The sequence below is a fragment of the Cupressus sempervirens genome, chromosome 2, assembly GCF_028749045.1.
Source record: "Cupressus sempervirens isolate cs-2001-9-10 chromosome 2, ASM2874904v1, whole genome shotgun sequence".
NCBI lineage: Eukaryota > Viridiplantae > Streptophyta > Pinopsida > Cupressales > Cupressaceae > Cupressus > Cupressus sempervirens.
In genome coordinates, this window is record NC_143119.1 from 498,497,264 (window position 1) to 498,569,352 (window position 72,089).

At 36.6% G+C, this 72,089-nt stretch overlaps 1 protein-coding gene across 6 annotated transcripts; it reads left to right on the forward strand.

The window, feature by feature from the left end:
* Positions 1 to 1,175: 1,175 nt before the first annotated feature.
* Positions 1,176 to 53,843, forward strand: LOC149573179 (transcription factor TGA2.3-like). Of its 6 annotated transcripts, XR_016360046.1 has the most exons (11): positions 1,595 to 2,239; positions 2,385 to 3,468; positions 4,064 to 4,114; positions 4,252 to 4,311; positions 35,765 to 35,842; positions 36,138 to 36,195; positions 50,804 to 51,075; positions 51,393 to 51,641; positions 51,826 to 51,977; positions 52,158 to 52,203; positions 53,218 to 53,843. XR_016360046.1 is itself a non-coding variant. In XM_089814356.1 (10 exons), exons 1-8 carry the CDS (start codon positions 3,400 to 3,402, stop codon positions 51,970 to 51,972), a joined length of 984 nt encoding a protein of 327 aa, XP_089670482.1. In that variant the 5' UTR covers positions 1,331 to 3,399; the 3' UTR covers position 51,973; positions 52,158 to 52,203; positions 53,218 to 53,843. The 6 variants fall into 6 exon arrangements, 4 of the variants coding, with proteins under 4 accessions (XP_089670479.1, XP_089670482.1, XP_089670481.1 ...); XR_016360045.1 differs by having other exon boundaries at positions 1,331 to 3,468; XM_089814356.1 differs by having other exon boundaries at positions 1,331 to 3,468; positions 51,826 to 51,973.
* The last annotated feature ends 18,246 nt before the right edge of the window (positions 53,844 to 72,089 follow it).

Sequence of the window (72,089 nt, forward strand, 5' to 3'; positions counted from 1 at the left end):
AAGCACAATTGGAGGGATCATAAACATAAAGTTAGTGTTCATCGCACTCGTACACACCACATGCTCTTGATCTCTTCATGAGAAGGAGGGTATGCATTCGTTAATAAAGTAATGTAACTTGAATGAATCATTCAAATATCAAAAGGAAATCAACAAGAATTTATTATGCAATCTTCCTCTCAAAAGATGTAAAATCTAAGTTTCAGGTCATACTGGGTTAATTTTAGTGAGCTTAATTAACCTCACCCAAATCACGTATTGGGGAGGTGGTTATTAACCACGAATAGGTAGTTATTCACCTCTATGTCTATAGAAGGGCTCTTTTGGGCTTTGTAAAAGGACTTTTTGGCTTTGGAAAAAGGGAGCACTATGCTAAAATTTTGATTAGGAGATGATATTTGGAAAGTATATATAAATTTTGTCTTTGTAATCAGAAATTCCTCTTAGGTTCTTGGTGCAAGAAAATAAAAGAACGTGCAACTTGAGTTCTCTTCTTTTAAATTTAAATTGTTAGAAATGTTGATTCTCTTTGTAGTGAACATTCTCACAGTATGGTGTAGATGTTTATGAATATGTGGATCAACATTGTGCTAGTAATAGTTTTCAAGCGTAGATCTTGATTGTTGTTATTAGTGGTTCTAGTTTAGTGGTTTGGGAAAGCTTTGAAATCGTGTGGTGCATTCGTCATCATGAGCTTTTTCACCTTTTAATTTTGATTTTATATTTATTCGAAAAGCTTTAAAATTATATCATATGAGGGAGCTGCCCCTCTAAACGCAGAAGAAGGCCGCATACCAAGGGCCTATCCAACTGTTGTGAACGGTTTGCCACACACTCCGTTGGACAAATTTTACTGTGACAAATCTGTTTACCAACAACTATGCATGTACTTTCTTTTAGCAACTCCCAATTGAACTATGTATGTACTTTCTTTGTAGCACTTTTATTTTGTAAGTACTGACTATCAACATGAATTTTTTTTGAAAGATCAAGATAACAAAAAAGATAAACGACTATCAGACCATTAACGATTACGAATCCTTTCCCCTTACTTTCCCACAAAATAATCTATCGAAATGTAAATGAAAATATAATGAGTAATAAAAGACTAAAATAAAACTCAGGTAAGCGAAGGAAAATTGAATAAGGGCACGCATACATTATACATTTTGCTTCTCTACAATTGCCAATAAATTTGGTACAAACCAACGAGAGTTGACGATCAAAGTTATGAAAATGCGAGCTGATACGTTGATGCAAATGCTAGCCTGAACAATTCCCAATACGCGTGAATTTGTTTTAAAAAGTATGAGCAGAAAAGAGAGTAGATATCTTTGCTTGTTTTAGCTTTCCCAAGAAGATCTGCTTCGTATGCACCATGCCAGTTTAGTTGCAGCACAGATACAGTCCTTTCCTTACTTTCCTTTTCTCTTTAACCTGCAAGCAGCTTTCAATCTAATCAGCCGGGGCCCAGAGCTCCATCTTCTTACGACTGCAGCCTTGTTCACACGTGTAGAACGAATTGTTGTTCACACGTGTATGGAGAATGAAGTTTTAAACAATATAATTAGTCTTGTCTGGCACATTCAGATCCAATCAACAGTAGAGAGTCGGCAGACCCCTGTCGCGAACAATAAGATGCCGAAACTCACGGCGTAAGAATCGAACCTTTGACCGTAACGAGACAATTCTTATCTACACTGCTTCTGGAGCCGACGGGTACGCAGTGAATTGTTTTGCAGAGGCATGTTAGGGTTTTGAGTTGAAAAGGGTTTTCTTTTTCATTCACCACATATGTAAAAGTCAGATTTTGCTTGAGCCGATGTCTTTGCCTGCCACGCTGTTGCAAGTGAAAAGGAAAATTAAGTGTGATCGGAATCAGTAGTGGAAGATATAGATTTGGCTTTAGTGGTTTTGAAGGACGCAATAATGTGTTGATCTCTCGGACCTTTGTTTTTGGTCATTGTTCAAAGCAGTTATTTTCTTGACTTGGAGAGAAGCAATTTGTTGGTGTCGGTTGCACAGAACGTTGATCTGATTTTGTAATATAGTGTTGAAGATAGAAGGTTATTTATGCTGCCAAATTCACTTGGTGCTGAAGACAGGGACGTGTCTATCCTACTGAGTTTACCTGGGCCTTGCAGGGACACTTTCCGTTATTGGATAGTTCTTAGAAATTGAACGTCGGCGCGCTCTTTGTGAGCCAGACTTACCTAATAGGAAAGCTGGGCTAGTTCAGGTGCAAGTTGATCTTACGGCCTCTGGATTGCTTTTTGTGAACTTGCATTAGTTTGCAATTTTGGCTTGGCAGTCCCATCGGTTCCCATTGGCTGCCATCATCTCGTTTGATTTCATGATGATTGGTGCATCTGTAACCTTTGCAGGTTCATTGGGGCTTCCGTGTGGGATTAAATGAAGTGATTACTTTTCACTTCACGAGACACAGCTTGAACCTGAAACTGTTGGGTTGCCTGAAGGTGATTGGCAATTATTTTGTTTACGGACATAGTTCGAACTCCAAGCAGTTTTGGTTTATTTTCTGATCGGACAGAATGATGCTGTTTTTCGCTACTATGATATGATTCAAGCTGGGAAGGAAAAATACTACATACAAAGAAGGGAAGAGCCATTCTTATAGGTCAGAGCTAAACCAGACGCCAGTTTATTGAAGTTTTATATGTCCTCTGGTTTCTGGTTATCATTTTGCATACAGGTTTGCCGTAAAATATCCTAATATCGTGCAATTCAGTTGTTGAAAAGCTCCAACTGCTCTAGCCACCTGAGGGGTAAAACGTTATGATCAGAAGTGGGTTTCTTGCCTAGGTTTTGGGACAAGATCTAAATGGTATAGCTTTGTTTAACAATGAGTCATCCTTTACAACGAAGGCCTCTAGTTATCCCCTGTTTTCCTTCATTTATTGTCAATGAACACATTAATTCAGTTATTACGTTGTAAGGAATTGAGATTTTGATTGCTGTGAGAGTTTAATGTTCCGGACAGGTGAAGCATTTTCCGTTCTGAGTTGAAGAGGCTCAGGGCTTATGGGATTAACCCATGTATATTGGGGCACTTGACTATAGATCTCAGCTGCTGAGAAATTCTACGGTGACATAGCTGGAGCAGGGGATCTTGGTGACCTGGAGATATACTTTCCTTCAAGAGGATTCACTCTAGTCCTCTGAATGAAAGTAGCACAATAGTCGCACCTCTACAATCCTGGCAAAGGAGGTTTCCCTACTTGATATGGTGGGGACTGGAACAGGGGAGAGATTTTAGGTGTGGGGCAGAAAGGAAAAAGGTGGGGGTATCTTCATAACATCAAGACAGTGTTTTTGTACAACTTTGTATTCTATCCGTTGTTTAACAGAGCACTTTGGGTTAAAGTTGCTCCTTTTCTAATGGCAAAGGGAAGCCCTCAAACTGATACTTCTACAGATGCTGATACCGATGGAAAGGACACTGCAAATGTAAAGCCATTTCTGCTGTCATTTAAACTTATTTTATTCTTTGTTATTCTCTTGTTCTGAAAGATATGTATCTTATTTTACAACAAAGGTAGGAAAGTCAATTTAGCTGATTAACAGAGCTACATGGAAAATCTGTGGATAAAGGCTATGAAACCTAACATTTCTACCATTGCCATTGTCCAAGAGACACAGAATCCAATATTCTTACGAAGAGAAGCAATTTTTTCATGTGCTCAGAACTTTATTTTCAGTCGAAATGTTTAACTGCTTGCTTAATGCTCCTCTTCAAATTTTTTCTTTTAAATGGAATACAAAACTTTAAATTGAGTTACCTTTTTGTCTAATTAATTAGAGACCATAGCTATGTAGAAGGCAGAGATCCTGAACTTTTCAAGGAATCTGTTGGCCTTACATGCAGAATCCACTGCATAGATCAGTTGGTTTTTAATATATTATACTGCAGCTTTCTTTTCACAAATTTTAAACCATTTTAGTTGCTGATAAATTAACTTAAGCTTTCCTTTTTGAACCTTATGAATTCTGGTAAACTATAATTTGTTTTTTTCATTTACAAATTGTACTGAAACGGTTGCAGGAAGCTTTGTATATTACTAAGCAGTCAAAGGATGGAATTGGAGATCACAAGGTTAAGATGTGGATTACTTTCATGTTATAATCTTGTAGATGACTAAATTGGCCAATTTTTGATCTGCATTTGCCTTAAAAATAGAATTTTTTATTTCTAAAGTTCATTATCTGAGAAAGTAAGAATGTCTTCTGTAGACTCTTCGCAGGCTAGCTCAGAATCGTGAGGCTGCTCGAAAAAGTCGTTTGAGGAAGAAGGTAAGTCTTGTTCGTATTGCATAACTCATTAAATAATTTCTGCAATATTCCTCGCGAATAATACTTTAGTTGTTTGTATATAGATATTTGAGAAATGTGTTAGAACCTTTAATAGTGGAAAAGATCTACTTAGTGTAAGATGTAGCTTGAAGATTTCAAGTTTAGGACACATTTGAGCCATTATTGGAACCCAAAAAAAAAAAAAAAAAAAAAAAACCAATCTGGAGGAGAGAGAAAGTGACGAAAATTAGAGGAGAAATAATAAAAAATAAAATAAATGGAAAAAATGAGAAAAGGAGAAATTTCTATTTTTGAGGTGCATAAAAGAAAAATAAAATAAAAATGGTTGTCATTCCATTTATCAAGGTGTGTGGGTAGAATTCTAGAAAGTTATGAATATTGTAGAAAGTTGTGGATATTGTAGAAGGTTGTGGATAAGTCATGTATTGGGTGGTAAGTCCCTATTTAAGCAAGGCATATGAGCATTTCTAATCAAGCTTGAGAAGTGGAAGCTCAAGAAGGAGAAGCTCGAGAAGGAGAAGCTTGGGAAGTAGAAGCTTTGGAAGGAAAGCTTGGAAAGGTGAAAGTTGTGGAAGGTGAAGCTTGGAAAACCTGGAAGGCTTCAAGGTGTGAAAGAGAAGGAGGAAGTGAAGAGTGAGTTTTCCCGAGTCTGTGGACAGAGCGCCGAATGTGAGGCAGTTTACAGCAGGATTGTGATGGAGTTGTGAGCATGTAGACAGAGCGCCGAATGTGAGGCAGTTTACACTTGGATCTTGGATAAAGTTGGAGAAGCGCTAGTGACTGCGGTTTAGAAACAAGGAGGTTGCTTGGTGGCTTGCGAGCACAAGTTGAGATCTCAGAGGTTTCTACCAGAGTGTGGATCTGGACTAGCTTGAGTTTGGATTGGATCTTCAGAGATCTTGCAAAATTTTTATTGTAATTGCTAAGGATTTTCAAATTTAATAAAATTTCTTGGGAAGCATTTATTCTCTCTTTATCTTCATATTGTTGCATTCTTGGTTATGAGTTGGTAAGGGTGGTGTGGCCCTTCGTTAGTGGTATCAGTGCGTACCGTCATCAAGTGGTATTAGAGCATACTTCATCAGTGGTATCAGAGCGTACCTACATCATGGTCAAATTCACTACAAATAGGGTCAAATAAAGCATACTTACATAATACACATTTAATTGCTCACTGACTGTCTGGTTTGACCAAAATGAAATTAAATAAATCAAATTCTCTGGAATTTTCTGTTCTGATGTTGTATCTAATCAACAAAGGCATAATTAATATTAGAAATCAACAGTCGTAATATTGTAGGTTGTGATGGTCTGCTGAATCTTTCATTGTTCTGTAGACTATAAGAAGGCCTTTGACTCTATTCCCAGGCTTCTGCTTTTCTGAAGGCTGTTAACTATGGTATTTAAATTTTTTTAATTGCTTCCATTGTGAGGGTTTGTGAGATGACTGTTACCGAATTCTACAATCCCCATATAATCTTTGACTTTGTTAAAAGTACTATTTGAGTCAAACAAGGGTAACTTCCGTTGTCTCTTTTTGATATGTACATAGACCAGATTGAATACTTTCTTTGACAGTTTCTTTTGTGTTAACGGATACTGATCTGTATATTGTTTTTGGTTGATGATATGGCACTCCTCTCTCACTGTCACGATGACTTCCAGACATAGGTTAATTTTTTTTTATCATCTGTGCAAATTTTGTCATCTTGTACTTAACCTCAGTAAAACTAATTATACAGATTCAAACAAAGAAGCAGTTAAGAGGTCTATAGAACAATGTATAAAAAAAATGTTGCTGCAAAAAGAAGCTATAAACTTGATTACAATACCACAAACTAAGAAATTTCAGTTATTGATAAAAGTTAGTTACATAACTTTTGAAAGACATGGGTAGAAATAGAATCTAGTTACTCAGAGTAGAAACGACCTCACAATTGTGCCAAACATGACTTGTTTGTGTTAGTTGCAACGCTTTTGAAAGGCATGGGTATAAAATTTAAATAGAATTCAGATAGCCAAAGTTGAAAACACCTCATAAATGTACCTAACAAGTATTGCGGTGATCATATAGTTTTGTAAACTGTCCACTCAGCAAAACATGACAAGTCAAATTTGACTTTGACTTGGTGACTTGGCAAAACTGGATAGACCCAATTTTGACTTAGACTTGATGACTTGACAGACCCAGTTTTGACTTCGACTTAACTTGGCAAAAATTAAGAAATTAAAAAAGTACTTCAATTCATTTACTAGATAAAACTTGGCATTACTTTGCACAGTTAATAGGCAATATACTAGTTTGAAAAAATATTATGCTAGGTACAAGAGCACTTTGAGTTTTGAAACCACATTTCAACTACTCTAGAAGATGTCTCAAACTAGGAGATTAAAACCAAAGTTTGCCTACTTCGGACTTCTCAACAAAAGTCTCGACTTGGCAACTCAAAAAACTATGTACATTTTTTCAAGAAACACAAATTTTAGGCAACGACTTATAGCACAACAGTAAGTTGTGAGCCTCTCATCTGGGAGGTCTTGGGTTCGAGTCTACTCAAGCTTAAAGAATAATAATTAATATCAACAAGTAATAATAATAATCGATCTCAACAAATAATAATAATAATAAATAATCTCAGTTTTGGCCCATTACCCATAAAAAAAAAGAAACACAAATTTTATGCAAAATTCAGTTACAAATGTATCAAATGAGTCTATAAAACATCGGGAAAGTGTTTTCTATGAGATTTGAATATACATTTAGTACAAAATGTTGAACCCACATCAGATGGTGGTGGGGGGGAATGGTGGGGGTGAATCAGCATAAACCAAAATCTCACTTAATTAATTAACTATCTTGAATATTCACCTCATAACAAATTCAACAAATAATGAACTAAAACAACTACACAACACCACCAAGATTTTGATATGTGGAAAGCCCAAATTGGGGAAAACCACGGTGAGCCCTTGCCCACAAAGATAAATCATTGATATATAGTCTGATCACAATGATACTTGGAGCTCATTGCTTTGGACTTGCAACCAGAAGCTCACTGCCCATACAATACTGAGTATAGATAGGAGCTCACTACTCTAGACATGCAAAAAAGGGCTCAATGCAAAAGTTGCAAGATACAGAAAAGAATTTGTGCACCCGAGACTTATGGTCCTAGGGACATGATACATAGAACTCTTCTCAATAGATAAAGAGTGATTCCCTTGATGATGCGGCTGTCTTCCACAACTTTGTCAACTTCAGCAACACCATTCACTGCCTTTACTTCTCCACTGCAGTCACAAAATAACAACCTCACAAACTGAACTCTGCTCGTTTGAAACTCTTATAGATCTTCACTTGCTCACACACAACTCTCTTACATTTTGCCAAAACACACACTATACTTATATACAAGATAGGTCATTGGAATTACAACAAGGTCGCCCATGCCAAAAGAAAATTACAGGTCGGCCACGTCAACAACAAACTACAATAAGGTTCATGCCAAGAGCACCCAGACCAAAACATAGGTCACACAAAACATGAACTCGTTCGGTAAAAGATATTAAATACAATATAGATCACACATAACATGAACCCATCTGAATAAGAGATAATCATCTAATGCAATAGTCGTGTTTAATATTGAAACAGAATAGCATAGAGCAAATAGAAGTTAAGAACACAAGAACACAAGAGACACCTTGAGAAAACCCTCCTATTTGAGGGTGAAATCCAGCCGCACCGAAAAGTTCTTATTTGTTAAATAATAATGACAGTCTCTAAGTACATCGCTTGCAAACTTTTGAGCCTTCACAAGGAATCCACAAACTTCCTTTACAAAAATGAATTTGCAGTTACACACATAAAGAATGCTACATACAGAAGTAATAAAGAACAACACTCCCACTATCTTTTTCAACATGAAAAAAATGAATAGTACTAGCCAACAATGCTGTATGACACAATATAATTGTAACAAGCTAAAATTTCCACTCTTATTTAATTGATTTAAATAACAAAATAACATTTCTTTTCAGGATCACATGAAGGATAGTTATAACGACTAGCATATCATATACACATGAAATACAGTTACATCCTCAAATTATATATTGAAATGATAAAACAACAGATTTAACTGATTCTTAATCCAATGAAGGAAATAACTAATTTAATTATAATAACCACCTAAGCAATACATAAATTCGAATGCAGTAATGTAAAAGTAGAGTACCCGAAAAGTAGTTATCTTGCATGCAGATCATATCCTTGTGTTGTGCAAGTCTTGGCATCTGGAAGAGAGAAGCAGCATTGCCAAGGGCCTAACCTCCCAATCGCGGACTCTTAAGTATCCCCACGCAATCTCTACTGAGAAAGGCTTTCCCTACCTTGGGATTAGTATTGGGACACCACTCCCCAGCCTCTGAGCATCCTAGTGTTAAGAGTGTCGGCTAGACAACCAGCTAGGCAATGAATAATTTCCATCAACCTATCTGCCAACTGCCAGCCTTCCTGACCTCTAGTGATCACAACAACAAGTGTGCCACTAACCTTCCTTGGCCAACGATTTATGTGGGCACTATGTACCCGATCACCCATCGCTCGACTTGACAACAAGACCTTTACAATGGACTACCATGAGCTGACACAATTTAAAACTCTTTCATTACTTGCATATTTGGTACCGATTGTTCTTTCTCTTATCATGCAGGGATAACCCGTGGTTCAATAATTATCAGTACACACCCTTTATCTCGACCTTGCTTGTCTTCCTTGATGAATTCTTGGGGTGACTGTCTAAGCATTGTATAATCACAACTAATTACATTCTGCCCAATCTGGCTTATGACTTAACAATAGATTCGTGATGCTTGTAATTTATTCTTGACTCTACATAAGATTGTTGTCTCTTATCTCAAAGGGTATATAGCAAATACCCCTGTATAAGCTTGCATTGGTTGGATCTTATTTCGAGCTAAGCAACAATTTTGAAAGGAGATGTCATTATAGGTTGCCACAGATTGCTCGATCTTGAGCATATTTGCAAACTTAGACACTGATCTGGGCTTATGGCTTAACAATAAATTCATGATGCTTGTAATTTATTCTTGACTCTACATAAGAGTGTTGTCTCTTATCTCAAAGGGTATATAGAAAACACCTTTGTATAAGCTTGCACTGGTTGGATCTTATTCCAAGCTAAGCAACAATTTTGAAAGGAGATGTCATTATAGGTTGACACAGATTGCTCGATCTTGAGCATATTTGCAAACTTAGACACCAATCTGGGCTTATGGCTTAACAATAGATTCGTGATGCTTGTAATTCATTTTTGACTCTACATAAGAGTGTTGTCTCTTATCTCAAAGGGTATATGAAAATACCCCTGTATAAGCTTACACTGGTTGGATCTTATTCCAAGCTAAGCAACAATTTTGAAAGGAGATGTCATTATAGGTTGCCATAGATTACTCGATCTTGAGCATATTTGCAAACTTAGACAAAAGTAAAATAAATAGTTCTTTTCAGATTTAGGCTCTATCTATGATATCGTTTCCTTCTTTACTTCCTGGCTAAGATTTACGAGCCTCTTATATCAATTTGTAAAGAATAAAAATAAGCATATGTATTGCATGACTTGGCTGTAATATCTCTTCCTTAAATGCTCAAATCGAACCCTAAGCAATTGCTGGTAGATGTAAAATCAGGGCTGCAAATGTAGAGCAACGAAATATTTGATACAAGCTCCAATGTAAATCATGACACTTTTGTGCTTACGACCTCCAACAAGACTACTTGACACGGTATGACAAGATATGTGCAAGATATTTCACGGTAAGTTGATCACACAACAATGATGCTATTACAAAGTATTTGGTAAAATATTTTCTTGTTATTAATAGTGATCAATAGATCAATATATACAAATGACTAAATGATGTTTCGTTAGGAAACAATTGTAAATAATAGAAACGTTTTATTTTGGCTAGTAGTATACTAATAACTAACTAAATATTAGAAACATTCTAATATTTACAATAGATTATAAATAGTTAATCATTAAATAATTATAGACAATAATAGAAACTATCTATTATTGTAATACCCTCCCTTATGGTTAATCTATCCACGACACCAAGCTGTCCTCTGAATTTCACAAATTTATCAAGACCAAGAGGCTTGGTAAGAATGTCTATAGTCTGATCCGTTGTAGGAACATAGTGGAAGTCTATTGTCTCGTCTTGAACCAACTGTCGTATGTAGTGATAGTGAACATCCACATGCTTCGTTCGTTCATGGAAGACTAGATTCCGTGTTAATTTGATAATGCCTTCATTATCAACAAAGAAAGTGGTCGGTCTTGCTAGTGACATCTGCATATCCCCAAGCATTCAACAAAGCCAAGTAGCTTCACAACCTGCCTTAACTGTCCCTTTGTATTTTGCCTCTGTGGAGGAGAGAGAAATTGCTTCTTACTGGTCCATGTGACGACACTAGATCCCAAACTAAACACATCCAGAAGTTAACTTTTTATTGTCAAATAGAACTCGTTCAATATGAATTTGTGAACACACTAAGTTTAGGATTAGAACTCAAAGAGTAAAGAAGTCCATAGTCGGTTGTGCCCTTCACATAACGAAGCACATGCTTTGTTGCCATCCAATGATCAGCCTTAGGAGCTGTCATAAAACGTGAGATGTAGCTGATTGCGAAGCTGATATCAGGTCTAGTAGCAGAGAGGTAGAAGAGACTGCCTACTACTTGCTTGTATGTAGTATCATCAACTTGAGGAGAATTAGACTTGGCTGATAACTTCAAACCTTTATCCATGGGTGTTGGTACAGGTGTGCAATGTTGCATACGAAATTTGTCTAATAAAGCCCTGGTATATTTGTATTGAGAAATGAATATACCAGAAGATTGCTACCAAACCTCAACACCTAGGCAGTAATGCATGAGCTCACGACTAGTCATATCAAAAGATTGGCATAAACTCTGTTTGATTGCCTAGATCAAAGACGTCAAACTTTTAGTGATGATCAAATCATTTACATAATAACTAGAAGGATGATGTCACTGTTAGTAGTCTTGATGTACAAATTTGAGTCTGAAGAACTCCTTTGGAAGCCTTGATCACTAAGGTACTTATCAATTTTCATGTACCATAACCTAGGGGCCTGCTTCAAGCCATAGAGAGATTTTATTAACCTGAGAACTCAATGTTCTTTACCAACAACCTTGAAACCAAGAGGCTGCGTCACGTAGACCTTTTCTTGTAGGTCACCATTGAGGAAGGCACTCTTGATATTCATTTGATGGACCTTCCAGCCAAACTGAGTTGCCATGGCTACAATTAATTTGATAGTGCTCATCTTTTCTATAGGAGCAAAGGTCTCCTCATAATCAATGCCTTGACGATGAGAAAAGCCCTTTGCAACTAAATGAGTTTTGTACTTATCCAAAGTACCGTTACTCTTATATTTTATTTTGTAAACCCATTTGAAACCAATGGGTTTCTTCCTTGGTGGAAAATTAGAAAGCACTAGGTGTGATTCTTCAACAGGCTTTGGTGTTCTGATTGCATGACCTGTTCCCACTCTGAAGTTCCTTTAGCCTTGGGAGTATGTCTGAGGTTCAAACACACTATGAATGTTGGCCATAAGAGCAAAGTTAATTCTCTGTAGGTTTTCTCTTTTTCTGAGTAGTTCTTCCATCAATGAGCTCATCATCTCTAAGTTCAGTAAGTGTCTTAGCCCACCACTTAGGTTGAAGAGGACCGACATTAACATCAGGAGATGCTCTATGATCAAGTTCCTCATTTGAAGAATTTGTTTAAACTCAGGTAAAGCATTTACAAGTCGAAGTCATCCTCTAGGAGAAGCCAGAGGTGTCTGTACAGGAATCACTGGTAGAAGAGGAGCTACAGGAGCTGCTGGAGCCCTCCCATCAAGTGGACCCAATGGAAGACGAACTCCCAAATCATGAGTCTTGAAGGGTGGATTTGCAAGATCAAGAACAAGAGAAACATGGATGAATGGTCCTTACTGTTCATCAAAGACCACATCATGACTGTACATGAGACAAGATGTCTTAGTGTCAATCAAGCAGTACGCTTTGTGAAGACTACTGTATCCAACAAGTATGATTTTTTGACTCTTGGCATCCAACTTGGCACGTGACGCCTTAGGGATCCAAACATAGGCAACAAGGCAAAAAACTTTCAAGTGATTGATTTTGGGTTTGTGACATGACCAGGCCTCTTCCAGAGTCTTAACTTTGTCCACCACAATGGGTGACTAGTTCAAAAGATAGATTGCGGTGTTAACTTCTGCCCAAAACTTCTTCGGAACATGTTCGTGGTTGAGCATGGATCTGGCCATCAACTACATTGTTATGCTATGGTGTGTAGGGTGTGATTAACTGGGGCTTGATGCCACAAATATCACAAAAGCTAGAGAATTTAGTAGAACAAAACTCCCCTCTCCCTCATTATGTATCCTAAGAGCAATAATAGATTTCCCAAACTCTTTTTCAATTAGAGGTTTAAACTTTTGAAATATTGTAAACACATCTGATTTCTTTGTAAGAAAATATACTCACATCTTTCTATTGGAATCATCAACAAACAACAGAAAATACTTGGACCCAAGAACAAAAGGAGTAGCCATAGGGCCGCAGATATCGCGACATGAATAAGATGAAGTATTTGAGAAGCGTGCCATGAATCACCAACAGGAAAAGGTGTGCAATGTTGCTTTCCAACCTGACATGCATCACAAACTCCAAGTTGAGTTTGAATCTCTGGCAAACCGAGGACAAGCTCTTCTCTAGCAAGTTGAGAGAGATAATGCACATTTATGTGCCCATACTGTTGATGCCAAAGTGAGCTGACAGAAGACTGTTGAGGAGCCATAGCTAGGTCTTGAGAATCACTAGAATCAACAAGTCTGAAAATACCATGATCCTCAAGGCCAACTGCAACAATATACTGGGTATCCCTACCAGTGATGGTTCCAACTGTGGAGAGTGTTGCAGCATTTGATTGACTGAGAGTAGATTGAGTTCCATCCTTGGAACATAGTACACATCGAGGAAAATGAGATTCCTCCCAGTAGACTGAATTTGAATGTTGCCTTGCCGACAACAATGTACTCTTCCCTTCGACCAAAAATAACTGAATCTGTGAAAGGCTGGTACTCAGTAAACCAATCTTTGTGGTGGGTAAATTGATGAGAGGCACCTGAATCAATGTACTAGGCAGTTGACATCACATGATTTGCAGGTCTTCTAGCCATGAAGGTGTAAAAGGCAGATTTCGTTTGTTGAGTGTGCTTTCCATTGTTCGCTTTGGGCTGCAAACCAGATTGCTTAGCTTGGGCATCTAAACGTCTCCTACAATCAAGTTTCACGTGACCATACTTGTCATAGTTGCATTAAATGTTCTTTCTCTTGGAGCCTTCTGATGCTAGAGCAGAGAACTACTTAGAAGACTATTATGAGTGAGACTTGCCTTTTCCTTTTTGAAAGGATTTAGCAGCAAAGGCTTGTTCTGTAGAGGTGGACGTAGATTGCTACCGAATTGCTATTTCCACCAATCTTGTTGAAGCAAAAGTGTGCAAAAATCCGTGTACTTCAAATCAACACTAGTAGAAGTGATGTTGAGAGTCTCGATAAAATGCTCATAGGACTTGGGTAAACTTTTGAGGGTTATTACCATAACGTCCTCTTCCTCCATCTTGTGGTCAATGGCAAGCAACTAATCACGAATATCTCAATTTTTTTAAAGATGTTCTTGGAGCAATTTTTGCTCATCCATGACAATAGAAAACAAATAATTCTTGAGAAAGAAGGCCCCGCTTTTGTTTGAAGTCTCATGTCGTTTCTTGAGATGCTCCCATATCTCAACAATTGTCTTGCGGCTTGCCAGATGGAATTTGAGGGAGCTAATCATCAGCTACTGATAATTGAGAAACATCAACACCTTCCGATTATTTTAATCCCACATCTTCGGATCAGTACTAATGCTAGTTGGACGTCGTGTAACACCCAGAACAATTTGATTAGTATTTCGATATTCAAAAATTGTTAGTATTCGTTGCTTCCACATGTCATAATTCCAACTATTGAATTTTGAATTTCCCTCTAGTAGAATATTTGTCAAAGATGCTATTGCATATTTTCAGTGAAAAATCGTGAAAATTTGTCGAGGCACATCCTACAAGGCAAAAAAAATGGAAGACTTAGAAAAAATGAAGAGGTACCCAGTAGAGAGCTCAAAAAACTCAAAAGGAATGTATAGTCGGATTGTGGTTCCATTGGCTCAAAAATTGAGGAATGAATATCGAGGCATCCAGAAAAAATGGACAACCTAGTTGAGCTCTCGAAAAACCCACCAAGAATTTGTAATTTGTTTTGGATCTGGTACAAAAAATTAGGGTTTTGAACAAAAATGACCGTGGCTGAAAAAAACCTTTAAAATAATGTCGGATTTGCAAAAAAAAAGTACTTACAGGGTTGGATTGAAGTCGTAAATCAGCAGCAAAAGGTGTTAAAGCCCCAGAGGCCTCCAACAGTGGCTATTTGGGAAGGAAAAACGTGTGAATATGCAAAGATAAAAAACACAAAAATGGTAGCTGCAAAACATGGGTTATACAGGCTCAAAAAACAACGATTTGAGCAGAAAAAGTGTCGTGGGAGTTGCAAAAGATGAACTACAGGTAGGGACATGCAATTTGCAAAGGTAATAATACTAAAAAATGATGCCCAACAATCCCGACAGAAAAAACTACCAGATAATATGGGACGATTTTTCCAAAAATGAGCAACGAAAAATTGTAGGGATACAAACAACAGTTGCAGAATAATGGCCATGCGTTGTAGACAAACCCTAGCTTGAAGCAGATATCACAAAAAATATTGCTTTGATAATTTCAAACAAGCAATTATTATATTTTTCGAAAAAATTCAAAGAATTGGCTCTGATACCATATTACAAAGTAATGGTAAAATATTTTCTTGTTATTAACAGTGATCAATAGATCAATGTATAGAAATGAATAAAGGATGTTTCCTTAGGAAACGATTGTAAAGAATAGAAACATCCTATTCTAGCTAATAATTAACTAAGACGGTGTTGTTTCAAAGGAAGAAGGACAGATCTCTTAGATTGTGCGTGGACTTTAGAGCTCTTAATAAACTCACCATCAAGAACAAGTACTCGTGGCCTTTGATCGCAGATAGCTTCGACCGGCTAGTCGAGGTGAGATACTTAACCAAGTTGGATCTTTGCCAAGGTTATTACCAAATCCGCATAGCTCCTAGAGATGAGGAGAAAACAACGATTTCAACAAGGTATGGAAGCTTTGAATTCTTAGTCATGTCGTTTGGGCTGACTAATGCACCTGCCACTTTCAACACTCTTATGAATGATATATATAGGCATCTCCTAGATCGTTGCATAGTTGTCTATTTAGACGATATTCTGGTGTATAACAAGACATTGTAGGAGCACAAGGAGCATCTTGTCGAGGTGTTCACTACCCTAAGGGATAATCGACTGTATGCAAAGAAAGAAAAGTGTTTCTTTACGCAACAGGAGGTGAACTTTTAGGTGATGTTGTGGGACATGGCACCATTCGACCTGAACCAGAGAAGTTAAAGGCGATATTGGATTGGGAACCACTGAGAAACATACATGAGGTACGCCAGTTCTTGGGCTTGGCCAATTACTATCGGAGGTTTGTTCAAGGATACTCGAAGTTGGCTTCTCTGATCATAGATCTGTTGAAGAAAGACAAAGCGTGGCATTGGGGCCACAAGCAGCAGGAGGTGCTTGAGCTGCTCAAGGAGAAGCTTACTCACGACCCAGTTTTGGCACTACCATGGTATGTGTAGCCATTTGAGGTGCAGACGAATGCATCCAACTTTGCCATTGGTGGCATGTTGATGCAAAATGGCCACCCTGTGGCTTATGATTCAAGGAAGTTGAATGACTGAGAGAACTATCCAACACACGAGAAAGAGATGATTGCCATAGGTCATTGCCTTAGATTTGGCATCACTACTTGGTGTGCCATTCATAGTGAGGACTGACAATGTAAGCTCGACTTATTTCAAGACTCAAGCAAAACTTACACTAAAGCAAGCTCGATGATAGGAGTTTATGGTTGAGTTCGACTTTGAACTGGTCGATAACTCTAGACAACACAATGTGGTTGCAAACGCATTGAGCAGGAAGGCTCAACTTGGTGCCATAGGCAAGATGGAAGGTGAATCGTTGGGGATCCAAGTCGAGTTGAGTGAGGATATGGTGGAGAAGATCAAGGAAGGCCTTGTGGAAGATACCCAAGCTCACCAAATCATGCTCCAAGTCCGTGTTGGGCGGACTAGGAGGTTCAATATAGTCGGCGACATCTTATACTTTGTTGGAAACAAAGTGTATACATCAAAATGGAAGGAGTTAAGATGAGAGCTATTGCATGAATGCCACGGTTTTGGCTGGGCTGGGCACCCAAGGCAACATAAAACACTTGCATTGTTAGAACAAGGGTTTTAAGGTTAGATGTGGAGCAGTATGTGAAGACATGTCTTGTCTGTCAGCAAGACAAGCCAGTGTCTCGGCTACCTGGAGGTTTGTTGTAGCCTTTTCCAATTCGTGTTCGACCTTGGGTGAGTGTCTCGCATGATATCATTACCTAGTTACCCCTTGCTGGAAGATTCGACAATATAATGGTCATGGTGGATTGTTTGACAAAGTATGGAATGTTTGTTCCTTGTAAGTATCCCTCTACGATAGAGGTGGCTGCCCAACATTTATTTAGCAATATGGTTAAGTTATGGGGAGTTCCTTTGAGTTTGATAAGCGATCGAGATCCACGGTTCACATCCAAGTTCTGGACGGAGTTGTTTAAGTTGGTTGGAACTAGGTTGCTCATGAGCACGAGCTACCATTCACAAACGGATGGGTAGACCGAGCAAATCAATGCATTGTTGGAAGATTATTTGAGGCATTATGTAGATGACGACCAGAAGAACTGGCCAACCTTGTTGGAGATTGCGTAGTTTAGTCACAACTTGCAGAAGAGTGGTTCGAGCTTGTATTCACCATTTGAATTTGCAATTGGTTAGCAACCTTTGACGCCACACATAGCATTGAGTGGGTATCTGTTGTGAGGTTTTCACACCATCGCCCTAAAATTTTGGGGACCCCCTTTTTTTTTATCGCCTCGGCAAATTTTTGGATTGTCCAACAATTTTCGATTTTTCGAGATTTTAAGCCTTGGACACCTTTAGGCCAAATGTGGGAGAGGCTTATTTTCACCCGGTTTCGCTTGATTTTCTAGAGCAACCAATTTCATCCTTGGGCCGAACAATTTTAAAGAGCAACATTTGGCAGGATAAAGTTGTAAATTTTGTACTTAGACGTTGTCTTTTGAAAATCCGGATATAATTGTGTAAATTTGAATAATTTTCAAAAGGGAAATTTTGTTAGATTTGAGTCTTGGAAAATCTTAAATTTTTTTCCTTAGGTGAAATTTTTTTAATTTTGTGGAAATGGGGCTGAATTGCAAAATCGATTTTTGACTCTAGAGGCAAATTTATTTTTTTGCCAAAATTTTAAATGGCATAGCAAAATTGATTTGGAGGAAAATTGCAAAAATTGGCTTTAATAAATTAAAATTGCCTTGAAAACTTTTAGCCTTTAATGAAATTGGTAATTTAATATTGAAAAATGGTTTTTGGTTAGCCAAAATCCAATTTTAATGACGTATTAATTACAAAATCCTCATTAAATAGAAATATTTAACATCTCCAAGGCACCATTTAATTTCCTTTTGCAATTTAGAACTAATTGACAATTTTAAAAGGCAATTTTTCTTTTGGCAAAATTAAATTCTAGCTAAGTATTTAATTGTGGGCCATAATTTTGCATTAATTATTGTTTTTCTTGCTCCCAGGGTCCAAGTTGGCCAGCTTGGAGGGAGTAAGAAAGTTGAGTATAAGAGGAGGCCTCTCTCCAATTTCCTCCTCACTTCTCACTTCTCCTTCTCAAGGTGTTGGCGATTTTGCAAGAGCAGATCTGCACTCTTCTTGCTTGGCGAATTTTGTGGGAGCTGAAATTTGTGGAAGATAAAATTCTGATTTTTGCAAGAAGCTGCGATTTTTGGCCCTAGGTTGGGTAATTTTATTTGGAGGTGAATTACATGGTAAATTTCTGATTTGCAAGTGGATTTGAAGTTCTTGAGGTCTAGTCCTAATTCCAAAAAGTCGTTGTACGATTATTGGTTAAGGTGAATTTTAATCATTTAGAGTTGAAAGGGGTCCTTAAGCTGAAATCCTTCTTTTGTTCTGGTGTAAGGATTGCTTCCTTTGGTTCTACTTGCCTTCTGGTCCACCATTTTACCATCCTGTAATAGGGCGACGAGTACGGAGGATGTTAGTGCAAGTAAGAATCCCAAGCGGACAAACACTAAGAAAGACAAAGAGGATATGATGCCCAAAACACCCTTCTCGAAAATGAAGCGAATAATCGACACCGATATCGGTGCAGTGGACATGATACGGATGAAGGACAGACAAAAGGAAGGACAATCCCCCTTGGCAAAAAGGATATCAATGAGACAGATTTTGGATCGAGGTTGGATGAGTTAGGAAAGGTTGCTATCAAGAAAAGGCATTTGGGCACCCTTTCCTCTCTCAATGCTTTTATTGGATTTGCGAAGGAATATGAGAAGGACCATAAAGGATACTACAAGTAGCAAGCGGTGTGGTGAAGTCAGCGGAACTCAGGGCGAAGCACACACCTTGTCCTCCTATGGAAGAAGTTAATGATAGACTAGCTAAGTTCATTGCCTTTGCTAAGAAAATGAAAGAAAATGGAAGAGTTATATTAGAAGATCATTTGATGTAAGCCCAAGTGGCAATTTCTCTTTCTTTTAGAATAGGACAAGTGTCTATTTCTGAGTGGCCACTATTTTGGCGCCTTCTCATTGGTTGCCACTTTTTGCACTTTTTTCATTGGTCCATTGACGAGGTGGCAACTTCTCTTTGGTTGATGTTGGCAACCCTAATTAGGGTTTTGAGGATCCAATCTGGATCGTCGATCTTGTTTTGATCTCCACTGTCCATTGTATTTTGGCCCCTATAAAAGGCCATTTGCTCTCATTTGTAAAGTGTTGGAAAAATTGTTGCTAAGATAATACCAAAATCGCTCTCATTTTCATTGTTGTGACTTGCATGGTGATTAAAAACATTGGGTGTTATTGCATGTTTTCTACTTCCACATAGTTAGATTTCTTTTCACGTTGTTAAAGTTAGTTGCATTTCAAGTTGTTTAAGCAAGAGTAAGGCAAATGGATAGTTGTATGGTAGCATTAATAGATGTTTGATAGGGATTAATACTAGATCACTAGCATTCTAGTTGCTGGTTGGGAAACCTTGTGTGGTAAACTAGTGCATTTTCCTTAGAATCATTGCATCTATGGAGGTGGGGCCGCTGGTTAGCCTTCATTAGATTTGATCCCCGTCCATTTGCTAACCTTCCATTCATAGGAGTAGGAGTAAAATAGTAAAATAGTGAGTAGCTGGGTAGTCGAAGCTTAGAGAAAGGAAGTTAGAGGAGTAAGTCGAGTATTAGAACACATCCATTCACCTTCCACCACCATCGCTTTACCATCAACATCATCATTGGCAGACACATCCTCCATCATCACCACCATCAACATTATCTGCCCTCGCATATTTCACAAACCAAACCACCATCACCGTCATCCTACCAAAGTCCAAGTCATCCTCGAATGAATAGCGTAAGGCTGCCTACGTGATTACCAGTGAATCAAATCGATAAAACTGAGTATCCACAAGTGTAAGGAACATTGGAGCTATTCTCATATCCCATGAGCAATAACTTTTCAAGAGGAATTGTATGTTTGATACTCTATATTGGATATCCAATTACTAATATGTTATGTAAGTGATACAAAACTCGCATCAACAGTATCAAGGCAGTGATACCAAACAATCGAGGTGGTGAGGAAATCGAACAAGCAGATTGATGGAGCCCGATATCATCTCACTCAAGCAAGTGACAACACGAAGCGATTTGCTGATCGCAAGAGGAGGGATCTCGAGTTTAAGGTTGGAGACAAGTTGTTGTTGAGAATGAACCTAGACCAGTTGAAAGCACAGAGGAGTATCAAATCTTCTCTAGTATGCCGATGGGATGGCCTATTTGAAATTGTTGCCAAGGTGGGGAAGGTAGCATATAAGTTGAACTTGTCGTTGCACTTGAAGGTGCACCTCATTTTCCATGTCATGCAACTTAGGCCACATGAAGTAGATCTTGAAGACCTAGCTCGGAACATTTTTGAGCATGGCCCAGCTAACGTGCTGGATAACCCCACTCCTTGAGTGAGGGAAGTCTTTGGGACAAGGGTGTGAGGTATTGGTAAGAAGGCCTTAAGAGAATTCCTTGTAATATGGAAAGGTGCCGACTAGGATGAGTCAGTTTGGGAGAGATCGAAGATCTTATGGCGCGATGAGGAAAAGGTGATGGAGTTTCTCACTAAGGGGAACTCTACTTGGCAAGATTGAAGAGGTGACGAAGGTCTCCCATGCAGCCTGTGGAGCCACGGTGTGCCGACGTCAGGGATGTCACTTGAATTGGGTGGGGGAGAGTGTAGTGGTCTCCAAATGAAGCCGATCTATCCTATGAGATCGGGTATCCAAAATTGGTGATGTGATATGGAAAATTGAACACTCATCTCCGAAGTCGGTGTCTGTTGAACTTGACGATGAAGTGTGTTTCCTTGGAAGCGCAATCTTCCATGTGAAAACACATAGCTCAAGAAGATTGGATGATATCCTATGTATGCAAATCGGATTTGCTCGGCACGGATCATGATTGAAGGGCGCGAGGTTGTTTGAAGGAAGCACATCTAGTTAGAGCTGCTAAACACGACGCAATTGGTTGGTCAGTGAGGCGTTAATTGGCGAAGGCAATGTAGCCACAGATTGCAGACCCCCCAACCATTTGTCATCGGGTTGTATCAAGTCTTTGGAGATCTTTCCCAAGTAGCTCAACTTGCCTTTATAATCTCGGTTTGTTTGGTGATTCAAGCAGAGAGCGCGGAGAATTTGTGAGTAGCAAGGCCTTGAATGGTTTATGTGCTAGGATAGTTGGGATGGGGAGTGTCTCAAAGCATTGCTGTATAATTGGGTTTATGTATAGGCATATCAGATAGGCGACCTGTATGATTCAATCTTGAGCCTTGGCAAGGTGTCTAAGGTTTTGTGGGCTTGATTGTTTAATCTATAGCATAAGCATTTTCGGCATAGCTGACTTATGACATCGGGTGGCTGATTGTAAAGATTGTGATTTATATGAATTATGAATCTGTGTTGCCCCAATTTGTGAGTGTCTATTATGCATGTTTGTGTCTTTGGTTTATTCTCTGATCTTGAATGTTGAAGTGTTAAATCATGTTAACTGGTTTTCGCATAAAGTTTTGGTGAGGTCTAGTCTGTGTCAAGTCTAAGGCGATCTAATCATCTAGATATAGTCTTGAAGGCAGTATTGCACGGGGGCCAACTCTGACCCCGTGACAGTTGATAGAGCTTGTCCATAGTTTGGAACCCCTAGAGAATGAGAGGAGGAAGAAGATATAGAAGAGGAGAAAACCTGATCTGATCTAGTTGTGCCATTTGTCCACTTGATCCTTCATCCATGTTGTTGGAAAATATCTTCTAATCTCATCCCCAATAAATGAAAAATGAGTCTCCTTCATTGCAGTTGAAACAAACTCAAAACAGCTTGAAACAAACTCAAAACAACTTAAATGATGAAGAAAAAACCTCCGAAAGAAGCCATGAAACTGCTGGAGAAAACCACTGATAAAACTTTCCAAAATGGCTTCAACAATAGAAAATACTACATTGGGGAAGCCCACCAATTTTGGAGAAAACCCATTTGGTAGATCTGCACAAAAAGCCTTCAAAATGCCTCCAAACTTCTCTATTCATGCTATGTTTTACTTCTTCCTGTAAGTTACTGGTCTACTGTTAAAAATATTCAGTTTGTTTACAACAGTAACTTTACCTCACTTTGCCCTATATGTGCCCTTTCTCACTTTACATTATAATATAGAGGCTTTGTTTTAAATCTGTACATTTCTTTATTGTTGCATAGTTAACTTTAAGCTTTTGTGCGTGCAGATACTTTTTTCTATTTTAAATCACCTCTGTGCAGACTTTACATTTCCAACTTATATTATATGTAAATTCCCCTTTATCTATATAAATTTGCGCAGCCCCATCTGATTGGTCGTCTCAAGTCACAATATTTATTGGAGCAGACCCATTTGATACTTCATTTATTATCTCTATGGGCTATTAGAAATACCACTTTCATGCAAGAAGCCTCCTATAATCACATCAAACCATGGAGAAACTCATTTTTAATTGCCATTTGGTTTCCCTCCATTTTCTCACCTGGTCAATTCTGGTCCATTGTCTTCTGACCGCCATGTGGTGCACACTAATTGGTCTATTGGTACACCTAGACATCCTGTCAGTAACCTGCTCCATGGTTGGCTGTGCTATTGGCGACCTTCTAATGAATGCTCATATTTTGAGGTTTGATACGATTTCACCAATCCCTTTTTGATCCCTCGCGAAATGGCAAAAATTTGCTAATTCTCAATGGCTTTCGATGTCGGCAAAATAGCGGAAAATCGCTATATCGCAGACCCTTTATTTCATACCTTGTGAAACGGCGAAATTTTTCTGTTTTGCTAGCCTTGTTTTTCCTTCCTGGGCCAACATGAAATTTGTTGTTTCGGAGTTGTCTTCTCTAGAGCCTGTGAAATAGCGAAATCTCTCTTCCTAACTTATTTTGAAAAGATTTTTCATCACAACTTCTCCAGAATGATATTTTTCTTCACTAGGCACAGAAAATTGGTATTTTCCAAACTTCAATTAGGAAAATTTTCAAGTATCCCTATACCTACCTACAGAAGTAATCGCTGACAAATGCAGATTCCTGAATAAATTGTATTTGGAATGAGCTTTGAAAACTCATCAGATGGATGCATGATAATTTGAAACTTGGGGCACTGGTTCATCTTGATATGGAGATTATGAAGATGTAACTTGGGCTGATGACACCAAAATGGGCATATTTTGTAAACTTGCAAAGTGGGCAACTCAGAATTGCAGAACTTGACAATTAGGAAATCAGAGATAATTGCAAATGGAAAGTACTTTGAAAAGTGGGCAAATGGATTAGTTAAGTCCTAAAAATTGGCATGGGGCAAGTATGTCAAGAATATAATGCATAGAAACAAACCACTTGGTCTCATCAATCATAGGTTTCAAACTGTAACATCACAAACAGGGGTTCTTAGATTTCTACAATTCATTTCAGCACAATGCCAAAATAAATTGCATTTGGATTGGTCATGGGAAACTGATCAAATGGATTTATCAAAGGCTCAAACTTGACAAATGGCATGTCTTTGATGTCTACAATGCAATGGAGAAGGAGTATCATCAATATGTTCAATAGGGAAAAAGCTATGCACATGCAATGTAGGTTTGTCAGAAAAATTTGACACTTGACAATATTTGTAGATATACAACTATCTCAAAATGACATCTCACCAAATGATTCCGAATTGCAAGTTAGAGATCTGATATGCATGTATGGGCAAAATGAAAATCAGTGAACACATGAAACTCATGACAAAGCACATAATTCACCTGGGGCACAAGTGCACAAGAAGCTCACCTAGGGGTATTTTGCAAAAAAATTAACATGGCACTCTCAAGAATTTGAAAGTACCAACAGGAAATATGCTGCATGCAAATAATATGCCACTTCAAGGGGGCAAACTCCTAATCCACTTAAAGGGAGATATGTCCAATAGTCTTCAATAACAACTCAATACTCAACACAATGAAAATAACTAACTCCTATATACGCCATATCATGCATTGGATACAACCTAGGTTGACTTAGATACTTAAAGATGACTCCTAGGACAATGTATATGCATATATATGATTATAATAATAATTATGTAACTCATTTAAGAGTTAACATAGACACAAGATGATGAGCATGAGCTCATAATGTAGTGGTTGTTGCGAGTGCTTGTGGTAGGGAGGTTCAATGTTTGAATCAGAAGGACCGCACTCAAGCTAGATGGTGTATGTTGGGCATGAGAGTTGGAAGGAATTGTAATTCAACATAAGGTCATGGTCCGAATCTCACTAGAATTGCACTCAGAGTTAATTGAAGTAAGTTGTGGACGAGAGTCAGAAGGAGTCATCGTTCAGCATAACGATCATAGGAGTCGGAAGGAATCACTTACTAGGAAGTGCACTGTGCCAAATAGTTGCTGATGAAGATGAAGATAACTATGTTCATATTGATCTAGTTGTCAAACCCTTGCTGGGCTAGGAGTGCTCGCAGACCTTCTGCTAGACCCATGTTGGGTGTGTGTCTCTTGTGCCCCTCGAGCTCAATGTCCCTGTTGGGCTTCTGTGCTTGCGAGCTTGGGATGCCCCCTTTAGAAAAGTTGTTACATCCTAATTTTGGCTTTATTTGAAATATTCATATAACCGTTGAGGTTTCATGTGAAGTCTGTTGACAGGTGAAATTAGTTACAATCATGTGAAATGGTAAGATGGTTAATCGTTATAATTTCATATGAAGTTGGCATACTAGTTAACCGTTATGATGATATTTTAATGTTATTTTGAAAATTTGATTATTCATCATGAATTCATGGGAAGTAAAAAAGACAATTGGCCATTATGATAAGTTATGATTAATAACTTGTTATGGTAATTATTATTATATTGAGGAATATGATTTAATTATGGAGAATTTCCTTGTAGGGAGCATGTCAAAGGGGTGGAAGCATTGTCAGAAAAGAATTGGGCATAGGGGCACCACTATCACTGGGCAAATAGGTATGAATCTTGAATCACCATGGCAAAGGGTAAATGACTTGGCAAGCAAGAGTGTACGTTGGGCAATACCATGAGCTACTTGGACAGTTTTTTATAACAAGAAAAATATTAAACATTTAATATCACGATAATAACTATTACCTCTACTGTTTTGAGACATCAACAATCTTATCATAAGAATATATATATATATATATATAACTCGATACATGGATGATACCTATAATCATATTTATAGGTATGATTATAAGGATAATCATGTAACATGATGATTCTATATATTTTATAAATATATATTTATATACATATGTGTGTGTGTGTGTGTGTGTGTGTGTGTGTGTGTGTGTGTGTCTATATATATATACATAAAGTTATGTTTTGCATTTTATCAAATAAATTCAGTATAATTCCCCTTTGCATCAACATGGCGACCCAAGCAAGTTGACGCTCATGTATTCATAAACGCAAAGCCTTTTCAAGATACATAATTCAAGAATTCGTGCCAATTGATGTTCTTGTTTGAAACTGATCAAGAGTTCCTATTAGATATCACCGCGGATGCAGTTTGGAGAGATCTTATTTTGTTTTCCTTTGATAAGTCCACAAAGCAACAGATCTGATATTTCCAAGAGCCGACAACACATTTTCCACTTCTTCTTTCTATCTTACTTTCTCCCTCTTCTTACAATCCTGTGACCTAATCCTTGGCTCACACAAGAGGAGTTGGGAAGAACTCATATATATATATACAACTCCTGTGCTTAGGTGGCGTTACCTTTGATACAATAGTTCATGTTTGTTATATCTCTACATGAGCGGGTGTAAAGTATGTCAATGTCAGGTCAGGTTTTAGATATATCTGAAGGCTGAACGCTAGGCCAGAAATAGATCTCAATCTATGTTACGATCCATCTCTTGTTACTATATTCTGTGAGCTTTATCCTTTAAGAAAACACCACTCACCTTGAAGATATGTGATAGCACAATCACCTTGATAATGAGCAATATCTTTGAATCAAGAGTTTAGTAATTTCCTTTCTATCTTACCTCAAGGAACTATTTATGCAAGCAGATTGATATTTTCTACAGGTCATGGATCATTAACGTTCATTTCTTTTTCCACATCATGTTTCTTTTCAATGCAAATAAGTCTCTATTGCAATCGGGTAGAGGTTAATCATGTTGTAGTCTACAACACAAATAAACTGCAACCATGGTTCAGCATAGTAATGACTCCGATAAGTACCAAGCTCTGTCAAATTGATTATATCCAGTTCTCTGCTCTTTGCATACTGATTTCATAACCATAGGGATGGGACATAGTCCTCTTAAACACGTTCATTGTTGTACTATGCATGAAGTATTTTATGTATAAAAACTGATTCCATTTCTATGATATTTTTACTTATTGGTATTTGTTATATACTAGTTGTGGTAAGAATCAGTAAGGTATTCAAGGAAACCATATGTTTAAGATCTCATTATTAACAACAGTCTCCTGGGATGCGCGCCCAAGGCTAGTGAAGTTGTGTGAATGGGTGAAGAGGAGAGGATCCTGCAAGGGAAAAACAAACTATAATCAAGTTTTCAACTGCATGAACATCTTAGAAAGAAATTGTGAAAATCCAACTCAGCTCATGATTGTCCAAGTATACTTAATTGTCAAGCAAAGAGGTGGAACTAAGTACCAAGATGCTCAGTGGTTGGACAAGGTGTTCCACGTTTGTTCCGAGTAGGGAAGGCCTTTCTCGGATGAGATTATGTGGGGATATTTTAAGGGTCCGCGGTTGGGAGGTTAAGCCCTTGACAATGTTTCCCTCTCCACAAGATGCCAGGACATGCACCAGACAAATATGAGTTATGCATTCAAACATTTGTTGGTAACAGGTATTTTACTTTTATGATGTTTTTACAAGTAGAAGATATGATAGATTGATTTATATCATTGCTTCAGTAATTTCTTTCAATGAAAGCAACTTTTCTCTTCAATGTAATTGGTAACTAGTTAGATTGGTTGATCTTCCAATTGAACATGAAATATATCTATATGCAAGAGATAGGTTTATCTGATGGATTGTTATTTCAGTCTTTCATTTATGTGAATAATGAATATGAGCGTATTTTCTAATTGTATGTTATTGCCATAATTAGCAATAGAAAGAAAATGAATGATACAATGGTATTTGATGCCCTAAATGATACAGTGGTATTTGATGCCCTAGATGATATAGTGGTATTTCATGGTATTAGTCATTACGATAAAGTGGTATAGCTATTTCTTCCCTAAGCACTATATATATGGACTAAGCTGGGTTTTGCAAAAGCATCCTTAGACGGATTTTGGTTTTGAATTCTATGGCAGTAGATTTTAAATTCCTTGTTAAATTCATTGATGATGTCTTCAATAGTTAGATATGATATGCATTTAGATTGGTAATAACCGTTGAACTTTTTTCACATGAACATAACTGTTATAACTGCCTTTTCATAAATTTAAATTAGTGATTTTATTTTCTAAGATATGCTAGTTGTTAGTTAAGACCCGGAAAAAGTGGATGTTACAAAAGTATTGTCCTCAATGCCAACCTTTTCTTTTTCTCCTTAATCATCTCCTTGTCTTGCTTCTTCTTCTTCTTTTTGTTTCTTGTTCTTCTTGATCTTTCTCTCTCATTCTCTCCTGCTTGCTCTTTTTCTTACACTAGCATTTGCTTCTTCTTCTGCACTTGCTCTTGCTCGTGCTCTTTTTCTCCTACTTGTTTCTTTTTCTTGTACTTTTTATTTTTCCTTTCTCTTCTTTTTCTATAAAGCCTAGATATATCTTTCCTGTTTTTTTTCCTAAGAAATCAGCTAATTTGTAGCCATGAGAGTGAAGTTACTAGAAACACTAATTTTTCAACAAGTTGCTAATTTCTGCACCAACCTATTTGAATTCGGGTTGTAGACTCTTACCTTTTAAAAAACCCTATAAAAATTAGGAAGAATTTCACTCAGATCTGTGAGATATGTGCTTTACAAAAACTTAGGGTAGAGACCCTAATTTAAAACTAAATCAGTCAATTTGGCTCCAATTTCTCTAAAACGTCGACTGAAGACACTTCAGTTACCTCCTTAAACAAATTATGAAGGAATTCGCTCAGATATGTTCTTTACAAAAATTTAGGTTCAGAATCCTAATTCTGCTATACCTTGCTGAATTCTACTTCTGTTGCTCCAAAAATTGGACTGAAAGTGTTTCAATATGCTCTCCAAAAACTAAAAAACCAGAAATTTTGTTTTGCTCAAATTTGAAAGATACAAAACTTCCAAAATGACCTTCATATTTGAAGAAAAATGCCTTACCATCACGGTGCCAAGATCATGCACAGGTATCATTTATAATAAAATAGCTTGCGTAAATGAATATACTAGAAATTATACTGATAATGATGTATGATAGCAGAAAGTAATAAGCCATTTTGAGGGGGCAAACCTCTGAATATCTCTGATGAGAAAACACTTTACAATGAGAACCAAAACTTTATTGGTCATTATGACAGACAAATAGGAAAATAATTGGAATACATGAACATCTGAAATCTTTAGATCTTCAACCAATTCTAGCATAACAGAAACATAATAAAAGACTCCTTATAGAGAGGTAAACCAATTTTTTTCTAGATCCTCCAATTATTTTCACACCTCATCCATCAACTTCTATCACCATCACTTGCATGCTAATCCACCTAAGAGACTTGGCCATCGCCACCAATAAAAGGGTCTAAGCAACATAATTTTTACCTCATTGAAGACTTAAGCACACTCCTGGGCACAAACCAATCTAGCCCCATCCACAGAGGTAAAGTCAATGAGTTGAATACCTGCAATCAACCTTTTAAAATGGATGGCTATTAGTTTTTTAACCGCCACTCACGAATTATCTCTATAGATCTTACAACTCTCAATGAACCACCAAAATCTCTTTACTCAAATTTCCAATATTCCCCATCATTGTTGGCACTAGTAAATCTTTCATTTTGCTAGAGCTTGCCCCTATAACACCATCCTCTATCTTAGGATAGTTAGAGAAATTTGACAAAAATCATCTTAGAGTTCAATATGTGATATCCCCAATCTCAGAGGTCAAATTAATTAAATGACACAATATTAGATAATAAATATAATGATTAATAAATAGTAATAATATGATATAGTATAATATAATAATATGATATAATATAATAGAATAATATATTATTAATGTAACAATAATATTTATATCTTAATAACTAAATAAAAAAATAAAAAATATTTTTGTGACCAACTATTAATAATATATTGCTAAGACAAAATTAGCATATAACAATGATAATGTCTAAAGTAATACAATATTATATTATAAATTGATAAATTTTAAGGTATACTTTGTCAAAAATAATATAGATAGATAAATAAATATGATAATATTATAATGTAATCAATATTATTATTTAATAGCCAAACTCATGATTCAAATACAAATATAAATCATCTCATCATTAACTATATAATCAATCAAAATATCATGGTCATGAATATCAACTAATTGACTATTCAGGAGATAATTCATCAACACTTGAACAGATGAAATATTCCTTAGATAGGGTGGAATGTGTTTTGAAACAACAAACAAGCCCTTTGTTGATGACAAGTAAACATATGTTGAACGTGGAGGAAGGTTGCCAGCTATATGAGCGATGGTATCCACGGAAGCAATCTGAACAGCAAGAGATGGTTCTATCAGATGTTGTCGTCCAATAGTAAATATGTGGAAGGAGTCCATAACTAATACCATTATCAAAAATTACGTGGAGACCATTTTGCAGCAACCACTACCATCAATATAATATTCATTGTGTGAGACAAATAAGTATGGAACGAAGAAGGATATGTAACGGTTAAATTAATTAATCAGTGGAAGTAAATTGCGGAAATCAACTAATAGTTATGAAAAGGTACTACCCAGAAAATGAAGCTGGACGTAATGAAGACTCACGATTAAGGAAAAAGTAGGTTCAGTTCTAAGAAAGGAATACAGATATTTAAGAGAACAAAATTATTTCCAAGAGGAAGGGAACAACAATATATAAGATAATAGTGATCAAGTAAACCCATCAGCAGTCAACAGATATAAATGAGGGTGGAAGCAACAAACAAATTACATTAAGAGAGGACGAGATTCAGATATTGTTTCCAAGGAAGTGAAAAGAAGATACAGTCAGCAATCTCGAGCATACAGTCTCCTAGAAAGTTTCCAGTCAGCGAATTAATAGTTAAGGGGGGGAGATATTAAATCACTAATTCAGAGTGGGCATTATTCTGGAATAATACTACATTTATATACTATGCTGTGCTATTATCACCACATTCATTATATATATATATATATTGAAGGCCTGTATTAAGGAAGGATTAAAAAATATATAATATCATCGATTGACAGGAGAAGCATAGAAACTTGTCACAAACAAGTGATCCCTACAGACCATAGATATAATTTCTAGTGTCTATATAACTCTGAGATACACTATCTGCTTTGGTCAATCCCGTCAACCTATTCTGTCAACACAACATATATTGCTTAATTTATTACTTATGTGTAGATTACCTTATCAAGCATAACTGAGGTGGTCCTATTATTGAACTATTATATAGATTGAGTTGGCATATATTTGATTATTAATATATGTTCTCCTTGTATAATATTATTAATCAACTTATCAAGTTAAGTGTTTTGAAGTCATCATTTATCATTATTTAATAATCTAAAAAGGCAGTCCCTTAAAGTGTAATTTTACAAGGAAATTGTCACAGACTTAAAGTTATTCTAGTAAGGGATATTACACAATACCTCACCTCCTTGTAAGGAACTAAAACAAAAAGCTTTGCAACAAAACATTGCAAATGACAGCTTTTGACTGGGTCACAATAGATTCTATTAGCTCATCATCACAAAATCTGATTGATCAAACCCAAAGAAGTTGAGTTTTGGTTGTTAAAAGCTGCACCGAGGCAAAAATATGACACCTTTCCCTTAACAAAAAGATAGTTTTGTGAGACCCATACCGAGTTAGAAAAGAGGCGCACAACCTTCAGATCCACAAACACAACCTCAAGAGCTAGAAGAGACCGAAAAGCCAACAAGGAACTAGGGAAAAACATACAAATATCCACTAGTCTCTTGTCATAATAAGGCTGCATGGGGAATTAAGAACAATCCATTGTAATATTGTTAAGTCGAGTTTTGGTTGTTAAAAGCTGCACCGAGGCAAAAATATGACACCTTTCCCTTAACAAAAAGATAGTTTTGTGAGACTCATACTGAGTTAGAAAAGAGGCGCACAAGCTTCAGATCCACAAACACAACCTCAAGAGCTAGAAGAGACCCAAAAGCCAACAAGGAACTAGGGAAAAACATACAAATATCCACTAGTCTCTTGTCATAATAAGGCTGCATGGGGAATTAAGAACAATCCATTGTAATATTGTTAAACGGAAACCCAAGGGGAAAAGTCTGTCATTCCGTAAAAACCAATCTTGACAATAGTGAAAGAAATATATGAGGCACCATAGCAAACAACCAAAATAAATACTTTAGTCTGGTTGTGGGGAAAAGAAGAACCAACTTATGAGGCAGGAAATAAAAAATAAAAAATAAAAAATGTAATCCCAGGTCATGAATCTGGCCTATCACAATAAAAGGCAAAATAGTGCCCATCAATCCCAGTTTTACCAAGAAATCTCCCATGAAACTCAAATTTCTGAAGCAGTGCAAAAATGGAATAGCTGAAAAGGCCTTCCATAATCCAAGGCTTGTTAAACAAAATGGTGATGTTGCAACTTGGGCAAGAATCCCTCTCTCTCAACACTTGAATGACAATCATGAGAATTGTAGTCCCATTACACCACAAGCTGCTTACAATTCATTAATGACAGAAAAGCAATATCATCAACTATTGCTTCCCATTCAATCATATTGTTTGACAATTTGACTTAATTCAAAGAGAAAGGAACCCTCCTTTTCCAAAACCCTCATCAGAATCTGTCAGCACAGCACCAATCCCTGGCTAAAACAGGGTAGTATCTTGAGGTCCCATCAAAATTGAGCTTAAAATAGCCCTTTGGAGGCTTCAACCAAGAGCTGGGTTTCTGAGCATCCTTCTAGTGATTACCCATCTAATAATCAACCCTTCTAACCAGTTTGTTAGATTATATACTTAACAATTTACAATAAATGCTTTATTAAGGCATATTTTCTCGAAGATCCCAGAACTAGAGCTGTTAGATGCTACACTTTGAAAGCCTTCAAAAATATCTATAGACCAAAAGTACCTCTTACTATTCATGTGGACAGGTGCAGATATAGCATATAGAAATGGAATTGTCAACACAAACACAAAATTCAAGAAAATCCAAATGAATTTTGGGATATTTTTCCAACCTGGACCTCCTTAATAGGCCTGAAAGAACTAGACATGTTTTTCCATTATCATCTGACACAAATGAGAAGATTTATTTCAGCACCACTAAATCTATTTAGCAATTAAGTATTAACTTGTTGACAAGGGTGACAGAAATAATGGCTTAGTACTCAGCAGGACCAGGATACAAGCAATATTTTCACTAGCAGTCCCTTTTTGGAATGAGATATTGACAGAATTTCATCAACAGGTTTAAGTACAAATTAGAGTTTATCTATTTGGTCAAGCTTTGTTCACCTGGGAACTTATAGCAAGTCAGGATCATATGTAACATTTTTGAGTTATTCAGGAAGGACTTGCTGAAAATTGGAACATTCTTTTTAAAGTTGTCATACGTTAAACATATGTAATTCTCAATGGAAGACAGATTTGGCTCTTATATCTACTAACATATTGTACAAATTTAAATATGTTACATTTTTGAGTAATTCAGGAAGATCTGACTGAAAATTGTATAAATCTAAATAAAATTGTCACAAATTAACCATATGTTATTTCAACAGAAGACAGATTTAATTCTTATACAGTTATACTTACTAAAATATTGCACAAATTTATAAACGTCACATCTTTGAGCTATTTAGGAATGTCTCACTGAAAATTGGAAAAAATCTATCTAAAATTGCCATAAATTAACCATATGTAATTCTTGACAAAAGAGAGGTTTAGTTCTTATATCTACTAACATATTTTACGAATTTATATATGTTACATGTTTGAGTTTTTGAGGAAGGTCTTACTGAAAATTGGAAAAATCTATTCAAAATTGTCATAAATTAATTGTATGTAATTGTTGAGAATGTGAAGTCCAACAGTCACATGACCTTTCACCTTCTCTTGTCTCTTCATCTACCAGTTTTATGATTGTATAAATGGAATGTATCAGATATTGGTTAGTACAAGATGGTTCTTCGCTTTTCCATGGATGTAGCCCTTTATGGTGAACCACGTAATTCACCATGTTATGTATTATCTTTGTTTGTCTCTAATTTTAGATCTGCTGTTTTGTGTTATCTGTATGTTTTTGCTGCTTCTTTAAAACTCAACATTTGGTATCAGAGCATGGTTGGAGCCATGGAGAAGCTATTGAGCAGACATGGAAGAAGCTGATGTTTGTGGAAAGGATTCCGTTCTTTTCGTTCCTTGCCTCTCCATCCTTCTTTTATGTATTGGTGGGTCATGAACCATGGAGAGGCTTTTGACCAGAGATGGAAGAAGCTGATGTTTGGGAAATGGATTCCACTTTTTCTGTTCCTTGCCTCTCCATCATTCTTGTATGTATTAGTGGGTCAAACTAAAGTGGGAGTTGTTCATCCTACTTCAGATTCGTCTTTATTTGAAATATGGGCTACTTGGAAGAGGTTTTCAGAAAAAAATGATGTTAAAATTTATTCAGTCATTGAAGATTTTCTTGATGCGTTGGAATTTGATAAAAGCCTTAGTTTTTGGCTGTGCCATGGGGTATTTGGAGTAGAAGTGAGACCTGAAACCAGATCCTTCAGAGAGTTTGGATGATCCATCTTTGTGGAGGTTGAAACAAATTGCTGTGTACATTGATGGGATGAAGAAAGTGAAAACGCTAGTGTTCGATGGGGCTGGTGGAGAGGTGACAAAGAAGCTTCACCACTGCAAAATGAAGAAAATTTGGATAAGGATGTGACAGATAGGTGGGAAAATGTGGAGAATTCTCTTGAAGAGGAGGATGCTGGGTTTGCTTTTTCTCAACTCTTGATGCAGCTGTGGCATGTGTAAATGGTTTGAGCAACCACAAACTCATGACACTGAAGAGGTGTAGCAGCCATGGTTGGCAAAGAGGAAAACATTCTTGCTAGGTTGTTGCTGCAAATACTGTGTGTGACTCTTAGTGGAAAGTTCATGAAATAAATGAAGAAAAGAAGACACTAAATCAAGAGCTGGCATGTGCAAAGGTCAGTGCAAATAGAGTCACAGTTTTAGTTGCATCAGTTGCTTATCATTATAATTTATAGATATTGGAAATTGGATGAAGATATTAGTTGCAGAGAAGGGGCGCACAGGAGTGGGTGAACGTGCTGTGTATGTGTTCAAGGGTTCTTCTGTGGATGGAAGACTGTATTGTGGACCCGCAGAAAGTGGTGTTCCTGGTTTTAGATTAATGGGTCAATTTGTGCCTGGAAAAGTTGTAAGAGAAGGTGTCCAGCTATTAGATTTTATTAAGTCCGACTTAATTTGGAGAAGATTACTTTGCAGTGTCCTTGAACTGTCTTTGGCAAAGTTAAAATCTTCGATGGGCCTAGTTACAATGAGAAATTAAAAGTGGAAACGCAGGGTATGCCAGTGCTAATGGCTATATGATTTGGACTTCAACTGGGAGATTGTTGAGAATGTGAAGTCCAATGGTCACATTACCGTTCGCCTTCTCCCATCTCTTCATTTACTAGTTGTAAACTTGTATGTTTGTATAGATGGATGAGTAGAGGCTGTGCATTGGATATCAGTTTATACAAAATAGTTCCCTTCTTTCCAGTGGATGTAGCTTATTATGCCGAACCATGTAACTCACTGTGTTATGTGTTATCTTTGTTTGTCTCTAATTTTCTTTCTGCTGTTATGTTTTATATATATATATATATGTTTTCTCTGCTCGTTTGAAACTCAACTGTATTTCTTAATGGATGACAGATTGAGCTCTTATATCTACTAATATTGAACAAATTTATGCCTTGAGAAATAATAGAACTTAATGAAATTGCAATTATATTTCCTGGTATATCACTAATTGGAAAGTGCTTGTTTTGCTAATAAAAACGGTTACATGGAGAAATTGTAGAATTGTTTATCTTGGTTGTACTGAGATAAATTAACCTAACAATTGCTTTCTATATTATTCTCAAGTTTCAACCCTAGTCAATTTCTTTGTACAAATATTGCATTAAAGCAGTATTGTTTGAATTTAATTGCCAAGTTTTTTTTGTAGGCTTATGTGCAGCAATTGGAGACAAGTCGGTTGAAGCTTACTCAACTTGAACAAGAGCTTCAGCGTGCTCGACAGCAGGCATGAAATTATTTAGTATAATCTTTGCTTGGTTGAGCTCATCATGTTTTCATTGAGTCCCTTTTATATATGTAAGGGGGCATTTATTTACAATATGTAGGGCTGGTATGTGAAATTAAATGCTGAAAGAGAACATTTCTATTAAATGTAAAGAAAATGTGCAACTTAGCTTTACAAAAACTTTCCATCTGCCATTTTGAATCTGTCTTCAAAATTATTGGAGGCTTACAACATTACACCATCTTAGAACTACACTTGATACATGTCAATGACCATTTGCCATTTTATTTCTCAGGGTTTCTTCATTGCAGGAGGGTATTCTGGAGATCAAAGTCATTCCATGAGTGGAAATGGTATCTATTTTACTTTTAAACAGTTGGGGAGATTTGTTAAAATTGTTCTTATTTTCTCTTCTTTTCTACAGCCAAGGCATTTCTTGACGGTTGATTACACTCTATGTAGACATCTGGTTGCTTGCTTCCCTGTATGGTAATTTGGAAAGAACTCAAAGAAATTTTAAATTTTACGAAATCAAGATCGTTTATTTCCAAGTTTAACCATCTCAGTGCCTAGTGCTAATATTCAATTCAAGTGTGCTTGATTATTTATTTTCTGAATGGTTAAAGTAAAGCTCATGTACGTATGTTTCAAAAATAGGAATGCTGATTGGAACCAGCTATATTCAGGTTCTACAGTCTGATTATGGAGCACTTGCGTAGCAATACTTGGTAGTTTTATTGAAATTTAACTATCTATATGAACATGAAACGATTTATTCAACAAACTGAGGCTTCTGCATTGTAGCTTAGGACTGTGAGCATGTGCAAAATACTCATTTTGAGTAACCAATGCTGTTATTATTTTAATACATAAATTTTGTGGAGCTAAGTAATTCTGATGAATGGTCATCTGTAAAATGGGATTGGGCAAAGTGATAGTTTCACCAAAAACAGTTTCAAGGCCATTTCTTGCATTCCATTTGCTACGGCTAATCCGTTTTTACTTTATAATACTTCTTGTTCACGTCATGAGTCAATCAGAGTTCAATTGTGGATATATTAGTTAGCATCTGTCCTCTGAGCTGTCTGTTAGGGTCTTTTCCTGATACATCTTAGGGGAGAGAATTTATCTTCCTTATCTTCGACATCTAATATCATTCCACATCTTAAAGATTTAAATAAACTTTAAAAAAAAAAGTTTTAATAGGCACCTCTCTCCATGCTTGAAACATGTGAAGATGATAATGCTGTTGTAAGACTGGTTGTAATGTTGTTATACTTAATTAACTAGAGATATGTGATATTAAAATGTTCTGCACTTACCTCCAAGGTCTTCAAAGGCACTTTGAGGTTGCCTTCATTTCCACCATTACCCCACATTCTTGTGGATCCAATATGATGCTTTTCCTTTAGTCGAGATAAGACATTAATTTTTGTATAAACTTGCACCAAATCTTGACAGTTAAGAGAGACGAGGAAATTTTCATTTTACAAATTGTATCAATGCATTCTCACTACGGTTTCACTTATATGCAAATGAGCTAATCACCTACAAAGAGAGTTGGAAATGGAATGGAATAGATTTAATTGTAGAAATCTGGAATTTGAATTCAAAATGAAAGACTTAAGTTTGGTTTGTGATTGATGAGGTAAGCTGTGAAATCAGACAAATAACCTGTTAACTAAGTGAGGGAGTATATATACTGCTTCCGGTTGTTTATGATCATGTCTTGTCTTCTATAAGAATAGTCTTGACTTGCAGAGTGGCCATCTGATGTTTAGTGTTTCCCTTAACCTGTGTAACACATTTCAAATTTTTATCACCTGTTTAGCTTCCTTTGGTTTATTATGAAAGTGTTTGGGGTAGAGCAAAAATGCCAGAGTAAAGAGGAACAAAGCATTTTCCATATTGTGGGATGGTCTTGAACATGCCAAGGGGTCACTCTGGGAAGAAAGTTACCCCTGGGTAAGACTTAACTTATTCAGGACAAGACAGCTCAGCCAAGACTTTCTCTTATGACACTACAACTTCCAGACAAAAATTGATTGTTTCCTTTAACAGTCCAATGTGGCGACAAACAAGGCTGGAAAGAAACATAAAATAACAACTTAGTAATTATTATTAAAAGAAGAAATTTTGTACAAGGATAACAATTCCATCCAAATAATTTATATTGCTTGGGGCAACTTGTGATTACATATGTAATACCTGATTCAAATACATTAATCTAACAGTTGAGTGGTCAAGACTCAAAACTATATGATTAATTTAAATGCAAACTTTTCTAGCATACTCAATTTCTATTTATACTAAAATAAACAACCATTAACTTAGACCAGTCACTAAAATATTAGCTAGCATACATGGTGTCCAGTTCAGTTAGAATGTTACCCTTAAACCACCTAAATGTTGAAACAGAGAAGATTAGGCAGTATTGATGAAAATGCAAGAGAACAGCTTTTAATTATGGAGAAATGACAAAAAGAGCGATTGGAATAGCTAGGGCCAACATTGGGCAGCTCGGTCAACACTGAACAATTCGGCAGCAACAACAGCTCGACAACTACTGAAAGTTGGCACCAAAAGGAAAAATGAACAAAGATGGGCAGGATAACAAGACAATCCAGGATGCTCCTAGATCAAACCATCGGGGTTGAAAGAAATGATTATCCTGAATCATGCAAGTGTCACAACCTGAGCTGAATCCACCTCAGATTGAGAAATCCATGTAGCATTTTCAATTGGTCTGTTCTTCCACTTCACCAAATATTCATAGTAATCTTTTCCTCTTATGCTCTTACCAACTCTCTGATCCAATATCTATTCAATTTGCTTCTTAGGATAATCATTTGGGACAATAACTTCATCACTTGACTCATGATACTTGTGCAAATCAACAATATTGAATATAGGAGATATATCCATGTCATTAGGTAACTCAACTTCATAAGCATTTACCACTGTCAAACTTCCTCAAGATCTTACAATGTCCAAACTTCTTCATTTTCAGCTTACTATATGTTCCAACAGGAAATCTACCTCTCTTCAAATGAACCATCACCTCATCACCAACTTCAAAAACATGATGTCTCCTAGACTTATCAACATTCTCCTTATATTTCTGATTTCTTTGTTCCAATCTCAACTTCACTTCCCCATGCAAAGACTTCATAAAACCAACAAATTCTTTCCCTTCAACACTTCTCCTCTTCACCAGTAACATCCCTCAAATCTAACATTCCTCTAGGCTGCATTCCCGTAACAATCTCAAAAGGTGTTTTCTTTGTACTTCTATTCACAGAATTATTATATGCAAACTCAGCTTGTGCCAATACCATATTCCAATTACTTGGCTTAGCTCCAACTAAACATATCAACAAATTACCCAAGCTTCTATTTACAACCTGTCTGTGGATGGAATGTAGAACTAAACTCGGTATCCATCTTCTTCCACCAAGTCCTCCAAAAATAACCAACAAACTTACTGTCTCTATCAGAGATAATACTTTTTGGTAATCCATGCAATCTAACAATCTCTTTGAAGAAAATCTTAGCAATATGCACAACATCTAATGTCTTCCTACATGGTATGAAATGTGCCATCTTAGAAAATCTATCCACAACAACTAATATGGAATCATACTCTCTTGCTGTCTTATGTAATCCAAGAACAAAATCCATATTGATGTCACTCCAAGGTTTCTTAGGAATAGAAATACGTGTATACAATCCAGTATTCTGACTTACTCCTTTTGCAACTTGACAAATTCCACTACTTCGTACAAACTTCTGAACAATCTTATACATTTGTGGCCAATAATACTTATCCTTCAGCAAACTCAATGTTTTATTAATTCCAAAATGTCCAGCCAATCCACCACATTGCTTTTCCTCAAATTAACTCTCATAGAATTTCTTGGTATACACAATTGAATTCCTTTGAACAACATACCTTCTTGAATGAAATACTCATTTAACTTACTTTCTATATGCCTCAGAAATATGGGGTCAGTATCATACAATTCCTTCATTTCATCAAAACCAAGAACTTCAATCTTCATCTTGATCAACAAAGAACGTTTTCTACTCAATGCATCAGCAAGGCAGTAACTCCACTTTTTTACTTGATCACAAATTTGAAACTCTGCAAATACTCAACACACTTCATATGTCTTTGATTCAACTTATGTTGACTTTCCAAATACTATAAAGCTTTATGATCAGTATACAACACAAACTCTTTAAGAATCAAATAATGTCTCCACTTTCTCAAGGCTTGAACAATAGCTTGAAGCTCTTGATCATAGACATGATACTTCCTTTTAGCATTATTCAACTTCTCACTAAAGAAAGCAACAGGTTTAACTTCTTGACTCAACACAACTCCTATGGCACTACCACTTGCATCACATTCAACTTGAAATACCTTATTGAAATCAAGCAAAACCAATATAGGTAACTCAACAACCTTTTGTTTCAATGTCTCAAAACTCTTATCAGCTCCATGTGTCCACTTGAAAGCCTTTTTATCTCCTCTTATTGTCTTGGTCATAGCATTACAAACAGAATTGAAATTTTTTATATTTTTTTTGTAGAAACTAGCCAAACCATGAAATGATCTTACCTCACCCACATTCTCAGGTGTAGGCCATTCCAAAATTGCTTTAACCTTTTCTTGATCCATTTTCAAACCATCAACTGAAATCACAAATCCCAAATACACAATTTCCTTTTGCATAAAGGAACACTTCTTCAAATTAATCAACAACTTTTCCTCTTTCAATCTCTACAATATTTGTCTAATATGCTCAAGATGTTCTTCCTTAGTCTTACCAAATATCATAATATCATCCAAATAAACAATCACAAACTTACCCAAAAATCTCTTGAGAACTTCATTCATCAACCTTATGAAAGTACTAGGTGTATTAGTCAAACCAAAAGGCATAACCAACCATTGATATAAACCATTTTTTATCTTGAAAGCAGTCTTCCATTCATCACCTTCTCTGATTCTAATTTGATGATAACCACTCTCCATATCAATCTTGGTAAAATACTTTGCTTTACTCAAACAAGCCATAATGTCATCCATCCTTGGCATAGGAAACCTACATTTCACTGTGATCTTGTTAATAGCTCTAGAATCAATACACATCCTCCATCCTCCATTCTCCATTCTTCTTAGGTGATAATACAATAGGTACAACACACGGGCTCGAACTTTCTCCAATCAAACCTTTCTCTAACAATTCTTGCACTTGTCTGTTAAGTTCTTCATTTTCGGTAGGTGTCAATCTATATGGTGCTTTGTTCGGAAAACTAGCTCTAGGAATCAGTTCCATACAATGACTTATACTTTTATTGGCGGTAAACCATCAAGTATATCTTCAGGAACAATCTCCTTGTACTCATTCAACAATCTTTCAATTTATGCTGGCACTCGGCTAGCACTCTCAACTTCTATTGTCACTTGGCTTCTACTTTCTTCTATTGCTCAACCTTTACCTGTCACTCGGCCATTACTATACTCTATCGCTTGATCATTACTAGCACAACTCAACCCTCTAGGAATTATGGCAAAACACACTTGGTTCCTTTTCATCTCTTTTTCAAATTGCTTTCCATTAACCATGCAAATTCTCATAGTAGTACAATTGATCTCATCATGAGACTCAATCAAAGGTAACAATATTTTCTTTTCTCCATTCACCCAAAGAGTATATTGATTTAATCTACCATCATGCACAACATGTCTATCATATTGCCAAGGTCTACCCAATAGAATATGACAACAATCCATAGACATAATATCACACAAAACTTCATCAGAATAGTTTTCAATCTTGAATTTCACAACACTTTGTTCACTTACCAACAATTTATGCTCATCCTTGATCCATTACACATGATGGGGTTTAGGGTGTCTCAACCTCTGCAACTACAACTTTGTAGCTAGTTCCTCTAATGCCAAATTCGTTGAACTACCACTATCAACAATTACTTTGCAACATTTTCCTGCCATCTTACATCTGGTCTTGAAAAGACTCCTTAGGACAGGTTACTCATCAACTCTTTTATTACACACTCACCATCAAGTTTTCTCCAACCTCAGATCCACTTGATGAACCCTCAAGGTCTCCTTGAATCACAACATTTTTGTTACCTTGTTCATTCTCACCAGAGTATATACACTTAAAGGATCTATGCCCTTCTTTGCCACATCTGAAACAATTACCACGAAAACCACCTCTAGAATAAGAATTACCTCTTCCTCGGTAAGAACTAGTACCTCCTCGGTAAGAATTAGCACTTTTCCATTCAATCTTATGTTTGTCATCATTTTTCGACTTAGATTTGCCCTTATCTTGCACATAATTGTTAGATTTGCCACCTTCTCTATAAGATCTACCTCTGCCTCGCTGGAATCTGCCACCTCTACCCCTTTGTCTTTGTTCATGCTTCTTTGTCAAGATCTCCTCATCTTTCAAGGCATATTGATATGCTTCTTCCACACTTTACAATTTTACAAAACTTATCTCATCTTGAATTCCAGATCGCAATCCATTTAGAGATCTTGCAACTTCTCAACCTCATCATTTACATGTCAAGAGCTGATGTCCAATCTATAGAATTCCTCAGTATACTCTTTCACAATCATGTCCTTTTGTCTCAAATTTTGCATCATCCTCAAAAAGATAACTTGGTAATCAGCAGGAAGGAACTTCTTGTTCATCTTGTGCACCATTTTCAGCCAAGTCCTGATCTTCTCTTTTCCTCTTCTCCGTCTATCAATTTGTAAATGCTCCCACCATGATGAGGCATGACCTTTCAACCTAGTGACTACAATATTTACCTTCCTATTATCAGGAGTGCCTTCAAACTCAAAGAACTTCTCCATATTAGAGATCCAATCCAACACATTGGTGTCCAATTTTCCATCATAAGGAACAACTTCTATAGCAGGCTTTGAATGTGCCCTAGACAATACTCTCAACAATCTTTCCTCATCTTGATCTTCCACAGGTTCCGGATTAGGGTTTGGTACCATTGCTTCATCATCACTCACATCATCAAGATGCGCTCCTCTCCTCTGGGCTGTCTCCACAACATCTAATCTGGGTGCAATTTGTCTCAACATATCCATAATAGTAGTGTCAACATTTCCTTTGCCTTGAACCATCTTCAAAAATAGGTTCCTTCAAGATTGTAACCCACTGCAAGTTAAAGGTCAAATCCACAGATCTGCCACCCTACAACTAAATTTAACTTAGGGTTCTACATGATCCAATCTCCACAAGGACAAATCTCAATCTCTGATACCACCTTACGCAAAGAGCGATGGGAATAGCTAGGGCCAACACTAGGCAGATCGGTCAACACTAAGCAACTCGGCCAACACTGAACAACTCGGTAGCAACAACAACTCGACAACCACTGGAACTTGGCACTAATAGGCAAAATGAATAGAGATGACCAGGATAGCAAGGCAATCCAGCATGTTCTTGCATCAAGAAACTAATATTGCGTTTCCCACTCATACGTTATTTTGCCAGCTTATAATTGTTGGAGAAATCATTTTTGCATTTCCCACTCATTTTTTAACAATAATTGGAAGAATCAGCTGTAAATACTGACAGATCTGAGTAACATAGGTTTAGTAGCCATTTGATTGCAATAATGTAGGTGAACTGACACAAAAATTAAATATAGAGCAGGTCAAAATGGTGGGCAAAGTAATTAAATCTAATCACAAAGTGGGTTGCTTTTCCCAAAACAATGACAAAATTACACCTGATCTTGGAAATTTCAACATTGTAGTATTGATTCAAACCAAGTAGATGAGACCTTTCTTAAACAAGTGCAAGTTTCTGGCTGAGAATACTGTGAAGAACCTAGAAACACCATCATGAATGCCTTAGAATGCTCATACTTGAGTGCTATGTAACGGGAAGAATTTGCTCCGAAGAGAAAAGGAGGATTACCTTACTAAAATAATTACCATTTCTTTCTTTCTGGATGCCTACTCACTTCTTCACTAGAGTGACCTATCTCTTAATTTCTTGGGCCTTTCTTTGGATTATGGGGTACCTTATATTGAACACAAACTGCAATTCCATGTGGAAACTACCTTGGGGTCCAAGTGAGGTCTCTAATGTTTTGGATATTCTGGCGACTTAGAGAGGATGCCCACCATTTTGGAACTAGATAGGTTATTCCATTTGGTGCATAAAAAATTTAAAGGTAATTTGAAAAGGAAAATATACTTAGAAGTTAAAACCCTTAAAAATTTTAAAGGTGAAGGATTTTCATCCTTTTTATAGTACATACATTTAAATTTGAGCTGCTTTTAGTTTGTTTTAAGTGATTTTAATAGTTATCACCAAGCTATCCCTAATTTTTTTTGTTGTTTCTGCATTACTCTCCCAGAAACATGGAGAAACATTGATATAAAGTCTCATTTATAACTATACCATTGCCATGATTTGATTAAAAAAGGCCTTTTCTAGTGGTTGAGGTTTAAATGAATATATTTGTAGAATCAAACAACTTAAATTTTCCATATAATACATTCTATGATACACATTAGAGCTTGTAATCACATGATTCTCAAATATTACATATACATGATCATACAACTTCAATTAATTCTTTATATCAAGAGATGCACTGTTACAACAATGATGATAGATCCAAATGGTGTCATGAAGGAAAAGAAGAATTTAATATGCTGTAGAGAACAACCAAAGCCACGAACCAAAACACGAGCCTCGGTGGAAAAATACTCATAAAGACAGATGGTGCATTGGTCAAACCAAATGGCGTCACTGCAAATTCATGATCTCCATATCTAGTATCAGAGTGTGAGTTCTACATTGGGAGCTCAATGTGCCCATTCAGTCGTTTTAATGTTTATATCATTCGGCTTTGTGTTAATAAAGCCGATCTTGTGTAGTATGTCTTCTAGAGGTAGAGGCCAAGGCCGAGGTTGGGGTAGGAGGTCGAGGCTGAAGACAAGATAGAGACAACCATCCTAGTTCGTCACAGCATTCACTTCATGAGGGTTCACATGAGGAGTAGCAACATGATGAGCATAGTGAGAATAGGAGGTCTGAGCAGAACAAGAGCTAGCAGGGAGAGTTAGAGGGTGCTATGTTGCATCAGACGTTTCAGGAGATCTTGAATAGGTTGGATAACAGGAAGGACCGAGAGGATAGAGGTCCGTGAGGAGAATCCAATCATTCTTATGTTGAGAGTGAGAGATCTCAGAGTCCTCCAAGGAGGATCATGTTGCGGAGGAGGATGCTATATTAGCCGCACAAATGAGGGAGTTAGGACAAATCCTCCTTTGATTTATGGTAAGAGTAGTAGTGCATCGACATAGGCATGGCTGATTGATTTGAACAAGCACATCAGGATGCATCCATATACAAGCAACAGTAAAGAAAGATATGCCATTCTGCACCTTTGAGACTTTGCGTCAAAATGGTGGGCGTTAGAGGAGCAAAAATTACACATTGATATATCTTCAGTAACATGGGAGCTATTTTGGAGAGGTTTCAAGATCATTTCTTGTCTAATCGTTGGAGGTAGAAGTGAGCAGGTGAGTTTGATGAGTTATGTTAGCATAATATGACGATAGAGTAGTACGGGCATCACTTTAAGGAATTGAAGCAATATTTAGGTATTCAAATTGATGAGGCATTAGTTCAACACTTTGTGAGAGGTCTCAATATTCAAATCATTAAGGATGCTTGACTTTTTGAGCCTGAAACACTTCAAGAAGCAGTAAAGAAGGCCTTGGTGACAGAGGAGAATTTAGCTTTCAATTGTGGTGGTTACTTAGGTGCTCAATCTAGTATAATGCCTTATGTCGGCATAGGTAATCAAGGTGCTTATTCTTAGAATGTAGGATACTCCGGATTCTACCCCTCATCCTCTAAAGGTGGACAAAATTTTAAGAAGAAGAAATTTCAGAATCATAAAGGTAAAAACTAATAGTTGAGCCCATGCAGTGGCCCAAGAAAGGATCAAACTTAGTGTCGTGCTAAACAACAACATAGCCAGCCTACCTAGAGTCCTACGACTCATTTCAGCAGAGGCAACATTTAACAATCAAGTGTGCTACTAGTAAGAAAGGATTTTTACAAGAGGATAGAGTGCTTCTCTTGTGGTCAGCCTAGACACATTGCAATAAATTGTTCGTAGAGGTTAGTTCAAGCATCTAGTCAGCTCCAAACAACTTCTAAGCCCATTGTGGGTGATATAGGCAGGTCTCATTGTGTTTTTGTAGCTATTGACCATTGTCATGAAGCTTTTGAGCCTATTGTGGGTGATGTGGGCAGGTCTCATTGTGTTTTTGCAGCTGTTGACCATTGTCAGGTAGAGCATTAGGGTACTGTGGTTGAAACATCAAGTGTGTGTGGAAATGTTTCTATTTTATTTGATTATGGGTCCATCGATTCATTTATTTGACCTTCTTTAGTAGAGCCTTGCAGGTTGACTATGGCAAAGCAAGATAATAGGTGGCAAGTTGAATAAGCTTCAAGAAACAAAGTGTCTGTAGATTCTTTTGTGCATTCTTGTGTTTTGGGACTTGTTAGTTTTGTCACCACTGTTGAGCTATGTGTTATTCCCTTGGGTTCCTATGATGCTGTCTTGGGTATGGATTGGCTTAATGCTCGTGCAACTAAAATCGATTATCGGTGTAAGAGGGTTCAGTGTGTAGATGATTTTGGAGTTAATGTGGAGCTCATTGGCATTCAAAAACCTATCTCTTTGCATATGATCTCAGTGATACAATTGAAGCGATGTATGCAACACAAATGTCAACTCTTTTTTGTTACTGTTGATGACCTAGATGTCACCTTAGATAGTCATCCTCTTTGTGGGATTATGCTGATGTTTTTTGTATGAAGATTCTGGGTATGCCCCCAAAATGGGAGATTGACTTTTCGATAGAGCTTGTTCTTGGAGCGGAGCCCATCTCTAAGGCACCGTGTAGGATGACGACTCAGGAGTCTACTTCAACTTGAGTAGTAGTTGGAGAAAGGTTTCATTCGACCTATTGTTTCTCCTTGGGGAGCTCCTATCATTTTTGTGAAGAATTAATGATGTGAGTTTTGTTCTACTACAACATGCATAATCAAATACTTAATGTTTCAAGGAGAAACACTAAACATTGAATCCTTTCTTGATATAAGGTCATCTCTCATGCTAAGCTTGCAAAGTAAGATCATGAAATGACTTCAAGGTTCCTTATTAATCGTGGACTTCACTCAGTTTGATGATGTGATATGTTGGCTATCACAAAGGGACTTACACTATTCATTCAATGGATGTCAACTCTTGCACTTCTAAAGATTTAGTTTCACAATATGCAAGGAAAACTTTATTTTGATCTTCAAACATCCACTTCAAATTAAACTTAATTTCTACTACTACTCCTATCTCTAACTAGAAATGGAAGGAATCATAGATGACTTAAGACTCTACTAGAGGTGATCTCACCAACAGCTCCACCCACCTAGTGCAAGCTTCTTTGGAATACATAACCGATTTTCACATCAATATCTTCTCTCCAATCCCATCATTTGGATGCAAACCAAAGATTGAACATCAATTAAAGTTAAGTGGTTTCATTGGCTTACCATGCAAGGCACCCTTACCATCGGCAAGAGGTTAGTGGCCCAAATTTGTATGAGTCAAACAAGAAAACATCCACAATAACTTCCATTCAACTAAACTACTTCAACATGAAAAGAAATGTACTCCAAATGAAAGGTGGAGGAAACTATGCAACACCCCAAAGCAATAACAAGTTATTCACCATGAAGTACCAACAATGAATTATCAATTACTTTAACAAGAATTATAGCAGCAATTTGGTCAAGTCTCTCCCTTAGCTATCCTACTCTAATCTCCTAGCTCTCTATTACTTCCAATCTCTAAGCTAATCTCTTCCAATCTCTAAACTAATCCACTAAAAATGAGAAGGCCTTGGCCTTTTATAGATGTCCAAATATAATGAAGGGCTAAGGTCAATTCAAGATCAAGGGCCGAGATTTCTTCCCACAACCCTAATTAGGATTTCCCAATTTACAACCAACCACATGAAGGCACCCATTTATGGGCCAATAAGAAAATTGCAATGATTTTCTCAACCAATGAGAAAATAGGACACTTGGCATAATTTGATTGACTGTACTTGAAACTGAAAATGTCTAAGTGGAGGAGGCAAACAATTGCCACCTCATCATCCTTTGAAATTTCCTCATGAAATCAGCTTAAATCACTTGCATCTTTGTGAACCCATGAGCTTGATCTTTCTTGATTCTCCCTCATAGTTCCAAGAATCACGGCGATTCATGCGATTCACGCGATTCGGCGATTCGATTCAAGCCAAACGATTTTTTGTGAATCGGTGAATCGAATCAGCGATAAAGGGTTTATGAAATAAGTTACTCACTAAATTTCAAGGGTTTTTTAAATTTTCCGATTCATGGCCGATTCGATTCCGATTCATGGCCGATTCACGATTTGATTCGGCCTTGCCGATTCCGATCCGATTCCGATTCTTGTTACTTTGTTCTCCCTAAATACGTCCTCATGTAGCTGGATCCCTTGTGCTTTCCTGAGTTTCTTGTTGATTCCAACTTGAGTTTGCAGGTTGATAGCTTGAACATGAATCCTTCCTTCTCACTTGAGTTCTCGGGACCGAGCCATCTTCTTGCAGCATCCACTTGAAGTCTTGAGGCCTTGATAATCACCTTGCCCTCTAGCTTCTCCTCCCGTTGGTGTGACAATGGAGGGTATGTGCACCACAGTGCTCTGATTTTCTAAGATGTTCCAAGAATGAATTTCAAATCAGCCCTTCACCCTCTTGAATTCACCAGAAAAGCATTAAGTTCATGGAAAAAATCTGAAAACAAAATCATATAAAAAATAAACAAATTTTATCCCAACTTAAAACCAACCACTTTGCAAAGTTGAGGCAAATTTTATCTCATCACAATCCAAAACCATTTACTATTATTATTTGATTTTTTTATTTCTAATTTTCGCTTCTTTCTCAATTTTTTTACTTTTATTTTATCTAATTTTTTTGAGAAGAGGTAGGATGGTTTTGCCGATTAACAAAGGATGATAGTTGGCTGGGGAAAATCTTGAGAGGAGGGAATTTCCTCAGGAGGGAAGTTTCTGAAGATGGGAAATTTCCCCAGGACATGGTGTTTTTAAAATTTCCTCATTTGAATGTTATTTGGCGATTCCTTGTTCTATTCTTGTTCATTGTGTTGTCCTCATGCCATAAATCGGTCTTCTAATGCCTTATGGTAAAACTTGGGGGACTCAATGTAAGGAAATTTCCAAAGATGCAAAATTTCCCCAGGAGGGAAATTTCCAAAGACACGAAATTTCCCTAGGAGGGAGATTTCCGAAGTTGCAAAACTCCCATAGGAGGAAAATCATGAATTCCTCGCCCTCATTGTTCTAAAATTGCAATTCTTAAGTTACTATCGAATAAAGGCTTGAGCCTTTGAGATTTTGTGTGGGCGGGGGAAGAGGATGTAGGGAAATTTCTGAAGATGCAAAATTTCCCCTGGTGGGAAATTCACGAAGTTGGGAAATCTCCTTAAGAGGGAAAGTTTCGAAATTTCCCTAGGAGGGAAAATTCCAAAGATGAGAAATTTCCATAGGAGGGAAAATTACGAAGATGAGAGATTTTCCTAGGAGGGAAAATTCTGAAGGTGAGAAATTTCCCCTAGGACCTGGTTCTCTCTCAAACTTTGTCAAACACACAAACCTTCTCTCCCGAACTAAAATTCCACTCTCCATTTGGACTTAGACCACGGAAATCCCTCTGCACAAACCTGAGACCAAAATTTGCTTCCCAATGAGCCAAAATTGCACAAACTCACCCTAAACTTGGAGACTTGAAAAAAATGTTGCCAACCGAAACCACCTAAGACGAAGACTCCTACTTGCTAAAACAAAAAGAAGGGGTTCCCATTTGCAATGGGGCGATGGTGTGAAAACCACATGACAAGAAGGATGGTTCTCTTTGATTGTGCATTGATTATAAACAGCTGAATAAGCTCACTATAAAGAACCAATATCCTTTTCCTAGAATCAATGACCTATTCAATCATTTGAAGGGAGCCAAGGTGTTCTCCAAAATTGATCTCAAGTCTGGGTATCATCAGCTATGTATTCATGAGGTAGGCATTCACCGGACTGCTGTTCACACCAGATATGGACATTATGAGTTTACGGTGGTGCCATTGGTTTGACCAATGCACTAGTCTTTATGAGCATTTTCCCACCGAGGATCATGTTTTGGTTTGTGGCTTTTAGTTGTTCTCTGTGGCATATTAAATTCTTCTTTGCCTTCATGACAACATTTGGATCTATCATCATTGTTGTACCAGTGGATCTCTTGATGTAAAGAATTCATTGAAGTTGTACAATCATGTATATGTAATTTTGAGTCATGTGATTATAAACTCTAATGTGTATCATTGAATGGATTATGTACCCATGTATTATCATTGAGTACTGGTTTAGATATTTAATGATATGATGATTATTACATTTTAGATGTTTTGTTCCATTTCTCATTTATGTCATGTGATGTCTATAAGCATTGTGAAGTAGCATTGTTGGGAAAGCTGAGAGGATGAAGGATAGATTTTGCTCCATTTATTTATTTGTGTAGGATTGTATATAAAAAAAATTCTACATTTTCTTCTTATCCTCTTGGATTCCTCAACAGGGGCATTAATTTATAACTATGCCATTTGCCATTATTTGATTTACAGAGGCCTTTTTCCAGTGGTTGAGGTTTAAATATTTCATTACCATGTATCTGTCTGCCAAAATGCCTTATTTGTGTATTGCAAATCGAGCTATTGTCAATTTAAAGAATTTAATGAAAAATATTTCTACTTTCTAAAATTGCAGGAGCTTTAGCCTTTGACATGGAGTATGCACGTTGGTTAGATGAACATCATAAGCAGGCAAATGATCTGAGATCTGCAGTAAACTCACATGCTGGGGACAATGAACTGAGACTTTTAGTTGATGGCGTCATTGCACATTATGAGGAGGTTTTTCGATTTAAGAGCATAGCCGCAAAGTCTGATGTTTTTCATATGGTTTCTGGTATGTGGAAGACTCCGGCTGAAAGATTCTTTATGTGGATGGGAGGGTTCCGCCCATCTGAACTTCTTAAGGTGAGATTGAAGAATTTTTAATTTATAAATTATTTTTCTGTTTCCTTTTGTCTCTTTTACTGAGATATTGTAGGATCTACTTTAGAAGAGACTCAAATTTGTGTTTTGACAATTACTATCACAGAATTTATAATTATATTACATCTGCAGTTGTACTTTTTAAAACTGTAAAATGTAAACATTCACTCTCCTGTTTTATGACTGAACCTTTTGGTTAATGCAATTGGCCATTACATGTACTGCCGAACATGATGCATGTGTACACAAGAAGATGGATATAGTATCCTTCTGATCATGTTATTGTGCTTTTTTGGCAGATACTTATTCCTTATCTGGAACCATTAACAGAGCAACAATTGCATGGTATATGCAGTCTACAAGAATCATCGCAGCAGGCAGAAGATGCGTTATCGCAAGGAATGGAAGCTCTTCAGCAGTCCTTAGCAGAAACTCTTGCATCTGGATCCCTTAGTACACCAGGGCCCTCTTCAAATGTAGCCAATTACATGGGACAAATGGCAATGGCAATGGGCAAGTTAGGGACATTGGAAAGCTTTGTCCTCCAGGTACCTTCATCTGATCAGGCAGAAATCTTGAAGAATCAACACCAGATTTGGGCTTCTAGATTATAGAATTGAACAAATATTAGATTTGCGATTTTTCCCAATTCTACTAGATACTTTTCAGGATTGTTTTCAACTTAATTATTACGAGTGTAACATTTTTTTTTTTTCATGTGTTGATTCACAGGCAGATAACTTAAGGCTTCAGACACTCCAGCAAATGCATCGGATCTTGACAACCCGTCAAGCCGCAAGGGCTTTGCTTGCTATCAGTGATTATTTCTCTCGTCTCCGTGCTCTTAGCTCTTTGTGGTTGGCTCGTCCCAAGCAGTAATGTAGGTACTGTATTCAGTGTAGCTCTTGGAAGTGGTTATGATATTAATGAAAAGATTTGGACTTCAGAGGAAAATGCTGTGCAAGAGTGGGCATGTGCTAGAACAGAGGACCTAAATAGAATTGTATGTCCTTGCTGCTGTGGTTGGATAACTAAGGATCCATGTGTGGATTATGTTGTTGCAGGACAATGCTTGGAATCAGTAGCAAAGCAAGGGCAAAGAGACACCTGGTATGGCACACCTTTTAATCACCTAATTTGCATGCCAATTGCATGGATGTATTGCATGCTAATTTAGTTTGTATTAATAGACTAGCTAGCGACATCTGTTTTTGTAGATGGTCTTTGTGTAACATAAAAAATACACATCGAAGATGTCTCTTCCCATTTCTTCTTTTATTCCTTCTAAATTAAAGAAATTCCAGTGACTTTTGTACGGTGACAAATGTAAAAGTCTTTCAGAAAGTTAAGCTGTTTCTTGTCCTGTTTACATTTTATAATGCATGTCAGGGCATAAAGTCTATGAATGAAGTTTGTTGGGGCTTTCTTTGTTCAATGGACTTTGTCAGCAGTATGTCACATGAATCTTTACCAAAACATTCGCCTGTGGAGCCAAAGGCCTTTTAGAGTCCAAAATGGCAGGAAAGATAACTTCTAAATAATTTGATGCAAGATGGTCTCTTAGAAATAATATTTAGGCTTCATTAAACATTACTTATAGAAGCAGAGTTATCATTTTTCTATAGCATTGAATGACTGTTTGGTACTTGTAGAAAGAGTACCATTTTCAGATGAAGATTAAGTTTATTATTGCAGCCATGCTTAGAGAAGGATGCAATAGTGGGCTCTGCTTAACCAACAGCTGGTTTAGAATTTTTGAAGTGGTAAAAGATCTTGTAATGACTACAACTTTTTATATCACATCAAGCATACATGGATGGTAAATAATCTCTTTTATTTCTATTTCATAAAAGGGAAAAAATTGTAAACTGGCTGTGGCAACCGTTAAACACACTCTAATGGGAAATGTGAACAATTAATAACTGTATTATTTGGCTCTAACTTGGTCTGGACACAAACTAAACTAATTTTCTATGGGATCTTCAACTAGCATACTTAGCAATTTATTTTGAACTACGATTCTAAGGATGCAACTGTCTTAAAACTTTAATATTTTCCAAGGAAGTTACTTGTTTCTGGTTAAAGGTTGGGATAATTTATTCATCAAGGCACTTCTTTGTGCAGGTATAGTAGCTACCGTAAATACAAAGTAAAGGTGAATTTCTTTCGAGTCTATGGTACCTCACGCCTTATGCATCCAGCTGTGCTTAGACTCTAGAATAGCTTAAAACATTTGAAGTTAGTTCTCGCACCTGGCTAAGCTTAGACTACAGGGTGCATGCATCCTAACGCACTTTGGCTTTGAACTTGTGCCTACCATACTGGAGTACTATATTCTCACAACGAGGCCCATTTACTGCCTAAGCATTGAGATTCTGAAGAAGAGGTTAGAAAGGAGATTCTTCATCTGTCCGTACTAGAAAATGACAATTCCAGATCAAACGAAATGATTCACATTTTCTAAATCTTAGTGGCGTAATTTTTAAGTAAAATTTGTAACATATATTATCGTACAAATTTGTGGATTAAATGGAAGTGGATGCCTTTTGATTCTTCTCAATTTTATGCATGAACATGCATGACCGTACACATCATGGAAGGGACAGATAAATATGGTTGCCAATAAACTCAGCCCTATGAGAGGAGTGTTCTAAACATCAGCAACATATAGGGCAAATTGTAATTTGGACAAAGCAACGCAACTTAGTGACCTATTTTGCTTTTAAATTGATTTATGCTCTTATATAGCACTCAATGTCTTTAAGAAATACCACGAAGTAATTCATGATGTTAAGATCATCATATTAATTGTCATCGAACTCCATTATAGGCTTTGAAAAGTTTTGGCGGGATTGGCGTTATGGGTAATGAGATCTATTTATTCCTAACTCTATTGGAAGTAAATAAATAATAGATACAGACGTTAGTAATAATTCACAACAATGATTTCATTACGACGTGTCTTTCCATTCATTCATGAGATTCCCCTATATAGGTAGGAAATCACATATGCCATTCCGATCATGTGTACAAGGAATAGATAGAATAGTTGACGGTTGTTGAAAACTACAGACCATCAACAATTATGACTGTTGGTTCCAATTACAATCAAACTAATATGATTATCTATGCACTACAGGTTTCATTTGCAGAAGTGACTCGATTTCAAATATTTTGGAGTGCTAATAAAGATACTCTTCAGTGGTGACTTTCTATCTTTTTTTTTTTTGAACACTCGTGAAAATGATTTTATTAATAGTGTACTTCTATTAATGGAAATGTTTACTATTTATTAAAGAAAAAATTAACTAAATTTGAACTTTTTTTTGGTCGGTAAAAAGTTTTTGTATTATTAATATATCATTTTTACAAAATTACATCTAGGCTTTATAATATAGCCTCTCTTTGCATATACACGTTTCATCTCTAGAAACCATTGAACTCTACCAAAGACTTCTATCTTTCCCCTAAACCTCCTACCTTAAAAAACTAAACTGATACACATCTTGGTGTATAATAATTGGCCATCAACATAAACATAAAAAAAAAACCAGGTATTCACCACCAGTTCATCTGTACTTTTCCTATTTTTCGCTTTCCATTCCATCACCTAACCTTTGCTTTGCCTCGACTGCATTTCTTTCACGCGCTTCTCTACTCTATTCTTCCCGGTCTAGCAAAAACTAACCTAAATTTTTTTTCTTTTTTTATCGTTTAATTGATTTGCATCACTACTTTGTTCGGCTTTCCATCCGCAAAATTTCTTTCATCGGTTTCTATTATCCTCGTCCATCGAATTTTAAACACAAATTTAAACCAAAATGGCCAATTTCCATTTACTTTCTGCATCACTCTTCTACCCTCACTAGGAATTTCACCCTGTCCATCCTCATCCTTCTTCCACCCGCGCTTCTCCTTTGGCTTGGGTGATTTATGAACAAGCCTCTAACCCTTTGACCACTCTCCTCCATGAAGCTTCCAATTTTGTCCATGCTAGCTTTATTTTTGCTTTATAACTTTCCTTATCTACTCTTGTTGGTCACCACAAGAAACCCACCTTGTCACTTCTTAAGCCTTCTTCATAATTTTCGTAACATTCACTATAGTCAAAGCCTTTCCCCGGCCACACCCATTCTAAAAGGGATTCCATTCCCACAATTAAATCATCCGGGAACAAGTTTTTCATTACCCACTTCACCTCATCCACTGGGCTTGCAATTTCCAGCCCCCATGCCATTATTATTGCTGCTATGTCTGCGTTAATCTTCCAATGATGTGTGGAGTTTTGAAATAACCCTCCAATTGTCTCCTTAACAACTTCCATCACTCCTGGCATTGGGCATTTGAGCAGCAATTTTAACCTCTTGTCCTGCACTGGTCTAAACAAAGCCTTTTATTGTCTACTAGTTCGAAAGGTAAAAGTCGCCTCCATCTGTCTTTCAATTCTATCACTATCACTTATTTAGATTACTGTTCAGGTGGTTAGAATAGATTTTTTGCCTTTATTGTATATTGCTTTCCGCCTACATTCACCCTTAAGATAAACATCCCATCACCCATCCACACACATCAAGCGAAGCCGTTTAACACCTTTTGTCATGATGAAAGCCTTTATTGCTGATTTCCCATATCTCTTCCACAATTTTTTGATAGTCCTTTATGACGTTAGTCATCATTCCTTCCTTTCTCAAAAGCATTCAACCATTCTTAAGAAGGCTACCCCTTAATTAATGCACGACACCTCTTCATCCAAAACTTTCCAACAACTACAATATTCGAAGACTAGCTTCTCATCATCCGATAAACCTACTACCTATTTTGAAAGAGCATCCACATCTCTATTTGCTTCTCTAAAAACATGACATATTTGAAACTCCTAAAAACCATTTAACTCTTCCATAATAGATTTTAACAGATTTCTTAGGTGCCAAGCATGAATTGAATTATTACTAACTGCCTGCACTGAATCCCCTTCTAAGATAATTTTTTTCCCCCACATCTTTTAATACATTTTAATGCTAACAATGCTACTTGGAACTCGGCTTCATTATTTGTCCCATCCTGCAACCTTAACACTCCATAAGCCACTTTCTCTCCTAAATAGTCTTTTGTAATGCACCCTGCACTTGATTTCCTCGGGTTTCCTTTAGAAGCCCCCTCAAAATTTACTTTTAACCATCCTTTATCAGGAGCTACCCACTTCGCATCCTCCCTCTTCTTAGTTTTAGAAATTGTATTTCTTGTAGCTCCTGCCATTCCAATTTTAATCCCTGCCCACATTTTCTGAATTGCCTTGTCAAAGTTCATGAACAAACAAATTGACAAATTTTTCCCAAAGATTGCTGCATTCATCATTTCTTCAATAGAATGATCAATCCTTCTTAGAAGTTGATCAATTGTCTCTACTCTATCTTGAAATATCTTTTTATTTCTCTCTTTCCACACCTCCCAAATCACAATTGAGGGACAAACTCTCCAAATGCATTCAAAAAAGTTTCTTCTTCCTCCCCTTAGCCATGAAATGAAAAAAGCCTTAAGAGAGGGGCTTCATGGTCCAACCCAACACAATTTTCCTTGAAAGCACCTCCAACATTTTGCTGCTATGTCACGACTTAACAATAAATGATCTGCACTCTTCTCTTCTTTGCCACAAATAACACATTTTGTAGGGCCTTGAAACCCAAATCTCCTTCTTCTATCCCCTGTTAAGATTCTGCCTTGAATTGCTAGCCATGCAAATATTCCAGCCATTGGGAGAATTTCTTTACTCCAACATAAATCCCCGACTTCAAAGCATTCTTCCACCTTAGTGTCTAATAATTTATATCCAAGTTTAATTGAATATTTACTCGAGGTTGTTGTACACCAGTTAATCTTATCTTCCTTATTAATTATGCAAACCTTTCTCCTCTTAAAGATCTCCCTTAGGGATTGTTGACGTCCTTTCGACAAGCATTCCACTCTCCAATCTTTCCACATCCATATTTTCCCATAAACCCCTTCAATTTCCTCTATATAATTTCTCACATTCTTGCCCCACAAATCACATAAAATTTGCTTCATATCTCTATCCTCTATTTCCTCATCTACAAATTTGTTACCGTTCCAAGAATCCTCCCAAAACTTATCCCTATTACCATTACCTATGACCCAAGAAATATGGTCAGTAAAGATGTGTCTAAATAATATAATGTCTGAATAATATAATAAAGTTCCATATTGAAGAACCTCTAATCGGATTTTGAATAGTTAAATTTTTTTAGATTCTCATTAGAATCCAAATATTTTGCTTTAAGAATCCTTATCAACAATTGCTCTGCATCATTAGCCAACTGCCACACCAACTTAGCCCCTAATGTCGTATTCATTGTGTTCCAATCTCTAATTGCTGCCCCTCCAAACTTCTTAGGCCTACATATTTTTTCCCACTTGAGTAAAGGTCACTTTTTCTCCTCTCCCGTCCACTCCAAAAGAATTTTCTCATTTTTTTTTTCCACTAAATTAATCACCTTCTTTGAAATTTTCAAACACATCATTGAGAAAATAGGGATTGCTGAAACCACATATTTTAGCATCAAAATCCTTTTTGCAGATGTCAACCATTTACCTTTCTAGCCTTCCATCTTCCTTAGACATTTTTCAACTAATCCCTTCCACACTTCACTTCTATTATGCCCTTGAAATAAAGGGATTCCCAAATACTTATTCAGGAGGATTCCCTGCCTTATATTCATAATTCTTCCAATAGCTCTTCTTTTATAAAGAGGGGTGTTGGAAAAGAAAATTTCAGACTTTGCCCAATTTATATTTTGTCCTGATACTTTCCCATAAATTTTCAGAGTTCTTTTTATAACTCTTGCTTCCTACTTTGAAGCTTCACCCATAAGAAAGGTGTCATCCACAAACTGCAAATGTGAGATTGGGTCCACTCCCCTTGCCACCTTTACCCCTTTCTAGAAGTCTCTAACCTTTTTTTCTTTGATTAGCCTCCCTAATACTTCAACCAATATTATAAATAGGAAAGGAGATAAAGGGTCACCTTGCCTAATCCCTTTTTCTAGCTCAAAAAAACCTTGGGGACTACCATTAACCAACACTAAAAACCTTATGGAGGTTAAACATCCCTTTACCCATCTAATCCGTTCCTCCTTAAAACCAAAATTTTCCAAAACTTTGAACAAAAAAACTCTATTTGCCTCATCATAAGCTCTTTTAATATCCAACTTTATCATCATTTTGCTGAGTTTGTTTGTTCTGACTGAGTGGATCATTTCATGAGCTATAATCACCCCTTCAAAAATTGATCTTCCAGGAGCAAATCCACTTTTTTCCTTTGAAATTACATCTTCAATACCTCTTTTAGCTTATTTGTGACTACCTTTGAGATGATTTTATATACAGTATTACATAAAGATATTGGTCTAAAATCCTCAAAGGAGTTACATTCATCCCTCTTTAGAACTAGGGTTATAAAAGTGTTGTTCAAATCCTAAAGAACAAAACGCCCCATTCTTGGTTCTTCCACCATCTCCCACATTTCCCCTTCTATACACTCCCAAATGAGTCTAAAGAAACTTTCTACGAATCCATCAAGCCTTGGACTCTTGTCTTTTCCCAGCCCTCATAACGCTTTTTTCACTTCCTCTTTAAAAACTATAGCATATAACCTTGCATTTTGCTCCTTTGTTACACATTTCTGAATGCACTCCAGAACACCCTCATCTAAAGCCTCCTCCACATTCTCAGTTCTACCTTTGTCTTTAAAAAAATCTATTGTTGCTTTCTTTATCTTGATTGGGTCACTTAACACCTCACCTTCTCCATTCTTGATTGAATTTTTCTTTATTGTGGGATCTTCTTATTTTAACTAAATTATTGAAGAACTTTGTGTTCCTCTTTCAACCATGTCTCTTGATTTCTGCCTCCAGAACACTTTTTCCCTTAGCAGGGTTTTAGTATACTCTTTTTAGCCTCTTTTCCTCTTCAAAATCACCTCATTCATCCCTTTCTGAATTATTTTTTCATTCAAAGTTTTGAGTTCTGCTGCCACGTCATCTTTTCTCTTAAAGATGTTTTGGAAATATTCTATATTCCACACCTTCAATTTTCCTTTTATTTACTGAAGCTTCGTAAAGATTTTAAAGGCCCTGTTTCCATCCCACTTCGGAGCTTCCCTCTAACAATTTTCTATCATCTCCTTAAAACCATTCGCCCTCATCCACGTAGCTTCAAATTTAAAAGGGCATCGGTTAGGAGTGAGCTCCTCTTGTATTCTTAGACTAATAGGGAAGTGGTCTGATCCATGAATAGGCAAAATCTCAACCTCCACAGACCAATTAACTTTTGTCCAATCACCCCCTAAAAGGAACCTATCCAATTTTTCAGCAATATTTACAAACCCCTGCCTCCTATTATTCCATGTAAAATCCCCTTGTTTAAAAGGGATATTGATAAGTCCATTATCCATAACAAAATTCGAGAAGTCCTCTTGTATAGTTGACCTCTAGCCTTTACCACCTTTCTTTTCTTCTGGGTATAAGATAGTATGGAAATCACCCCCTACTATAGTGATTTCATCTTGTAAGATTTCTAGCAATATTGAAATCACCCCCTACTATAGTGATTTCATCTTGTAAGATTTCCAGCAATTCTGTTAAAGTTTTCCAGAGTTATCTTTTCTCTCTACTCTGAGTTGGGCCATAAACATTAAGGACGTTGAAATCATATCCTTATTGTGTAGAGGAGACTTTTAACCACTGTCACTTCCTTCTTGTTTGCATTACCAATCCATTTACTGTCTCCTTTTTCCATATCACACACATTCCCCTTGAAGCTCCCTTCGTAGCCACCCAATCACTTTCTCATCTAAACAATTTTCTTTCAATCCCCTCCACATCATCCAATTTTAACTTATTTTCTTGCATGAACACTATATCCGGTTTTGCTTGATCCAAGCCTCTCTTGATCAAGCTCATTTTGTTAGGGGCATTGTAACCCCTGACATTCCACAAGAGGATCTTCATCGCTTTTGGGAGGGGTTCTTTCCCCTTCCCAATTTTAGTTTACTTTGACCTCTGGCACTTCTTGCTATTTGGATCAATGCATTGATTGTTCTTCTTCCCCTTTTTTGACTCTCCCTAATAATTGCTTTATGTTTTTACTTTCAAATTTCTCAAGAGTTCAATTTTCTTTAAGGATCATATTTTCCTCCATCCCAAAGAAATCATCATCATCGTCTGCCTCTCTATCTTCTTCCTCCCCATTTGGACTCTCCTCCGAGCTTGATTCCTTTGATCTTCCTTTCAGGTTTCTAATTTGAGAGATTTCAATATCCTTAAAAAACTCTCCAGGCCTTCCTCCATATCTCCATCCTGCCCAATCATATACCCATCAATCTCTTCTTGTTCCCTATGTGACTCTTCTGGCCTTTCTAACACCATTACTATCTGGCATCCCTCCCCTTGGGTTTTGTGAGTTTCCATTACTTCCTCTCTAGCCCTTATTTTATTTTCTTCTTCATTTCTATCTCACCCTTTCCTCCTCATCTTCCCTAAGCCTTAGTTCCCTCCTTTTAACAACAATCTCACGCCCCTTCTTTCTCTGCATTTCTTCACCATCCTTTTTTTACTTTGCGGTATTTTTTGAGAGCCTTCTCCTCTTTCGCTTTCTAATACTTTTCCTTGATCCATGTCCATAATAACACTTTCCCTAGGTCCTCTATCCTGACAGTTGTTCGCTCTTGTTTTCAACATCATATCATTCTCTATTTTTGCATTATCCCTTTTCCATAGATTATCGCTCTCATCTTTCTCTATTTCTTTAAACCTAGCAATTTCTAAAACCCTCAGGAGCAACCTTTCCTCTTCTTTTTCCTTATTACGTCCTTGTTTACAACTTTCAGAGTCATGTTCCTCACATAGACAAAACTCACAAACCTTTAACCCTTCCTCCAGAGACACCAACTGTCTCCAAACTACCCCATCAATGAAAATCTCAATCAATTCTAAGATTCGATGGTTGTCATTCCACATTATACATATTTGTGGGAACATTTGCAGAGTTTCTTTGTCTACGATTTCTACTGCCTTAATAAATGTTCCTAGCTTGTTTCCAATCACTCTGTAACATTGTTCCTACCAATATTCCTGAGGCAAATTTCTCAACCATATCCATAGAGGGAGTTCCTTTATTACCTCCTTTTTTGGATCAAAATTTATGGTCCATTTTTTCATATAAAACCCATATCCATCCATAAAATAAGGGCCACTGTTCAGGATCCAATCTCTATCTTGTGCTATATCAACTGTCACCATACAAAAACCATTTTCAAGGGTTTTAAAGTCTATCACTTCACCCCATTTCTCATCACACCATTTTTTAACCTTCTCTATTGGTGACTTTGGACCTCCCCACTTCAGAAATAATGCATGTTTCTCCAAATAGTCACTCCTCACCTTTATCAAATTACTCTCCAACATGACTTTATCCACCATGCATCGAGTCCACTGCTGATCCTCAACCATTTTCTTTTTATTGTTACACTACCTATGGTTTCCTCAATTTTTTTGCTATATTTTTAAAAGCCTCTTTCCCACCTAGATTCATCGATGTGAATCTTTGCATCAGGTGTGTTCTCCAACTATTATCATTCCGCCTTTCTCTTCCACTAGGCCATTTGTTTCCATTGTTTTGGCCCACTTTTCTCCATGGAGAGCTTTCCTTAAAGTTTATGTTCCCATTTTGCCATCTTCCATTCCTATTCTCCCAATAAAACCTTCTGTCATGTCTCCTAAAAGGCTCCCAACCATTTCCAAACCTCCCAAACCTCTCATTGTTTTTGCTACTCACTGTAAACCCTCTTTGGGCACCTGACCTCCAGTGCTCCGTCATTTTTTTAATTCTTGCATTTCGATTAGATTTGAACTTTTTTGATTCATAAATAATTATTATGCTTTATTTTGACTCTTGATCACGATGATCTATAGACTTCACTCAAAGGAAGGGACTTGATTTTAAACCTTAAGGGAAATGTTAAATAAAAAATAAGTGGATTTTTGTTTGGCTGTGATTCATGATATAAGTACTATGATTGTGAATTGTTATTAAGAATATATTCAATTAAGGGAAAACATATTTCCACAATCATATCGTTTGAAGATTTTTTCTAGATTCGAATTATGTAGATGTTTTTCATTAATATTTATGATTACACTCTAGAATCCATTATTAGGATGAATGTGAAAGAGAGCATAAGAATATAATGTGAGCTAAAACAATGATGCTGCAACATCTACATTCAAATCTAAAATAAATTAGAGATGATATATTAAATTGCTATTCTTGTCTTTCAATTGGTTGTCCATATTCAATGTAAATACAAATCACTTTGTGAATAGTTTATTGAAGCCACTAACTACTTTAATTGATTTGTTTATCAATTACTAATTACTAATGATGCCTTGATCATTCCTAAAAAGGTGGAATTTAAATAGTAATAAAAATAGTGAGATCTTATATTTTTTTTTTTGTATTTTTTAATTTCTGAATCAAATGATTGGCTATTTAAACTGATTTGTTTTTTTTGGACCGCTAATATAGTTATTATATTAATAGAAAATATTTTTACATAAAGGAAATGCCATTATGTGGCTATAGTTATTGTATTAATAGAAAATATTTTTACATAAAGGAAATGCCACTGTGGCTATCTTCATCAACGACAAGAAAACCACTAGAGATTGACCTAGCCAAGCACACCGGATACATTAAATACATTGCTTGGGACAATGGTCAAAATAGCCGAGTACAAAATAAATGCCAAACTTGACAACAATTATTACAGGTTAATGAAACTAGCCTGTCATTTGTTTTGGAGCAAAATTTGGGAATTCATCCACAACACCCCCATGCATAGCCACACCACCACTAGATGTTGGAAATATAGAAGGAGTAACTGAGAGGGGAAGGGGGTAAATCAATTACCACAAAAATAAATCCCAGATTCCTTAGATGTCAACAAAAGTAAATTGATAAAATTGATTACTGCTACAACTTAGTAAGCATACAAAAATTGCTATAACTTGGTAAATGCAGAGTATGTATTTCTTTAACAGATCTAACATTAACAGTAATAACTTGCAAACATGAGAGAAAGGAAATGAACACATGAGACACCAGATTTAACGTGGAAATCCAATATGGGAAAAACCACGAATATAACTAGTTATTGTTTTTCACTCTTATGAAGTGAGCCTTGTTAGGAGCCAACCCGGTTAAAGGTTACAAAACACACTGTTAGGTGTGACTTTGTTAGAGGATTTAGTCACCATGTTAGGAGTGGCCTTGTGAGAGGTCTTAAAACAATTTAATGGAACTGCCACCTTGTTAGAGGATATATAACTGGTTGTTAAACCAATTTTGTTAAGAGATTTTAGATCATTGCTACAATGGTTAGAGAGTAACAATGAAATGACCTAATTGTGATGCAACTGAATTGCCAAATCAAGATCTTTGTTCTACTTAAAATTTGATCCTTCTTGATTGAATATTACTTTTCTGCTCCACAAGGATATTTGCTTATCCTTCAAGTTCGCTCTCACTCGTTCCTTCTTAATTCAATCAACACACTTGCACACACTTGAAAATCACAACTTGACCTTATATTTATATCATCTAGATTGTCAAGTGGGCTCAATACAAATTAGAATGACCACTAATCATTACCATAGTCGGCTAGAACCAATACTTAAAATAATTAAGCTTCTAATGCCAAAACAACAAAATCCTTTATTAGCCGACCTTGCTCGGTAAACATTGGTTTTGAGATGATTTCTTGTGTTAACCAACATAAGCTTGGTTAACACTACAAACTTGCAAAAATCCTTTGGTAACCGAGTGAACTCGGCTAGCACTAACTCTGTCCAACTTTCCTTTGTTAACCATGTGAACTTGGTTAACACTGTTTTCTGTCATATTCCCTTCGACGCTTGAGTGAGCTCGGTAGACACTGTCTTCATAGAGTAAACTTCAGAAATGCTTGGTAGACAAGGAAAATTGTGTTGCTGACCAAGTGAGCTCGGTAAGCACTAACTGACAACTGATATGACATTTGTGTGACATAAAAAATAACACACAATTAGACAATTGTATCCAACACTAGAACCACTAATGCCTATTTAAGCAACACCTTGACCCTGCAGTAACAAAACATCCATGCTAGAGAGAAAGCAATCACCCACCACCCCAATGACATCATCTGAGCTAGCACCACCATGTCACTTACCAAGGAGTTGACGAAAAACTAGGGGAAGACTTCTCCCATCAAGAGAAAAACTTGATTTCATAGAGGTTTCTTTCCTCTTGCGACCCAACTTCATTGACTGCCTAGCATGAGATTGACCATGGGTATCTAAAAATCTCAATAACTTACACTGGCCATAGCAGGCAAGGGGAAAATGAACCTCATTCGGGTTGATAGAGAAACAAACAAGGAGCTTGTAATTCACTAGGACCACCCCAATGAGCCACTAGGGGAAATCAAGCATATGAATCCCAAATCCTAACTCGCGTCTATCAATAACAACATTAACACCCCCTGCTCATTTAGGTTCTATGCTATCCCGAACTACTCATCGAACCTCCTTCGAATCAACCACCATCAGCCCCAATGCTAAAAATAGAGAAGATATTTTCAAATTGTTGTGGGGCCTCCAATCATGGTTCAAAAACTCCTCACCAAAAACCAGACATAAAGCTTCCCGAAACTCCTAAGCATCCAACTTGAGGACATTTTGAGCTTTTTGACATAGATTGGTCCAAAGAATGAGGGGAGAAACATCTCATAGATAGAGACGAGGAGAGGAGTTAACTTATAAATATATGAGTGCCACCATTTATAATATTTCTGTAAAGTGTCAACATTCTTTTAAGGAGGATAAAATAATACTCCTTGATAAAAGAAAAAAAGAAATGATATGTCCTCAACATGTTGAAGAGGACAAATTAAATACAACTAAGGAAATATTAACATTCTAAGGAAAGATTAGTATTGTAATAGGATCACAAACTGGCGAGACAATATCGATGGTATGATCAAAGGTAGAGATTCTATTTCTGTAGATGGAAAGAACAATACATGTGATATGTTGTATATGGAAGGTTTGAAACAAATCTTCTTAGTGCTGGGAAGTTGATGGACAATGTTCATGGTCTACATTTCAAGAATGGTAAATTCAAGATCTTGAATGACTCTGGTAAAGAGATTGCAATAGAATCAAAGCTAAGAGGTAACTTTGTTCATTTGAATAGTGGTCATAAATTTGTTTGATTGTTCAAATGGATGTAAGTTGGTTATGCCATAAAAGTTATGTCATGTGATCTTTGCTAATATTTTGGCAATAAGTTCTACTTATGCTATTAAAGATCTTCCTAGGATGAAGAAACTTGCTAAAACTATTTGCAAACAATATCAATTGATTAAGCAATTAAAAATTACTTTCCTTTCTAAAACTAGAAATTCAAAGGGATTGTTAGATCTTGTTCATATTGATTTGTGTGGTCCTGCTAAGATAAGAAGCTTGCAAGGTGATAAGTGTTTGATGTTTATCATTTTTTACTATAATAGGAGAGAAGTTTGAAGCTTTTGAGAAGCTCAAGATCTTTAGGAAAATGGTTAAGATAGAGTAGATTGAGACTGGAGTGTCAAAGTTTAGATAGAGGTAGTGAATTCACACTAGGTGAGTTCTACTTTTTTTGTGAGAAGCATGGAATAAAGAGATAGTTATCTACTATACCAACTCCACAACATAATGGAGTGGTGGAGAGGAATAACATGTTATTCTTGACATTTCTAGGACTATGATGCTTGAAAGAAATATTCCACAGACATTGGAGAGAAGCAATTAGCATTGCAATAGACACTCTCAATTGAGTGCAAATCAAAGGATACATGGTTAAGACACCTTAGGAGCAATGGTGTGGAAATATGCCCATGTCCAAACAATTTAGAGGTTTTAGTAGTAACTTCTATATTAAAAAAGATGAGGATATAGAGAAAGTTGATGCAATAAGTGAAGAAGGTATATTTCTTGGATAGTCTACTAAGAGAAAGACATGTAGATGTTATAATAAAATGATTAAGAAGATGGTGGACAATACTAATGTTAAAGTTGATGAAACCTTTGAAGGCCTATTTAAATCTCGAGGATATGATTCTGGTGACTATAATGCCAATAGTAATCAAGGATAACATCATCAAGTTCAAGCCCAAGTTCTAGGTGTCCAGTAAGTGCAAATGATGAGTCTTTTACAAGTGGAGAAGAGGAAAAATAAAAATATGCTTTAAGATAGGAAACACCAAGTTATGTAAGATTAAGTCATTCTAAGGATCATATCATTGGTGATAGGAATAAATGTGTTCAAACTAGGAGAAGTATTTCTCAAGATTAGATCTACTTAATCTCAAAGATTGAACCCAAACATGTTAATGAAGCCTACAAAGATGATCATTAGATTGATGCCATGGAAGAAGAGTTGTCAAAGATAGAGAATAATAATAAATGGATTCGTATTCCAAGGCATAAGTACAAGAATGTTATAGGGACCAAGTGGATTTTCATAATAAATTGAATGAAGAATGAGAGTTGTGAGGAACAAAGGAAGATTGGCGTGCAAAGGAAATTCTTGAATGAAATGAATTGACTATGAAGATATTTTTTCTTTGGTGATAAGATTGGAAGCAATGAGGTTATTCCTACCCTATGTTTCTCATAAAAACTTCAAAGTCTACCAAATAGATGTCAAGTCTACATTTGAATGGTGAGTTGGAAGAAGATGCATACATAGAGCAACCTAATGGTTTTTCATTAACTAGTTAACTAGGCATAGTTTTCCAATTGAAGAAATCATTAAGTAGGATGAAGTAAGCTCCTAAAGCATGGAATCTCAGATTAGACAAATATCTACTTAAGCTTGGTTTCAATAAAGGTATTGCTGATAGTAGTTTGTATTTCAAGATAAACCATAAAGAGATTTTGACCATAGAGGTGTTTGTTGATGACATTATTTTTGGTGGTAATGATAAGTAGAGTCAAGAGTTTACAATAGAAATACAAAAGAAGTTTTACATTTTCATGATAGGAGAAATCAACTTATTTTTAGGATTGTATATTGCTCAATCAGAGGATGGAATTTTCATATCTCAAGTTACACGTTTGAAGGAATTGTTGAAGAACTTAGGATTGAACCACTCAAAACGAGTGGGTACACCTATCGTGATATGATGGAAGTTTTCAAGAGATGACGAGTTGCCTAAAGTCAATGGTCTAGAAGTTTTGAATCCAACTTCATGAAGCTAGGATCACCTACATGCAAAGATAATGTGTCATCAAGAAGAATGGAATCACAAAGCAAGGCTTTGGGCTATAAAAATATAAAAGATTATATTATCCTATCAAACGAATCAATAAAGAATACAATGATCAATCCTTACATAAGTGGTTTGGTAACCTTAAATAAGAAACCCTAAAAATAAACCATATAAATTTTTATAATTATTAAATTTCACTAATGTATAAATTGCTATCTAAAGAGAGAAGTAAGGTAACTTAACGATGAAGTCAACATGACTTAATAATTAGATTACTATTTTATTCTAGAACACCCTTAAGATGAGGGACAATGCAACTATGAACAATGCATGAAAAATAAAGGAAACTACAATGCAAAATGTAAATTTGAGTCTCGATAACATGACTTAATGAGCTACTCAATTGCAACCAAATCTTTGTAAAGTGAATAAATAGAGAAAACCTCATCGGGAAACTCTACTCCAAAAGAAGATGGAAAAAATGTTGAAAACTAGTGGAAGACAACATAAGCCTTCAAACTAGAGAATGCCCTAGAAATTAGGAAAAATTAAATAGTCATGAAGAACAACACTAAAGCATGAAGAAGTTGCAAAACTCTGTTGAAAAATAACTGTTGATCTAAAAAACCTCCACTGAAATAGAATGTGACCAAATCTTGTTAGCATGAATACTGATGACATTCCCATGGGGCAGTATTCTAGCAGTGTTGGAGACATGGTTTAGAGGTTGTGTGTTGTATTCATGACAAAGTTTGTCATTGATGTCAACATATTGGTTATTTTGTGAAGACTCGTAGAGTAGAAAATAGAGTTTGACTTCACGTGGTTCGAAGAATGAAGATCAGCAAATACACACTTCACATAATGTTCTATAGAGTGTCTAGATACTACAATTAAGAGTGCGTACGAAAATACAAAGACTTGATAGAGTTACGATGGATTTAGTTAAGGCATCATTCAGACATACTTTTTGGAAAACATATATCGTTGTTTTGTTTGTATATCCTAACAAAGATGGAATCTAGTTAAGCAGATTTTGACAGAGATAGAAGACATGTTAAATATGTTGTGGTTATTCACACACATCCAAATGAGAAGCATATGAAGAATTATGAAGATTGTGAGCTGTCAATTTGTGTGTAATTGTAAACATATGTAATGCTGTAAATTTAATATCTTAAGTTGCTCCTGTATTATTATTGTAAATTGGGAAAGCCTCAAGGTTGACTCAATTATTTGTTTTAGGAATTAGTATTTGTTGACACCTAAATCTGATTACATAAATAGGTAATCGTATTTAGTCATCTCCTAGGGCATTATTGATTAAATATTTATTATTTAATTAATTAATCATCATCCCTTAGTTAATTAATTAATTTAATTAACTATAGTCCAATTGATAAAATCAAATGATAACCCAAAATCAAACTATCAATTAAATCTCTATTCCTCTATTAAATTAAATGAATTCTCAAATATATTTAATTTAATCCCATATTCCCATTTTATTAAATAAATCTATAATAAAATATCTAAACCCCTAAAAAAATCTCTAAAACCTACCTTTATCCTTAATCCAACCCATTCACCCATGCTAACCTCACTTATCCTCCTAACTAACCCATCCAATCAAAGCTAAGCCAATTGCCCCCTAACCCCCTTTCTAAGCTAATCCTAATCCGCCTCCTAAACATGTGCACAACTTTAAGAAAGGGTTAAGATTTTCTAATCCAAGCTAAAATCAACAATCTCATCCTCACCCTCACCCTCACCCTCAAGCATTTATGACTCTTACATCCCCCTTTATGACTCTTACACCCCTCTTACATACTCAACCTCCCTCTTTACTCCCTTGACCAACCCTTATCCTATCCTCTCACACTCATCCTCCTTGTGACATGTGTCACCTTCTAATTGGCTCCAAACAAGCACAATCCATATGCTCCCCTTTAAAATGCATCTTGATCCTCCCTCACCATTTTTTCATCCTTACATCCTGACCATCCATCTCCCTACCCCTTGGCCTATAAATGAAATCCTCTCCCTTCACAAATATCATCCACTTTTTATGCAAAGTTATAATGCTGTTTTGAGAGCCTAAAAACTACCAAAATACCATCATAATGCTGAAATCTCTCCATACCTCCATTGTTGAAACCCTCATCCATACATACACTTGGTAAAATCCCCCATCCTTTGGAAGCTTGAGCACACCGTGAGCACACATCTCCATCCATCAAGGAAATATCCACTTCATCACAAGTTATACCATAAGGAGCCTACCATTCTTAGTTTGCTTCCTTTTGTGGTGACAATCTTGGTCCTATCTTAAGTGTTAACTATTTAGTTGTCTTAATGTTTTCATTATTAGATTAGTATTCAATATGACACTACTAGATTAGGTGATACATTTTGGCATGCTCGGTGGGACCTCACATTCGGGTCACTATAATCATGTTTTTATTTGCTATATGTTAGACTAACCAAAACTGACATTTTGTGCTTTTGTGTGTGCACAGGTGGTTTGCTAAAACTTTTGCAAGTACATAGGTCTCTCATTGGAAACTGCGCTCCCAACCATAAATTTTTTTCACTTTAAATCACTTTCATAGACACATTGTTCGCAATCCCACCACCCCAAAAATGCGAACTCGTGACCGTGGGATTGCAACCATAAACCAACAGGAATGCAAACCCGCAAAGGCAGGATCGCTGTTTGGCCTAACCATAGTAAACCATATGTCATAAATCTCATCCCCTGCATCTCCGCCGACCCTATTCCCGTGGGAACATCATTTTTTGCTAGCGGGATCGTTGGAAAAGTCAAGCGGGAATGCTTTACCTAGTTAGTCAACCCCTAAAACCTAGTTTCTCCCTCCTCAAGAAAACTTGCTGACCCATTTGTCTGCGGGAATGCTCCCCCAAGAACCCACGGGATCGCTGTTTCATGGGATCGCTCTGCAACCTTTTAACCCGCGACCTGCTTTTTCCTTTTTTTCACCAGTCCCTGTACCTCAATCCTACAACTTTTAACTGCATTCTCGCACTTGCGGGATTGTGACCCAAACTTACGAGTTTGCAGTTTTGACCATCTTGTAAATTTTGACTTTTCTCTATTGCAGGTAGTTTCTGGAGTAAAAAACTAATAGGTTTTTTGTAGGTTTTTGTCATTATAACTGTGTTTTAAGGCTTAAAACTAAACAAATCTCACTTTTTCATGGAATGAATGGCTAATTCTTTAGAGCATTTTTTTTTATTGGAATGCTTGGATAGTTGAAGTAAATAATCCACTCTTGAATGCCCAGTATTAAAACCAAACCAAATGCGATGAAAACTTTATTCAAGGTGCAAATGAACATTATGTGCAAACACTTCATTTTTGGGGCTTAAAATAAATCCATCAAATCTTGAATGCCTTAAGGATAAACTCTCTCTTATTCCCTCCTTTTACAAAGCTTTCTCGATCGATTTACTTTTGTTGACTCAATTTTCCCTTTGTTGACCATCGCTGTATAGTTGGAAATGAACAAATTGAATGTTAAGCTCATGTGTGTCTTCAAAAACTAATTTTTTAGGATACACTAAAGCGTCCAAATAGAAATGAACCATCTGCCTTGTGTGTTTTGAGATTGTGCCCTCTAGCACATCTTTGTCTTCTCTATTTCCTGCATCTTAAGACCTTAAAATACATGACACATGTATCGAAAGTTGTTAGCAAAATCATCTACAACAACCTAGGAGTGCTTCTAGTGAGTTCATCCTCCTCTGGGAAGTGCTTCCCCTTTGGTGAGAAGCTCAAACTGGTAAAAAGTCTGAGTAGTATATAAATGAGGGGAAAGGTAAACTTTCTCGCTCTATCACCCAAGTTCGGGCAGTGTGTTTCTAGGGGTAGCCTGAGGTGGGAATACTTTCCCATGATTTCAGCATGTCCGAAATTGATTCTTAAGTGGATCACATATGTAACAACCGTTTGGTGAGATGTCACAGACCCTTTTACAACCCTCTTTTAGTCAAAATTCTCAATCTTTTCCATGGTATGTTCATTCACGGTGTGTTGGTACCCAATATGGACCAAGTATTTAAAATTTTTAATTTATGGTTTTGAACCCCTTTGAACCAAGGTTCAAAGTAGTTTGAAGTGGTTCAGTGGTTCAAATGGTCCATCTTGTAAGATCGGTACAAGCAAAGTTCAAATCCATGGTCCAAATGTAGATTTTGAGGTATAAGTTCACCAGTTCAGGTTCTAAAGTACAATTTACTGAGTTCATGTTTGGTGGTTTGATAATATGATCTTGGAAACAATCATTCTAATAAATTCCAATTTCAGAGACACCATACTTGAATTGTTCAGATTTCAAGATTTCCAAATTGAATTTTTAACAGGGAACTGCAAAGGAGGTGTATGATATTCCTGATGGAATACACTTCAAGTATCTAGGAGATTTCTCGAACTCAGTAGGCATGTAGAGAAACTTTGCAAACCGTCATGAGTCATCAATGCATAAGGCATAAAACTGAACTCTCAAAGAATTAACAAAAGAAATATCAAGATAATCATGACCCAGGTCTATTTGAAAAGGGAAAGGAATGATAATCTTCCAATCGACACTCTACATGATCACCCTGACTT

What these genes read in the sequence shown, in the direction of transcription:
- LOC149573179 (XM_089814353.1), top strand. Translation starts at nt 3,400, where the DNA reads ATGGCAAAGGGAAGCCCTCAAACTGATACTTCTACAGATGCTGATACC. An exon ending in ATGGAAAGGACACTGCAAAT is followed by an intron (nt 3,469 to 4,063) that starts GTAAAGCCATTT and finishes AAACGGTTGCAG; the next exon opens with GAAGCTTTGTATATTACTAA. An exon ending in GCCCATCTGAACTTCTTAAG is followed by an intron (nt 51,076 to 51,392) that starts GTGAGATTGAAG and finishes CTTTTTTGGCAG; the next exon opens with ATACTTATTCCTTATCTGGA.